The sequence below is a fragment of the Setaria viridis genome, chromosome 5 (assembly GCF_005286985.2).
Source record: "Setaria viridis chromosome 5, Setaria_viridis_v4.0, whole genome shotgun sequence".
NCBI classification, from domain to species: Eukaryota; Viridiplantae; Streptophyta; class Magnoliopsida; order Poales; family Poaceae; genus Setaria; species Setaria viridis.
In genome coordinates, this window is record NC_048267.2 from 21,525,972 (window position 1) to 21,598,060 (window position 72,089).

Below are 72,089 nucleotides of genomic sequence, written 5' to 3' on the forward strand. Positions count from 1 at the left end.
TAGTATGGGATGGGGAAGCCTAGTACCTGATTGAACTGGGGCGTGGCATACCCTCCGGCTGTCCTTGGAACATCGTTCCCATGGTGCATCATGTGGGTGCAAGTGCGGTCATAGTACAGCAGAGGCCGGGATTATGGAGCATTGCATGCCAAAGGCAGGTGGCCCTGACACGTGCCTAAGGGATCGATGGGGACTGCTGACAAATGAAGCGACCCTTCGTGGTGCGCGGATGTCGTGAGATTAGGTTCGCCATGCATGGTTAATAAATTCGAATCGATTCGTCTACCTCTCACAGTTTGGGACTACTTGATCGCTATTCTGCACTGAGTAACGATGAAACATGATTACGAGATTAAGTTGATGCTTGTCATAAATTGCTTGGAAACTATGCTTGCTTAGAATAGTTGCTAATCTAGACTGGATAAAGAACGTAGAACATGAGCTAAAATATTGAAAGTAAGGACCGACTATAGACGCTTTTGGCAAAGCAAACCCAAAGCCAGAAAGCCTTTCATGTCTAAGTTTTGGTGAAAGTAGCTATCACCCGACGTGTCAGTCTAGCTGAGTATTAGTTGCTCAGTCTTGTTGTGGCTTAATCTTTTCAGGTGATGTCAATAGTTTTGATTTCATGATCGGCTCCGTCGTGATGTCATGTATCGACGTTTAGCTTCCGCTTGTTTTATTTGACTTTTCGAACCTTGCAACTTTTTTGAATTTCAGAACTCTGATGTAATAAATTGTGAGACTAAGTTACTATGATGGAATGTTGTAATCTCTATGCTATTCACCTTCGTGTGAGCGATGCTTCTCGATCCTGTTTATGTGGTTAATCGGATGAAATCCGACGGTCGACCAGGTTGACTTGCTTAAAGTGCATAATCATGTGTCAGGCGACTTCAATGCATTTTAGTCAAGTTAATTTGGGCGGTTCCGCGACACACCAGTCCTCGCGCACGGGGGCTGGGAGCCTACTTCAGGTTGACGTGCCACCGCGGCTCCACCAGTCCTCGCGCTGGGGGGCTAGGCACCTGTTTCAGGTTAGCTCGTGCTCGGGGGTTGGGTGCCTACTTCAAGTCGGCGCACCTTCACGGCTCCGCCAATCCTCGCGCTCGGGGGCTGGGCGCCTACTTCAGGTCAGCACTGCGCGCCTACTTCAGGTCAGCATTGCCTCCGCGGCTCCGCTAGTCCTCGCGCTCAGGGGCTGGGCACCTATTTTAGGTCCACGCGCCTCCGTGGCTCCACTAATCCTCGCGTTTGGGGACTAGGCGCTATATTTGGATCCTTTTTATGATGGAAACAAAACATCAAATTCTTTGCCACTGGACCGATTACTTTAATCGCTTCAATGCTTGCGGGCTACTCTATATGAAGTGCGTCTTGCGATGCCCTCCATGTGCTTCCCTTTGATCTACAGGACGCCAGACATCCCGGAGCTTCACAGTCGCATAGTCATGCGCATTTGGTCATACGCTTGTGGAAGATTCAATTTTTCTTTATTTTTTGAGCACCACGCAGCCTCTCCATCGCTATGACAACTCCGCAACTTTAGCCGAGTACATTACAAGCTTCATTGCGCATCCGTCAAGCTCCTGTTCAACTCCACATTGCTCGGAGGCTTGAGGGATAAGGGTACCTGGCAGTTATAGATACCTGAGTACCCTCATGGAGGGCTCAACCAACCACTAATGGGCTGTCCCAACTTGATGAAGAAGGCAGAATCTAGGGCTCCCCACAAGCAGTTGTAATCCGACTAGATCTGATCAATAGTAACTAACTAGGGGTTCTGCCATGTAACCCTACCCCTCGGAGTATATAAGGGAAGGTAGGGGTACCCCTAGGAGGACAGCCAATCCCTCGACACAACAACCAACACCCGAGCGTAGGGTGCAATACAATCCCCCAAACAGAACGTATGGTATTACGCTACACTAGTGGCTCGAACCTATGTAAATTTCTATGTCTTGTGCCTTGCGTTATCATCAAGTTCATGGTCTTGCTATCCTCTTTATCTACAAATCAACCATCTGGGTACCTTCTAGGTGGACTGCCGATCACTAAACCGACAGTACCCATGGGTCCTCACCAACCAGGATACTGGCCGCCCTGACAAGTGGGCCTCACCCGACCATGACATGCGGGGCAAGGCATGAAGACGCGTGGAGCACAATCTGGAAGGCTGGGCAAATCAATTGAGCCTAGAAATCATGGGATACTTGTTGTAAACCGACTCAGATTGATTCCCTTGTAACAACCGACTATGATTAGATCCTATCCGACTTGTAACCCTAGGTTGTTAGCCTATATAAGGCGGTCAAGATCCTATCCGACTTGTAACCCTAGGTTGTTAGCCTATATAAGGCGGTCAGGGACGCCCCCAAGGGCACGTTAACTCTCCGCATACCATACTAGCAATACAATCCACCAGAACACAGGACGTAAGGTATTACTCTCTAAAGGCCCGAACCTATCTAAACCTTGCGCCCCTGTGTTACCATTCGAGTTCTTGGTCTTACGATCTCCCCCACCTACAAATCTACCACCTGGGTAACTCCTGTTGGACTGCCGGTCACTAAATCCGACAACAATAAATTTCAATAAAAATTTTGTCTAAAGCTTTGAGGAGGTATTACATGTATTTTCTCTTATAAACTTATAGTTTCACAGTTGTTTCAACCAAATGGTTTTCAGTTTTCTCGCACCTCACAGACCATAATAGTTTTTCTACATCTTACAACTCACGATAAGTTTTTCATAGCTTAATCAAACATATTGTAACAAGGACTGCAACTGTCCAAAGTGGGAACACCTCTCCCTTGGCATGTAAGTTCTGGACGCGCGACGATGGCTGTGGTTCACGGGTCGGCGCCGACACTCGTCGAGGTCGAGCCTCCGAGAAAGGTTCAGGTGCTCTCGCGGATTGGGGTGCTATCGTGCTCCCAACCCACGGATGCATCTGTAAATGTGCATAAAAAATTCATATAAAAATATGAATGGAGACTGTCTCACATCTTCTACCATAAGAAAAATTGATGATGAAAAAAAATATGTGCAAGAAGAAAAAAAAGAGAAATCAGTGCACGAATAGTTACAAATCCGTTACTGTTCGTGCACTTATTTCTTTTATTTATTTCTTTTTACATAAATTTTTGTTCATCATCAATTTTTACGTGACGGTAGAAAATGTTAAGAAATTCCCATTCATATTTTTTGATGAAGTTTTGATCGGTGCATCCGTGAGTTGGGAGTAACCCGTAGGAGCAACCGAACCTTTCTCGCGAACCGGGGCACGCGAGCGGCCGCGGCGCCTCGCGCCGGGCGAGGACGAGGCGACAAAAACGCAGGAGCAGCGGAGCCGTGTGCAGGCCGCCAGAGCCACGGCCGCGAGTCGACCTCCACGCCTGGGTCCGGGGGTACCGGACAAACGACCCAGCCGTCCACAACCATCAAACCTGAAAACTGCCAACCATCTCGAGGGCGACGCCGATAAAAAAAGTAAAGGGTAACAAGAAAACACAGCGGCAACACGGGCGGACTGGAGGGAGGCAACTTGACTCTGCGAGACCACCGCTGCGACTGGCCTGCGAGGCGATCGACCAGTAACACGCCGCGATAATAAAACCAAAACCGCGTCTCGCCTCCACCTCCCTTTCCTCGCGCTCGTGCCCCGTCTGTCCTCCGTCCCCCCGCCTCGATCCGATCGGGGACGGGTCGAGGGGCAGGGGAATGTCGTCCTCGTCGACGTCTTCGGCGGCGGCGCACCAGCAGCACCACCGGCGCCAGGGCGGAGGGAGCGGGCTCGTGCCGCTCGCCGCCCTCATCAAGGAGGAGGCCCGCACCGAGCGCCGCGCCGGCGCCGGCGGCGGGAGCAGGATCTGCGCGCGCGACGAGGACGCCGGAGGCTCCGGCGTGGCAGGGGAGGCGGCGGCGGAGGAGGAGGCGCGGAGGCAGCGCCCGCTGCTGCGGTACGGGTGCGCCGCGCAGTCCAAAAAGGGCGAGGACTTCTTCCTGCTGAGGACGGACTGCCCGCGCCCCTCCACCTCTGCTTCCTCCTCCGCGGCCTCGCCGCACCCCACCTTCGCCGTCTTCGCCGTGAGTACCAACCCCCACCCATCTCGCCTCTCCGCTCTCTGGGCATCCATCTCTCTAGTCTTCGTCACTTAGTGAGTTGAGCTGCAGCAGTAGCACCGCACTATTCTTCATCTGTTGATTCGGAGCTCGGGATTAGCTGAATACCGAGCTAGTGAACTTCAATTCGTTGGCCCTAGCAACTGTGCTGCATTGGGAGCGTGGAGTTTGCTTTGCATCTATGAGGGCGGTTGCTAAAAATTTGCCCTCTGCTGCAGATCTTAGCAGGCCTGTTCGTGGTTTAGGACCTAGGGCATGGGATTATGAGCTGAGAACTCGCAATTATGCACTTAACTGTTCCATGGGTGGGCTATAAAGCGGAATGCTTGACTCTGCAAGTGCCATGTGTACACTGGAGTGTTGCCAAGCGCTAATAGTACGTTTCTCTGTCTTTAGGTGCTTGATGGCCATAATGGTAATGCGGCTGCAATATACACAAGGGACAATTTGCTCAACCATGTCCTCAGCGCGATGCCACGTGGGCTGTCCAGGGAGGAGTGGTTGCACGCGTTGCCACGAGCACTGGTCGCTGGGTTTGTTAAGACGGACAAGGAGTTCCAGAGCAAAGGCATGATTCTGCAATCAATGTTTTGCAATTGCTGCTGCCTTATAAGTTATCACGAATGCTGATGAATTTCTCCTCTTTTGATGTTTACCAGGCCAAACATCTGGCACAACTGCTACGTTTGTGATAATTGACGGATGGACTATCACTGTTGCCTCTGTTGGCGATTCTCGCTGTATTTTAGATGCTCAGGGTGGGACTGTTTCTTTGCTTACTGTGGATCACAGACTAGAAGAAAATGTTGAGGAGTGAGTATTAGTTGCTTTCAAAATTATGTGGATATGGTATTTTGCTGGCAAAATTGCATGTCGACAAGCTTTTCCATGGCTTGCTTACCCATGAATTGGGATTGCATGCATGCATGCTTTGTTGGTTAACTAGCTGTATTTACTCAATTGCTAGTTGCTTTGAAAGTCTACACCTCTTCATGCAGCAATTAGTCCTCCCCTATTCTTAATACGAAGTCCAGTTTCCATTTCTGCAAAAATTAATTGGACCATGCCACCACTATTAATAGAAGTGACTAATTACTATATTAACTTGTACCAGTAATTAATATTCAAAAATAGAAAGCTTTTGTTTGCTACAGCCTTGGTTTAATGTTAGCCTTATTAACTCTAATCGGTAGCACTTCTTAATATTCTTTCATCGAGTACTAGTGTGGATATTATTGTTGACCAATTGTTGGCTTGAAAAATATATTAGTAAATGGTTATTTTTGCTTTACCAAAACTATAATGTAAAATAATGGCAGGAGGGAGCGTGTTACAGCAAGTGGAGGTGAAGTTGGAAGGCTTAGTGTTGTTGGTGGAGCAGAGGTATGCTCTCACATATTGCATTTCTTCTGTCAAGAGAATATGATTTTACATGCTAGCTTTCAATGCTATATGTATCAGACCATGCATTGAATACTAGTAGCTTAACATTTGAAGGATTAGAAAACAACATAACAAATGTCCTACCCTGTTACAAGATTGGTCCGCTACGATGCTGGCCAGGAGGACTATGCCTATCAAGATCCATTGGAGATATTGATGTTGGCGAATTTATTGTTCCTGTTCCTTATGTGAAGCAAGTGAAGGTACTCTGTTATTTCCATAAAGAAGTGTCTGAAATTCTCTTACCTTCAATGTTTAGGCTTTCCACTCTCCATGTAGATACTATCCATCAGTATGCTGATTGACTCGGTTCATTCTTCTTTCCCTTAGTTGTCAAATGCTGGAGGAAGGCTTATCATTGCTTCAGATGGCATTTGGGATGCATTGCCCTCAGAGGCAGCTGCTAAGTCTTGCAGAGGTTTACCTGCTGAGCTTGCTGCAAAGCAAGTTGTTAAGGTGAATAGTTCACCACTAGGTTATATATTGTTGTTTAACCTTGATGATACTTATGGTTGCCAGAACCATCATTGCATCACGGGACATGTTATTCTTACCGACCACATGTATGCAATAATCGTTTAGGAGGCGCTCAGGACAAGAGGGCTAAAGGATGATACAACTTGCATTGTTGTTGACATAATCCCACCTGGTCAAACAATACGACCTGCTTCTCCGCCTAAAAAGATGAACAAGTTGAAGTCTTTAATCTTCAGAAAGAAAGCAAAGGATCCTTCTCAGAAATTGACTAAGCAACATTCAGGGGCTGGTGTCGTTGAAGAGATATTTGAAGAAGGTTCAGCCATGCTATCAGAAAGGTTAGTTCAATTCTTTCCCCAAATGTTGTATTTACCAGAATTTTCATGTGTTTTTCCACTAGCTCCATTTTGAGAGGTGCGAGTAGCAGGGTTTGTTTTGTTTCAAAGGGGTTGCAGTAGTATTTGTTGTGAACCATACAAATATACTTATATGCCGACTAGGTTAGATCCTAGTAAACTATATTAGTTAGTCCGTGTATCATGACAGCCAGTGCCATTCATTCCCACCTCGTTGTTCTGTCATTGCTCAACATATGGCTTGAACATGATCAACTCCAACATGGATCCATCATGTTGATGGCAGTTGGGGCATGTGTCTGTCTGGTGTTCTAGAAGCTGCTAGCTGCTAGGTGGTAGCATATTTTGGCTAGGCTGAATCTGGTAGTGAATGGAACGTGGATGCTGGGAATTTAACATTCTTTTGTACTGTTATTTAGATGCACAATTCTCTCAAAAACCTACTTGCAATCATGCAGTGTATCTCTTGTTAGAATCCTTATTCCTTACGAATCTACTATCCTTCGCTCTTTGCTACACATCTGGAAACAAAGCTCTCATGTGTCTCGAGTAATGTGCATTGATCACATCGCTTTATAAATCATGAACATTCTTTTCAACTTATTCTTTGAGATCCATTTAAATTCCCTGCAAGGGGCTATCGGCTCCTTGCTGCATTCCATAGACATGGTAGCAAATACACCATTTTGATTGTCACTATCGTAATCTGGTTGTACATCCATCATTGATTGAAACTGAAAAGCAAATGCTGCCCATAGTCCTTATCACCTCATTGCTACACCCCATGGTGCAATTTTTTCTTCACATGCGCAATCCTATGCCATTAATGCACAGGCGAGCAGATGGTATAAGCTCATAAGCATGATGGCTGAATATGCAAAATCTGGATGCAGTGTGTCCATGATGTGGGCGCTTCATTGTGGGCCTTGGCATCCATTTTTTCTTTCATGTGAGAAATAAATTTTTAAGAGTTAAATATATTTTTTCCTCATGCACTCAGTAAGACTGTATATTGTTGTTTTGGGACTATTGCGTTCTTGCCCTTACTCTGAACTTCAATTACGATTTTGCCCTCATTTTTGTTCATGTGATTTTACCCCTACTTTTTGAAAACGAAAACGAAGCTTCCATTTGCCCCTCTTCTTGATTCCGTTAGTTATTGCTGGACTAGGCAAATTAAAAAAAACAGAAAACTCTTTAGTATTATGGGAATAGACAAAGCTCCTTTCCACCCATACCAATCCCCACTCCTGTAACCCACACGACACCTCTCCGCTTTCTCCCTTGAACCCTGTCGGCGGCGCGTGCATCAGGTGAATCGGCGATGTTGGCAGCAATTCAGGTGGGCGTGAGGCGTACGGGCGAGCCTGGGCGCTGGGTGCGCGATTTGGCCAGACGAGTGTTTGCTGGCCTGGGGCGAGGGCGTGCGACCTGGCCACGGTGCGGCCATGGGAGCTCGGGCTGCCAGGGGCACATGCACGGGCGTGCGACCTGGTAGGCCACGGACGTGAGCATGTGATCTGGCCAAGACGAGGCCGCGGGAGCACGCGCCGGCCACGACGCGGCTGGGTGAGCGGAATCCAGCGGAGGCGGCGTTCAGGCCAGGTGATTTGTGAAGAGGTTGGCTAGGACGCTATGTGCCTGTTGCTGGATCCCCATTGCTAGGTGTGTGGCGAGTGGCGATTGGTGACAACGCAGATGGCTTGATTACTTTATCTGGACGAAGGAACTGAAGAGCTGAGCCTATTGAGAAAGAACAGGCATCAGTCAGTTCAGCTGCTAAGCTGCCACGGGGTTCAGAAACTTGGACACCAAGCATGGCAAATAGTGTCTGTTTCAAAAAAAAACCCCAGAAACTTGCCCAAATATATGATGTTAAAACAGGGGTAAAATCACAAAATACTTAGAAAAGGAGGGGAAATTTTGCATGGACAAATTTGTCTTTTTCTAGCTCATTTGACACTGTTAACAGTTGTTCACGGAATAGGGGCAAACTCTCTTCAATTTCAAAAAGTAGGGGTAAAATCACAAAGGTCGGAAAAGCGAGGGGTAAATTCACAATCAGTTCAGAATAGTGGCAAGAACGCAATAGCCCCTATTGTTTTTGCTTTCAAGTGGTCAATTTTCTGCATAGTACAAACAGCTTGTGCTGATCTCTTATGTACGCATCATTCTTGCCCTGGAATAAGAAGCTGGTTGAAACTTGATTCCCAGTTCCAGCAGTTTGAGTTTTGGAGCTCAAACCGTGCCAGTAAAACTTCTGAGAGGGTTGGCTGTGCTCGATAAGAGTGATGTGAAATATTAATATCTAGGAAACAGTTAATGTCAAATGGAAATCCTGCAGTACAAATATATTACTGTTAAACATCTTAATATAAAAATACTCAGCTCTCATGCGTGTTCGAGAAAAAACTACTAGTGTTGTAATAACCGTCTACATCATCACCATATAGCATGATAATAAGTTTAAGTTTAAGGTAATTTATACATTTTTTTCACCATAGCAATAGCCTTTTCATCAATTTTCATGTTCATCTTGTTGTATACTACCATTTTTAATTTTTTTTAAAGTGAAATACTATAAATGTATTGTAACCTGTTGATTTGGGATATCCACAACAGAACACTCATTTCATCTACCTGTACCTGCAGGTTAGGTCCTGATTCAAATGGTGGGCGTACATCGTCAAGCTTGTTTACATGCGCCATTTGCCAGGTAGATTTGGAACCAAGTGAAGGCATATCAGTCCATGCCGGATCCATCTTCTCTTCGAGCTCTAAGCCATGGGAAGGCCCATTCCTCTGCTCAGATTGCCGTGATAAGAAGGACGCCATGGAAGGCAAACGGCCAAGCGGCGTCAAGGTTCTGTAGTGGACAGCAAGTCAGCAACCGATCACCATTGTAGCTTCCCGCAAAATCTCACCTTTCTTTTCTTGGTGAGCATGGACCCTTGCAGCGTTACAGAAATTTTCCTTAATTGTTAGGCGATTCGGATAATTTTAGGCTGCATTTATTTTGTTTTACTATGCGAGGAACTAGCCGACTATGTAAGTAGCTCTTGCCAAAAGGAAATGTGAAGCGAGTGAATAGGGTATCCCTTCATTTTTCTCTTTCTCTTCTATATTTTAGGAATGGACTAACTGCAGCTCGCTGCTTGCGAGGTGGATATGATAGCTAAGCTATTCTTTATTTGTAACCTATTGGTGCCTTTGCTAATAGAATATTTAGTTATTGCAGCCCTCCCCTCCTACCTTTCCTACTAATAAAATGCACCTCCATTTATTTGTTCATTTTCCTCCAGCCCTGTATAAGCCATTCTTCAGGTGAGAGTTTGGTACAGGCAAGGTAAGGGTTTGGGTACAGGCACATAATCATGGTTGAGATGCAATAGAGAATAGACCCTTTGTTGAAAAGGAGTTTTCATACGACAGAAGCCTTGGTAAAGATGACGGTGGGTGGGGAAGACAAGTCGTTTGTAATTGTTGTGCTGTGCTGGGGAGTTTAATCTCTCTTTTTAAGTCAATTTATAAAGAAACGAGTACGTCCGAAAGGCCATAGCTACACAAACGGTAGTCTGCTCGACTGGTCCGGTGGTTCCATAGATGAGAATTCTTGGTGGCAACCATGAACAGTGAGCACAGCAGTCAGCAGCATACATTCTCCGCCGCTGCTCACTTCTTGCTCCATCTCCATCAAGCGCCACTGGTGATTTTCCCTTGTTTTGCAAGCTGCTGAAGAAAACTTGCTCAGGGACCCACCAACGGGGGCTAGCCTTGCGCCTTATGTGTCGAGCAGAGCTCTAACGCTCCCCTACCTGGAGAACTGGTTTGCACGGTTCACGCACCGGCTGGCTGAAGGCAGCCTTATCCTGGGTGCATGCTCGCACCTCGCAACTTTTGAGTTTGTTGCTGAGCATTTCGCAATGCTCTCTTATGGCAAGAGTTCCCGTGAATGATAGGTGGACACTCGGGCGACTTCCGCTACGTACGTGCCCCTCTTTGCTGAGCCGCGGCATTTCTATCCATGGCTCATGAAGGTGCTGACGAAATATGCCAAGGAGCCTCAGAGAAGTTAACTAGCTTCTGAACCCGGGGTTTCCGTCTGAAATAAATGATTGTTTAGCATCCTGTTATGTCCACCACATTAGCTAGTGTGGGACTCTTGTTTTCTGTTCCCTAAGGCCATGTTTGGAAGCCTGGTTTTATAACCAAAACCTGTGTAAATTCGAGATCCGAAAAATTTTACATTTGAAACTAATATTACAAAGTGGCCAAATAGGGCCTAAGAAGAAGAACGGAAGTACTCCTATCTATGTTTGAACCCCACTCAATAGAGCACGTGTAAAATAAGGAAAAAAACACACCACAATATCTTAATAAAGAAGTTATGTTACATTGCTCACAATTCTCAGACATTTGCAGAATCAGGAGCCTCCGCATAGTTAGGTTCTGTTTGGCAGAGCTCTCAGATCTGATTCTCTGCTGAATCCAGCAGGAGCTCTGCCAAACAGTTGTTCCAGAGAGAAGTGATTCTCTACTGATTCTGTGAAGCGATTCTCTGAAATGAACTAAGAACCTGGGAGCTGAAAAAGTAGCTTCTTCTAATTCTGTGAAGTGATTCTTCATCCTAATTTTAAGAGTTTATGCTAGAGAATAAAAAAGAATCACTTTCAGCCACAGAATCACTTCTGTCAAAGAATCAACCCCATAGAGAATTAGAATCAGATGGAGCTCTACTAAAAGAGCCCTTAATCTAAGATGCCCTTACCTCCATCGCCTTTATTGCCTTGCTGAGTTCATAGAGCTTAACTCCTTGGCTGAGTTTTTATCTTTTATCTGCTCATGAACTGTCATCGCAACAACCATTTCTATTGCTTCGGGAGTTCTCTTTCCCTTAGTGCAACAATAGAAAGAAACAATATTATCACTGCTCTCAACAAATAACTCTATAATTTTTATTGCTACATGAAGGCCTTTTTATTTTACCTCCAGATCCGATATTTTTCCTTGTTCAGAAGGTCAGAACTATGAAAACATGAATGGGCCGAGTCTGCATCTTTTGGGAAACTAGAGGGCTGTAAAATTATTGGTGTCTCATTAGTTTGTTTAAATTTCTTCCCAAGTGTAGGGATCTCCAGAGAAAGATAATTCCTTGTGTGGACCCTTGACCTCTCTGACTTTGGTATCACTAACAAGTTTGTTACTGGTCCTGTTTTGACAAAATCAGAAGAATAAATTATGTGGAAGTAAAATCATACACAACGTGAGCTGTAACCTGTTGCGAAGTACAAGTACTCACCCATTTTGTTTCCCAGTTTCCTAACAGCATTCCATATGTGTCCCAACAGTGCAATCCTTTGATCCAGAAACCAACCATGCTTCATCAGAACTAAATGCTAATGTACTAATTGGGGCCCTGTTGAGTAACAAAATACACTTGTCATTCGATCTGAAGTTCAACTGGCAATAATGGTTTGGACATATTGTTTAATTTAGTTTAGTTTTATAAATTTAGACCTATTGAATAGTAAAATGGTGAAACAAATACTGAATGTGTAATTTTAGGAATCTACCATGCCAATATGTATTAACTGATCAATGCAAAGCATTTAACGCTACTATATGTTAACTTCAGAATTTTTTATAAGCGTACTCATCATCTTACTCACAACATTGCTTTTGTATGGGTCGTCAAAGTTATGATCTGCACTATATTCATGTTTCTTGACATAGTATAAGTGACGAGTAAAAATTGTCATTCAAGATACCACATTTGCTTATATACTGTAACAATACTCACTTGTGTCCATATAGCACATGGCAGTCATCCTGGGACAACATTTTCGCTGTGTACTGCATCCCAATACTACTCAATCCAGTGACATATATTACTAGCTCCACAAATCATTAATTGCTCCAATGGATCAATAACAGTTGTAATAATTGGACTGAAGAGTGTCCGCATGCGAAGTAGTCTTCCAGACAGTAGTTCTGAGACCTAGAATCATCACTGTAAGTGTCTTCAATTCTGATGGAAGATGTTTAGAAAGGTGTTTTCTACATTTAACATAGTATACTGATCAAATCATACCGTAGTTGATTATACAAGTAAAAAGTAAATCATATTCAAGGAATACATTAGGTCCAAGATGGCATGAAACCCATAGCAAAAAAGGGTGTTAAGTCCCACTCATTTTCAAAGTAGTTGCAACTAAATTTGTCAACAGAAGAATAGACATCTTCTCCTCTAACTATGTCAGAACATATAGCTGAATTTCTGGACCATTATTTTGCTTTGACCACTCAGGGAAACCGTGTGTATTGAAGTAGAAGAAAAGGATCAACTTACAATCCCAAGAAAAAAAGAGAAAAACACACAACAACTCATGTCTATGGTTATGGTCGCACCACAGGAAAAAAGGCTAGTGAAGCGACTCGGGATGAAGACGCGCGTGTCACAACCACAAAGCTCTGAACTTCTTAGCACTCGCCATGCACAAGAGCTTGCATTGACTCCCTCAGAAAGCAACACCCTGTTGTTATGACCTCTAGAACAATTTCAATAACATACTGTTGACGCCGGATTTTGACATGTGTATAAAATCGGCGTCAAAGAAGGAAAAAGGCGGCCAGTGTGGCGGCTAGAAGCTACAGTTGGGAATCGGCCGATTAAGCTACAGTGTTTCGGCTGATTGGCAGAGGGAGTCAATGGAGGTCGGCTGATTGGGAGCCAGAACGGCTTGGTCATTTTGGGCCTAAGGTGGGCTAGGATGAAGATTTGTTGAAGAAGCAGATTGGCCCGTGCAAAAAATAATAACCAACTCGGATACGAGTTATGTTTGTAAATATTTATTTTCGTTTAAAATTAGAGATAGATCCTAGTCGGTTAGGAAGTCAGTTGTAGCAGGGTATAAATAGCTGCCTCGAAAGACTTGTAAAACAACAACACCAATCAATACAACGAATCTATTTTTTCCTCGTACCTACTTTCAAGTCGGCGAATTCGCCAAAACCGTTTTCCTTCACGAGTTCGTACGGGTTGGCAGGGCTGCATCGACATGATCTTCGGTTGATTCTGTAAGTTCCGCTTATCAAGTAACATCTAAGCTTTAACTTCGGGCACATTGCTGTTATTTCATTTAGATTTATTCACTAGTTATCGATATCAACTAGAATCATATGTTTTACCTGTTATTTTAGTTTTTATCACCAGTTATCCAGCTTGAGGTACGAAATGTCAGCTTTTATTACTTTTATGCTTTATTATCACATAGCCGATTAGATCTACACCAAGTGCCACTTTTGTAGTGTTGTTTAGGTTGCTCTAGTAGTTTTCCTTACAATTGCTACATGAGTGTCGGCTATTTTATAGCCGGTCATCTCTATAGTAAATCGGCCGATTCGCTGATACGCTTTTCAAGACAGATCGGAATTTTAGCCGATTGAGGCCACTGGAATTTAATAGTTTTCTTTCCTTGTCAATCAACAGGTCAGATTGATTGGCACGCCGCGCGAACCGCACCAGGGCAATAACCCAAACAGAAGTTAAGTAGATTCTCCCGGATGGTGTGTCCGACGCTGAGGATCATCGGCCGATTTTCAGCGCCAACACACTTTTGGCATGCCCAGTGGGACCAGACAAGATCCAACATGTCGAAGGCTGCTGAGATCTCTGAAGATAACGTCATCGAAGTCACTGAAGCATATCTCAAGGACGATCAGAAAGAGGAAGTGGCGAGGGCTATAGAAGAATCCAGGAAGACATGCCTCCAGTCTTTCAGTCGTACCAGAAGCGGGGAGACCGTCAAGAAAGCTCCTCTTCCCACTTCCCGCCATATCACCATCGTCGAGAACTCAGGGAAGATGTCTGAAATGATTCAACAGTATGTTTATCAGGCTATGATCGACCAGTCCACAGTAATGACCAACACTGTATACAATGCCGTCATCAGTTCTTTGGTTAGCGGTGCAGCCCAGGGGTATCAAGGGCCAGCTTATGCCCCTCCCATCGTGGCACCAATCAGAGGCTTCTCAGCGGTGCCAAACGTGTCTCACTCGGCTGCTCAGCCGATGCAGATGCAACATGGAAGGTACAACACTTCAATGCCCCTGGGGTACAACGGCGCATCATTCTACCAATCGCAAGCGCCATCTCATCCTGCTCCAATTTCCTCTATACAACCGCCGATCTCAAACTCGGCACCATGGGGAGTAGCAGCAACACCCGCCGGTCTGGGTCCGTCAACCAGTTACGGGAAGTCTCCAGTCCAGGCGCTATTCCAATCGGCCACTCGGCCGATAGCCCCGCAATACCAGCCAGCCACTTCAGAAATCGGCGGGGTGGCAGACGCTCTAGAAACACTCAGAGTTACAGCACCGATGATATTGTACGATGAAACGGCAGATCCACTACGTCAGCAACCATCGGCTACTCAGTCGACAGCCCAGCCACAAGATTCGCAGCACACTCCAGTTTATCACCCAATCGTGGCGCCGCAAATCCAACATCACGTGCCGATTCCTCAGCCAGTTGTGCATCAGCAGCAGGTGGATTTGACCCCGAGGATAGCGGAGGTAATTCAAGATCAGTTTGGGTTAAAATCAAAAGTACAGACTTACATGTACAAGATGCCATACCCGCCTGCTTACGATCTTTTGCCATTCCCTCATCGGTACAAAGTCCCCGACTTCACCAAGTTCTCGGGCCTGGACGACACGTCGACTGTGGAGCACGTTAACAGGTTCATCATCCAGTGCAGGGAAGCTGCTACGCAAGATGCTCAGAGGGTGCGCTTGTTCTCGTCGTCCCTGTCCGGATCAGCCTTCCAATGGTTTACTACACTACCGCCCAACTCCATTGTTACCTGGGCCAATTTGGAAAAGCAATTCCATAAGTACTTCTATGCGGGGGTCCACGAGATGAAACTCTCAGATCTGACCAGCCTCAAGCAAAGAAGCGATAAATCAGTGACCAGCTACATACAGAGGTTCAGGGAAGTCAGAAACAAGTGCTACACCCTGGTCTTGACCGACGTCCAGTTGGCCGATATCGCTTTCCAAGGACTCCTACCACACATCAAGAAGAAGTACACCTCCCAGGAGTTCGAAAACTTGAGCCAAATCATCCACCGGCTGTCCGGCCAGGAAATACGCCCCTTCGACTAATGAAGGACAGAAAAAGGTGGCATATGTGGAAGGGTCCGAATCAGAAGAGGAGGCAGAAATCGGCCTAGCAGAATGGGTAAAAGGGAAAAAGCCAATATCGTGCTCGTTCAGCAAAAAGGAACCAGAGACATTTGGCTTCAACACGTCCAAGGCCGACAAAATCTTTGACTTGCTGCTTCAGGAGGGACAGTATCAAACTCTCACCTTACCATACGATTCCGTCGGCCGAGCAGCTCAAAAAATGAAATATTGCAAGTGGCACAATGCCACATCTCATGACACCAACGAGTGCAAGATCTTTCGTCAACAAATACAGGTCAGCCATTGAGCAAGGAAGCCTAAAGTTCGAAGTCCCGGCGAAGCCAGCAAAGCCGATGAAGATCGATCAGCACCCCTTCCCCGCTAACATGGTTGACGTGGGAAAAAAAGCACTCCAAACCAAGGTGCTGACGTCAGAATCGGCCAGAAGGAGCGGCACCGTGGACCCTAGAAATCAGACCTGGGCTGAGGATGTCAAAGGAAAAGGACGGATGGAAACCGAACGCGAAGGATGAGAAAGACCACGACGACCGGTCACCTCCCAAGACTTACTCAGCAAGTACTAGCGGCAGCAGGTGGACTCAAGACGAGGCGCGGAGATGATGCGCTGGCACGAGGATCACTGGAGATGCCCGTTCTTTATTCACTGCTGGGAGAATAGCCTCAGATTACCGTCGGCTGATAATTGCCCTGAGTGCAACGGTCAGTATCGTACCAGCAGCCCGTTCAAGAGATCATGCTCCAGGGATCGAGGACCAGAGCCGATCAGCAGAAACAGGCACAAGCAAGAAGATTGGCGCATTTCAGTGCATAATCAGCTAGGGGGCAGAGTTGACCAGCGTAACCGGTTGGGGGGCAGGACCAGCGCACATGATCGGCTGGGAGAAATGGCCAATGCAAGAGTCTTAGATGAGAACCCCTTGGGGCGAGAGCCAGACTGGGAGCGTGCAAAACCGCCTAGCAAACCGGTAAACCCCAGATGGTGCCCAGACAGCTTGACTAAGTTCCAAAAATAGAGAGTCCAGCGTTTACGCCAATGGGAGCAGCAAGAAGAAGAACAAAGGCAAGTGATGGATAAGAAAGGGGACATGTCTCGAGTTTGGCGCCCCAGGAGAAAAACCGATGAAGGAGACAACGATCACGATTCGGCAGCTGATGTCAGCATGGTGTTCATCTTGCTGATGGAGTTCATGGCTCCCTCAGACCGAGTCGACGCGACAGAGATAGATGGACAGATGGCACAGTTGGCTTTGGAGCCAATGACCACCACTTTTGAGAAACCCGAAGATGAAAAACGCCAGCATCTCAAGGCCGTATTCCTTAAAGGACACGTCAACAGACGACCAGTTGCTAAAATGCTAGTGGATGGAGGCACTGCTGTGAACATCATGCCGTATGCTATGTTTCGCAAACTGGGAAAAAGAGAAGAAGATCTAACTAAGACGGACATGATGCTCAAGGATTTTGAAGGCAACGTATCTCCGGCCTAGGGGGCACTTTGCGTCGACCTCACCATCAGAAGTAAGACCCTACCCACCACTTTCTTTGTTATTAATGGCAAAGGGTCCTACAATATGTTGCTCGGGCAGGATTGGATCCATGCGAACTGCTGCATCCTGTCTACAATGCACCAATGCCTCGTCCAGTGGGTCGGCGACACCATCGAAGTAGTCACCGCCGATTCTGCCTACAGTGTTGCCGTGGCCAACGTGCAACAGTGCAGCTGCGAACATATCAGATGCATATCTGGCAGAACTTGGGACATCGATTTCCTGAAGGTGTCTGACTTCGGTTTACAGCCAATCCGAGCAGTTGGCTCTAAAGAATCAAATTGAATGGATCAGTTCATCTGAGAAGATGGGAAGCTTGGGCATGGGTTTACGTCGGCCAATTCGCTGGAGATGGTGGACCTTGGGGACGGCAGCAAACCAAGGTCGACGTATATTAGTGCTAGGTTAGACCCCGAGTATAAGCGTGAGTTAACGAGCCTGTTAAGGGAATTTAAAGATTGCTTTGCTTGGGAGTATCATGAGATGCCTGGTCTAGACCGGTCCATTGTTGAACACCGGTTGGCTATAAAACTAGGGTATCGGCCATATCAGTAGCCTGCATGGTGTTGTAATCCTGAAATTTTACCTGATATAAAGGCTGAGATTACAAGATTGATTGAAGCAGGATTTATTTGGCAGTGCCGTTATGCCGAGTGGATTTCCAATATTGTGCCCGTATACAAGAAAAATGGGAAACTACGCGTGTGCATTGATTTCAGGAATCTTAATCAGGCTACACCGATGGATGGATACCCGATGCCAACGGCTGATGTTTTAATAGACGCTGCCGCAGGACATAAAGTCATCAGTTTAATGGACGGTAATGCTGGGTATAATCAGATATTGATGGCTGAAAAAGATATTTCGAAGACAGCCTTCAGATGTCCGGGCCATCTCGGTTTGTTTGAGTGGGTGGTGATGACTTTTGGTTTGAAAAATGCTGGAGCTACATATCAGCGGGCTATGAGTTATATATTCCACAAGCTTATTGGTGTCCTGGTGGAGATCTACATCGATGATGTTGTAGTCAAGTCAAAGGAGCATCAAGAGCATCTGGCTGATTTGCGAAAAGTGTTGGAATGCACAAGGAAGCACGGGTTGAAAATGAATCCTAACAAATGTGCCTTCGGCGTTTTGGCTGGCTAATTTTTGGGTTTCATGGTCCACGAGCGCAACATCGAAATCAACCAGAAGATTGCCACCATCAACAAATTTGTGGCCCCACAAGACAAAACCGAGCTACAGTCCTTAATCGGCAAGGTCAACTTCATCCGGCGGTTCATATCTAACTTGTCTGGGCGTATTCAAGCTTTCACTCCTTTGTTGAAATTGAAGCCCGACCAAGAGTTTGTTTGGGGTGAAGAACAACAGACAGCGTTGGACAACATCAAACAATACTTGGTCTCACCCCCGGTGTTGGTTCCTCCGCAGGCTGATAAGCCATTCAGACTATACCTATCGGCCGATGAATGGGCTATTGGATCGGCGCTGGTCTAGGAGTTCGAGGGGAAAGAAAGAGTAATCTATTATGTCAGTAGAAGACTTCTGGATGCCAAAACTAGATATCCTTCGGTGGAGCGACTGTGCCTCTGTTTATATTTTTTTCTTGTACCAAACTCAGGCACTACCTGTTATCGGCAGAGTGTGTAGTTGTGTGCAAGGATGATGTGGTCAAATATATGTTATAATTGCTAATTTTGAAAGGGAGGATTGGAAAGTGGATTCTAGCTCTCTCAGAGTTCGACCTAAGGTACGAATCAGCCAAATCTGTCAAGGGTCAAGTAATGGCCGATTTTGTAGCCCAGCACTATGGAACAGAAATTGTCGTCGTCGAGCCAGCTCCGTGGACACTATACTTTGACGGGTCTTCATGTGGGGCTGGATCGGGAATAGGCATCATCCTCATATTGCCTCGGGGGGCAAGTTATGATTTCTCTCTAGCGATTGAGGCTTCCACCACTAATAATCAGGTGGAGTATCGGACCGTTCTAAAGGGTATCCAATTATTGAGAGAGGTCAAAGCCGACGCGGTGGAATTTTTTGGAGATTCAATGCTCATTGTAGATCAATTAACTGGGAAGTCTGAATGCAAGGATGTTATCTTGAGGATTTACTACGAAGATTGCCTCCAATTATTGAAGGAGTTCAAGTCTGCGATTATTGAGCATATTCCCAGGGGTTACAACGAAGAAGCTAATAGGCTTGCCCAACATGCTTCCGGGTATCGGCCGATTCAAGGTACCATGACCCTGGAGCTCACAGCCGACGATTGGAGAAGGGAGATCGCCGATTACTTAAAAGACCCCTCCAAGAAAGTGGACTGGCGAGTACGTTTTTAGGCCACAAAATATGTATTGCTTGAAGATGACTTGTTTTACCGAACGATTGATGGAGTACTACTCAAATGCCTTGGTGTGGAAGAAGCAAAGGTTCTGATGGGAGAGATTCACGAAGGCGTATGTGTGGCTCATCAATCGGCTTACAAGATGAAGTGGATGATTAGAAACAATGGTTATTACTGACCGACGATACTCGAAGATTGCTTAAAGTATTATAAGGGGTGCCAGGATTGTCAGAAATCCGGCAATGTACTGCATGCACCAGCTTCGGCTATGAACCTAATAATTAACCTGTGGCCCTTTAGAGGTTGGGGAATCGACCTTATCGGACAGATTTATCCTCCATCAAGCAAGGGGCACAAGTTCATATTAGTGGCCACTGACTACTTTACCAAATGGGTGGAGGCAGTTCCCCTGAAAACCGTGACGTCGGCTGTCATGATTGAATTCGTAAGGGAGCACATTATCTATCAGTTTGGTATTCCTTAGATCATTACGACTGTTCAGGGAACAATGTTTACTTCAAGAGAGTTTAAAGAGTTCACTGCTGATATGGGAATTAAGTTGTTAAATTCTTCTCCGTATTACGCCCAAGCTAATGGTTAGGCCGAATCGTCCAATAAGGGGATAATCAAGTTCATCAAGAGGAAGATAGAGGAGCAACCAAAGAGATGGCACGCGATTTTGAGCGAGTCTTTGTGGGCCTACAGGATGGCCTGCCACAGTGCTACTAAGGTATCTCCTTATCAATTAGTGTATGGACATGAGGCAGTGCTACCTCAGGAATTGAGAACAGGGTCTAGACGCATGTCACTTCAAGATCAGTTGACAGCCGATGATTATTCTCTCCTCATGAAAGGGGAGCTCGACGATTTGGCAGCTCAGTGATTGAGGGCCTTGATCAGTATTGAAGAGAATAAGAAAAGAGTCGCCAGATGGTATGACAAGAAGCTCAAGGTCAAGCAGTTCTCCCAAGGGGATTTGGTATGGAAATTGGTACTGCCGATAGGGTCTAAGGATCCCAAATACGGCAAGTGGTCGCCTACTTGGGAAGGGCCGTATAAAATTAGTTGATGTGTGCTAGGAAATGCATACATATTAGAGACCATCGAAAGAGAGGAATTTACAAGAGCCTTGAATGGGAGATATTTGAAAAGATACTATCCTAGCATATGGGTAGACGCTTAGCCAACGATGTAGCGTATCGAGTCGTTATGGCCGATTCCTATTGACTCATGTTTGTATAGCCGATGAAGGGAGGCATCGCCTTGAGGATGAAACCTCTGATCTGATGGGCCGATTGTTATTCGGTACGGTGATTGGATACATGGCCGACATGGCAAAAGTCGCCCTTAGACCAATAGTACCAATACATCTATCGAGTTACAATGTGATTAACTACGTTTCAACTGGGATTTGCTTTTGTTGATCTCTCTTTGGACCCGGCCTAGTTCTATTAAGAGACAGGTGCTCTTTTCCTCCATATCCGCCATGGCATCTTCGAGGGTGACCTGGTGAGGTAGCTGGTGACTCCTCTCAATTGGCGGCTGAGGTGGCTTTCTAGAGCTGTTGGCTTCGATGTGATCCATGATCTTCTTGATGTGTGCTGGGAGATGATCCATAAGTTCCTCACAGTGGGCTCCGATCAGGTCTCTGTCTGCCTGCGTCGGTGGTTCCTCGGAGTGCATAATCTTGATAGCTCGCTCAAGATCAGGGCTGAGCCGGGTCGGCTGGAAAAACAGCGGGCAGTCAGTCATCGAAAAGAACTGGTCAAGGAGCGCAGGGGTGATCCCATACCTGATTGACGGAGGAGGAAGAAGACATCTTGGTGCTCGGTTGGGGGTCTGAAAATGGTCGAGCAGAGTATGGAAGGATGGATGAGATGCAAGTGCCTCTTGGAGAAACGTAGAGACCCCATATTTATAGGAGGAGAAAAGGTAAGGGGCAACAGTTAGCAAAGGCATCTATTCAAAGCAAACGACCGTTGGGCTGAAAAGCTACGAAGGGGAAACGTTCAGACTCGTATTCACACAACAACGGTAGAAGGGGCATTAAATGTTTGTGCAGAGGTGTTCAAAAGATAATTCAATGTTTGATACATTCATTCAAGAAGAATATTAATGGTCGTGATCACCCACTAGCGGATCTGGTCTGCTGAGTCTACGACCCGTTGGTCCTCTTCGGCCGATCCGAGGACCTCTGGCATGTTGTGATGAAGTCAGATAGCCTCGTGGGCACGGGTTTGCCTCTCCTGCTTCAAATCGGCGATGACGGCCGGAAGATTGTGGAGCTTCTTCTCTTCAGCAGCAATGGCCTTCGTCACCTGTTCCATCTCTTTGGCAAGTTCTGCCCTACGCCGTTCAAGGCGGTCTATGGTGCCGACAATATCTGGGCGAGAATTTTCAAGTACACCGATTCGGTGATGTACCTCTTGAGCTTGGTGTTTGTAGGAATCCTCTTCTTCGCGTGCCTTTGCTAGCTTGGCACGGTCGGCTATGCACCGCAGGGCTCTAAACACCGGGATTTGCATTGACTCAATGTATGCTGCGGGTGCAAGATCTTCTTCTGCGTCCTTCGGGACTCGGCCTCTTATTTCGCTGAAGATTTGCCGAATTGGCGAGGCGTCTTCCACCAATCGGCCGATGTCATCCTGAAGGAGGGCTCGGATGCTCTAGAGCTTTGCACGTACTTCTTCGGGAATTGAACCTAGAGCCACCTGTCGAGAGGCTACCTCTTCATCATCAGAAACAGCGACCGCAAATGAAAAGAGGCTGTTATTGGGCGTATCTTGTTCCTGTAAAAGTAAAAGAGGAAGAAACGAGTTAGCCAACAGTAATAGGAAATCCATTGGATTGGATGCCAAAGGCCCTTACCTGTTTAAAACGAATTTCTTCCATTTGTGTTGGTGGGATTGCTACCCTTGTCTCAGGAATCAGCACAATTGGCTCATCGGAAGAAGAGGACTCAATGATGATCGGTGCTGTGCTTGGACCAGCCTCCTGGAAGAGTAACGAGAGGAGAGTCTCTATAAGTATGAAGCAATAGTTAGATCTGATGATGAATACCAGTTACTCTACCTCTGCAAGTTGTCCAACCAATGACTGTTGGAAGGGTACAATTGATGTACCCAGAGTGGCCTACATAAAAAATCGGTCAGTTTCGATTAAGGATTGAGAGACTTGAATAAGATGTATATTCTCTACCTCAACCAAAGGGATTGCTGGTGGTTTGGTCTCTGCCTGGGGTGTGGCCGATTGCTGCGAGGTTTGATCCGGAAGGATTTGCGCAGCCTAACAGGAAGTGGAAATTAATACTGATAGCATACTTGGAGAAATGTGAAGCATGCAGGGTTACCTAAACGGCTTCTACCAGCAAGGACACAGCTGCCAATCTGACTTCTGTAGCAGTTTGGGGGTTGACCTCCTGGACGATTAGCATAGTTGGTGTGGCTGAAGGCTCGGTTGGTGGCACCGCCGATTGATCGGCCGGTTCTATGCGAGCACGTACCCGGTGGCTTGTTTTCTTCGAAGATGATACCTTCAGTTTCTGCCTCAATCGGCTGGTGATGATGTCTTCAATCGACGGGGCATGAAAGCCGATGATTGGGAATGAAGTATACGGGTGGCGATTCGCTATCGGCCTTCTACTACGGCTGCGCGTTGGAGGGAACTGGCTTTCAGACTGCAAGAAAAAGAGGGAAGTTAGTAGTAATCCTGCAATGCAAAGGATACAATTTGAAATCGGCTAGAAGGATTGGTACCCCTGCATTTGGTTCAATATTAGCAGGGTCCAGATCGTTACAATATGTCGCAGGAGATGTGTAGAAGAGGTGTTGTTTCCACTCACCCCACCATAGCTTGAATTGTTGAACAGCGAAGGGGGCCACCACCCAGTCGGCCAAGTCGACGGTATTGGAATCTGGCGTCAAGCTGTACAGCCGATTGTATTCAAGACCTTTAGAGAGCTCCTCCTGAAACTTCACGCGGCCAGCAAAGTAAATCTTGATCGGCATCTGTTCGAGGCCGAATTGCCGCGCTACCACTGATGGGTTGTAGAATTCATAGGTTGGGGAGTCTTTTCCTGAGAAGAAGTTTGCTGGTAGGATCCCAGGCTTGATCAAAATATCCATAAGCTCATTATCGAAGGAATTGGTAGTTGAATTGAAGCAGTCGGGGGTTTCAAAAAGTGGCTCAATTCTCTGGTATGGGTACCAGCTTGTAGTTTCTTCGCTAAAGCCGATATAGAAGCATCTGAAATACTCGGTTGTCTTTGTGGGGGTAAACTTACTGCTAGAAAAAGCTGATGCTGCTTCACCAAAGGAGGTGCAACGCCGTCTTAATGTTGGGTTATCCTCTGACTCAATATTAGGGAATGTCTTGGTCTCAACTCGTTCCCCAGAGATCTTGCTCATATATAAGTTGAGCCAGAGGGTGACGAACCACCAGGGACCACTAGGGTTCCTAATCGGCTCTCCAGATGACAGCTTGACGGTGATTTGGTGCATCATATGATAAGCCAATCCTAACAGGTGTTTTCCCAAAGGGACAGTAGAACCTTTTGCTAGGGCCTCGGCCAGAGCTTGTGTATTGGAGGAAGGGCCGATTGCTTTGCCGCAGAAGAAGTGTTTCTCTAGCCACATCATTAGAAAGGTTGTGTACTCTCTGTCGTCGATAGGCCCAGTCTTCATATTTTTATCAATATAGCCTTTCCACCCGCCGATTCCCTTTGTTTCCAGGCGATGGGTCGGTTTGATCAAAAAATCGAAGGGCTTATCAGGCGAAGAGATATCAAGGTCGGTCAACATCAGAACATCGGCCAAGGTAGGGGTCATGGGCCTATGTCCAAAAAGGAACGCATTAAGAGCGTCAGACCAGAAATAAGAAGCTGCCATGACCAAGGGTTCATTCTTCTCCATTTGAGACAGAGATAAGTTTATGCATTGGCTGATTTTTAGTTCGTCCCAGAGAACCCTCTTGGAATTGGACATCCTTTGAAACCATTCCTTCCAGCCAAGGGTTTCATTCATCCAAGATCTAAATGCACCTGTCCAATGGCTTAGATCCATCGGTGATAGCTTGAAGGGGATCCAGTGGGTTTCCAAGTTGATCAATTCAGTGGAATCTGGATTCCCCATGGGGCCAAGACCGATGAGGCCGGGTGCGTCAAAGATAGGGATGGTGATCCTCTGCCTAAGCTCCTAAGAATGATGTAAAGGGAAAACTAAGAACAGATCTAAAAGATGCGCGAAATGGTAAAAAGTAAAAGTAAAAGGGAAAGGGTTTCGGGATATTTACCTTTGGGATGAAAGCCATGGTCGCCGATGGGGTCGCCATTTGAGAGAACGGGATGGGATGATCGGAAGATGAAGAAAAATCACCGGAGGAATGCAGCTGGAAGGTGAAAGGGCGCCGGAATGCGATGGGAGGTGATTCGCCAGGGAGAAAAAGTTTTGGAGTTTGAGAAGAAGAAGCGGCGGAGGATGCAGATATTTAAAGGCGGTTCGAGAGAAGGGTAAAGGCGGGATTTTTACCGCGCCGTCTACACGAATTTTGGGAAGAGCAGTTGCCTATGGGCGCCTGGTTAGAAAAATTGCAATCATCAGAAAGAAGACTGCGGAGTGAAAAGGAGCTTTCGCCATGCTTACTGTTGTGTTTTCTTCAGGGAAGGAGTTAAAGTTGAAAAGTTTCGAAGCAAAAGTTGTGTTTCTTTTCAAAACAGGGGGGGCATGTGTTGACGCTAGATTTTGACACGTGTATGAAATCGGCGTCAAAGAAGGAGAAAGGTGGCTAGTGTGGCGGCTAGAAGCTACAGTTGGGAATCGGCCGATTAAGCTATAGTGTTTCGGCCAACTGGCAGAGGGAATCGATGGAGGCCGGCCGATTAGGAGCCAGAACGGCTTGGTCATTTTGGGTCTAAGGTGGGCCAGGATGAAGATTAGCTGAAGAAGGAGATTGGCCCGTGCAAAAAATAATAACCAACTCGGATACGAGTTGTGTTTGTAAATATTTATTTTCGTTTAAAATTAGAGATAGATCCTAGTCGGTTAGGAAGTCAGTTGTAGCTGGGTATAAATAGCTGCCTCGAAAGACTTGTAAAACAACAACATCAATTAATACAACGAATCTACTTTTTCCCCGTACCTACTTTCAAGTCGGTGACTTCACCAAAACCTTTTTCCTTCACGAGTTCGTACAGGTTGGCAGGACTGCATCGACACGATCTCCGACCGATTCATTAAGTTCCACTTATCGAGTAACATCTAAGCTTTAACTTCGGGCGCCTCACTGTTGTTTCATTTAGATTTATTCACTAGTTATCGATATCAACTAGAATCATACGTTTTACCTGTTATTTTAGTTTTTATCACCATTTATCCAGCTTGAGGTACGAAATGTCAGCTTTTATTACTTTTATGCTTTATTATCACATAGCCAATTAGATCTACACCAAGTGTCGCTTTTGTAGTGTTGTTTAGATTGCTCTAGTAGTTTTCCTTACAATTGCTACGTGAGTGTCGGTTGTTTTATAGCCGGTCATCTCTACAGTAAATCGGCTGATTCGCTGATACGCTTTTCAAGACAGATCGGAATTTTAGCCGATCGAGGCCCCTGGAATTTAATACTTTTCTTTCCTTGTCAATCAATAGGTCAGATTGACTGGCACACCACATGAACCGCACCAGGGCAATAACCCAAATAGGAGTTAAGCAGATTCTCCCGGGTTGTGTTTCCGACGCTGAGGATCATCGGCCGATTTTCAGCACCAACACATATATAATGTTTAGTGTGTTAGTGAGGCTACAAGTAGCATGGTATACGATACAGAGATCATACTGCAAATAAACAAGAAATTATGTTGAAGGGCACAAAATGTTGCATCTTGAGGTGCACAAACCTTGCAACTGCTATCAAGTGAGCTAGTTATCAGCATTGGACAAGTACCTCTTAGAATTGTTAGAATGCCAGCTATTGAGGCCTCATGCTCGATTGTATCACATAAATTGAGGCAGTACTTTACAGCTTCACGAGCTTGGAGTCCTTCAGCTTGAAATAAGCTGTAAACTCACATTGAAGAGACAAACGAATTCTCAAATTATTGAACACTGAAGCATTCATATGGTACTAAAACACCTAATTCATTCAATAGAAGCAGACAGAACCTGATCATGTACCACACATGCACTGTGCCTTCTTCAGAGCTAGAGATGATAAGAGAATCATCCTGTGAGAATGACAAGCATCTTATGACACTCTTCTGTGCCCTCCAACATTTTAGCAGTGCCCCAGTTGCAACCTGAAGCAAATAATTCAAAGTGATCATGACCTTATGTTAGTCATTTTGGTCCTTTGATTGTGACAACTAGTGTTTCATATGTTTGTACGGTCAATAAGAATAATACAAGCCAATATTTCATAAAAGATATTTTTTATGAATATAGTTTAATAATTTCTACAACTATGATAATGGATCTGTGTGACGTTGAAGGTTAAGTTGCAAAAAAGGGAGAAGTTAGCATGCAAGACATTGAGGGCTGATGTTTGGTTCAATGAGTGGTAAGGTAAATGGAAATGGAATCAGATAATACAATAATTAGTGTCGTGTGGTTGATTGCGATCTTTGTTATGTTTGACGATGTAAACAGTATTGCATCTGAGAGCTGCTATACTACTCGTAGGCCAACAATGGCCCCAGTCAAACCCACATCCACCTCGCTTGTCTTGGGATAGTCGGATTGGAGATGGGGAAGATGAAGGTGAGGCATTTTGCTAGGGCAGCGCCAGCTACGAGAGCAGGACTCATCCTTGCTGAAATGGTGAAACTTGCTAGCGACACCACAGCTATGGCGGTTAGTCCCACCGTCGCCTTTGGTAGCCACTTAGACATTTTTAGCCTTCTGCCCGAATCTGAAACAGATTGGAATGATGACTCCATCTCATCTCTCCGTTTGCAAACAGATTCTGACTCTCCCAGCAGGCATAATAGCTATAGGGGCCTTGTTGACTTGACAAGCCAATAGATGCGTAGGGCAAGCACCGAGCAGTAGCGGTGGCCAAGGAGCACTACGGCGAGAGGAGGCCAACGCACCAATCATTGGTGGAAGTACTCACACAAAAGGAGAGGAGGTGACAAAGATTATGTGATTGATTGCAAACAACTACAAGCTTAGCAAGCTGAAAACATAACTTTTGATTAGCACTATTGTCACACAGATTCAAACAACAAGATCCCATGTCATCTAAGGCAAAAGGGATGTAAAACTTAGTGTCCTACCTCTTAAACATTCCTTAGAGAAAACTATAAGTATAATTTAACTGTAACAACATAGGAGTATGCATCAATGTGATTTTGTTAAAGGTAATCTAGAAGTGTTGAGTGTTCTAGAATTGGGGTATGATGTGTTCTCAAAATAGAATGCCTAAACCTGGAAATATACTCATTATCTAAACAAAAAGTGCTGAGTGTTATGATTTTTGTTCCATGTATAAGTTAATTAAATTAAAGAAATAATTACCTCCCAAATGTAAGCATTGCCAGAATGAGTTCCTCCAACTAAGTATATCCTATCTCTGGAGCAAGTTATAGGTCCAAACCCTTCTCCTATGCAACTTTTATTGGTACTCTAGATTTAGAAAAAATCATGGAAACCATGAAATATAATAAAGAGTAAATTGCACCCACCATACAACAACTAATATGGTTGTATCACTTTAGTCCAACAAGTCGTAAAACATGCAAACAGATGCATGAACTTGTCCAATGTATGAATATACAGTTACATGTACGTCACATAGATGTATTTTACCACCAGGGCAGGTGACGTGAATGGTTTTATGCATATAACTCCCTATCTTTATCACCTTATCATCTAAATCCTAATGACGCCCTCAGCTTTCGTTTATTTGACATTGATGGGTGAAACTTGGCCCTTTTAGTCTAACAGTCGCATGGAGAAAGCGCGCACAGGGTTTAATTGGTGACCTGCTGCCCGACAAGCAACAAAATACAACTTTATAATATAGATTAACATACGGCAATTGACTTGAGCTGAGAACAAATGTGCTTAGATAAGCATATGCCAATTCAGTTCATATGTGAACAAATGTGCAAGCCATGAACAAATAAACTAACTGGGAATGAGGTAATCCAGACTCAATAGCATTACTAACTAACTACAAGCCCATGTTTAGCCTAGTAAAATCTAACAATGAAAATGAAATTATTCTTGAGCTTCTTATTGGCTGAGGTTAGCCAATTCATTCTGTGTTATGACCACCTCCTTGACAGTTGATTCTCCTATATTATCATCATCTCTTCTTGCCCTTTTTCGACCACGTCCTCTCATGCTGTTAGTCCTACCAATAGCGTTGTCCCATATTTCCCTTGTTCGACCACATCCTCTTGTGCACCTAGCCCTTGTACTACCTGTGTCACCTATTGTAGGTCTTGTGCCACCTCTAGTCCTTGCCCTCCTTGGTCTTGCTGTTGTCATCGCAATGGTTGCCCTTAAAGGAGGCATTGCATCCCTCTCTTGTTCAACAAAAAAAGACTCTAGTAGTGGGCCAAGTGGTTGCTTAGAGTTGGCTTGTTGTGGAGCTTGGTGTATAAAGAAATGAAATCAAGGTCTGCATTCACTTATGTACTAAAAAAATCATGAGTATGTGCAAAAGGTGCTGACCTCATTCAACAAATTGAAGACCATACTACCACTTTTCTGACTTGGATCATTGGATAGGTTCACTGCAACTGCTATTATGTTGTACAACGCCACAAGGATTCCTCAGTTACGGCAAAGACAAACAACATTGGTAACGCACATTATATGCTCATTATACCTAAAGGATTGTTGAGTCATCATGTTCTTCATCAGTAGCATCATTTGTAGCCTCTACAATTGCTCCTTCAACACCTTGGTTCTGTTGTGCATATTTGTAGTGCCCCTTCTTGTTGTGGTTAGTAGACTTGCATATGCTGCAATGTATGGCGACTCCATGTTTGCTAATCTTGGTCCCTCCCTCAAGCACAATGGGTTCCTTATTGCTTGTCTTTTTTGGCCTCCCAATCTTCTTTTCATACACTGGAGGGTGCACTTCAACACCATTCATCTTCTGCTAGTGCTCGTTGCCTCTTATTGGCATGATAGTGTGCCCATAAGCTCTCAGGTAACTGGCCATAGAATAGAAATCATGCACTCTATCTTCTAGTATAATATTATCTAGTCTGAAACATGCTATGGTATATGAGCATGGGATACCAGTCAGTTGCCATCCCCTGCAGTCACACCTTGACACATTGATATCAACCACATGCATTTCATCCCTATCTTTCACTGAAAAGATTCCTCCACCAGAAGGATTTACATCAACACAACTTGAATAATCAGCATGTCTTTCTACCTTCTTCCATACTTTGGGACAGATTGTACCTTTCGACTTCTCAATAGCCTCTTTTTTCTTTGTGTAGTACCTGTTCATAAGCTGGCATCTTATTTTCTCAAACATTGTGAGAATGGGCATATCCACAATAACACAAGTAACAATTAGTGGACAGTAATGGAAGAACCGAATTGAAAAGAATGGAATTAATCATATATGACCTTTTGCTTGTCAATCACAATTGTATATGGCACAGTGTTGAGATCATTCTTGAATGTGCTCAAGAACCATTTCCATGTGCTGGTCGACTCAACTTCACAAACTGGTCTTCTCTAGTCGACTGCTTCCAACACTATACCCTCTCCCCAAATCCCCTAATCTCTTGCACTCTCACTCCAAAATCCCTCAAATCTATTGCTCCTGTGAAAAGGTCACCATCACATCCCGACAACGCCGTTGTTGTGCTTGTGCCTCATAGTATTCCACCATCATTGCTCAGCTAGTTGCTCCATTCACTACGCCTTCCCGTGCATCAGTCTAAACTTGGTACACCACTCCGACTCCAAAAAAAACATGTCCCCTAATAGCAATTTAAGTAAGCCCCCTAAACAACGCCTCCAAGCGGTTATTGAGGCATGATGCCAATAAACTAGGTACACCATGGCCATATTAGAAACCCAAAATATGAAGGCTCAGCTCCCAATGGAAATTTCCCCATAGCCACAACCCTGGATGCTCTCTGAATACTCTCCATCCACGAGGTTTTAGCATAGGAGTTAAAATTCATGATCCTTCCTTGCGCATGTCGGCCATCCACCACTCTCGCCCTCCCTCCAATTGCCCTCCCCGCACTATCACCTCCATACTCCCGCATACGACCCATCTGCTATCCTCACTCCTCCCCCGCTCCTTTTTCAGACGCACAAAGAACCAATGTCCATGGTGACCACTCTACCTGGTTGGGCTGCCCAAAGTAGTAGCACTGCCAACCCGAGTGCCCTCAGCCAACCTCCACAACCCCGGAGTCTGGCTTGAGCTCCTCCACAAAGGACTGTGCCCAAGGCTGAGGTCCCAAAGGTATTTTTTTAAAAATATTTCATACAAAATTTTGTGTGCTTGTTGAAATTGAATGTGTCGTATGTTTTGAATTTCATTGTTAATTTAAAAGTTTAACATTATTATGGTAGTTAATTGTGAATATGGTTTTCTCCAATAATGATGACCTCTTTGCTCAATGGTGGGAGGAAGAGAACTCAGATGATGATGATTAGTACATTGCAATCGTTGTTTTTTTGGATATGAAGCCTGAGATCTAGGTCCATAAGGAAGTTTCACGAATAAGTTACCGACCACTGGATAGTTCTAAAAGAAATTTTTAGTTGCACATTATGATTCAATACTATAAGTCCTCCCAGGTACAATGCAAAATTCTTTAGGGAGAGGTTCAATACATGCTGAGAGAGCTCTTTTTGCACATAGTGGATGTAGGCTCACAATGACTTTGGGACATAAACCAAATGTAACAAGTTTTATTGGTACCACTGCATGGCAGAAACATGTTGGCATATTTCACGTGCTTACCTATGGTGTTCCATCTGATACTCTTGATGAAGTTGTACATTGAAATTAACTAGCCGTAACTATAGAGTAGTATATGTTGAAATAAAGGAGAAGATCCAATTCGAAATTAAACAGTATAGATCCAATCGGCATCCTCTATCTCCACCACCCCTCACCCTTAACGAGCCACCCGCCACCTCCACACCCAACACCACCTACCACCGCCACTCCTTTGTCTCGTTTGTGCCATCCCCGACGCAGACCAGGCCCACCCTCCCTCTACCTTTCATCGTTCATTTGGTTGTCTAAGCTCACCTTCGCTGTTTGCCCCCACCTTTGCCACCATCTCAACCACTCCCCTCGTTGCCGGTGCTCACCTCGCTGCCTCCACCACCAAACTAGGGATCGAGTCCACCACGGCTTCGCTCTGGCGGTACTTCACCACCTCTGCTTCCCCGCCCCATCACTAGCCGATGAGCTGCCCCGAAGCTCTCTTCACTCGCAGGTTACAGGTACAACCCCCCCCCCAACGCCTCCCCTACCCTAACCCAACCCTGAACCCTAACCTCTCCGGAGCTGAGGAAAAAGGTGTCGTAGCATGGAATGCATGGCCAGTGTAATTCGAGAGTGTAGGAGGAATAGAAATGCTCGTGTGATATAGCAAATCCGTAGATCAATAGATCAACACTGGCACTACATTCACATCGTCGGCTAACAGGCACTATCGGAAACACGAAGTTTGCCGAGTGCCCAAGGCACTCAGCAAAGGCCTAAAAACACTCGGCAAAGAGTTCGCCGAGTGTAACACTCGGCGAACTGCACTTGGCAAATTTCGCCTCGGCAAACAGTGGAGTTGCCGAGTGCCGAACGTCGGGCACTCGACAAATGGTTTGCCGAGTGAAAAAAAGCACTCGGCAAACATTTTCAGAAAAAATAAAAAAAAACAAAAACACCGGCCGCCACGCCACCACGCCGCCTCGCCCGCTGCCGCCCGCCACCACGCCGCCTCGCCTGCTGCCCCCACGCCGCCTCGCCCGCTGCCGCCCGCCACCCAGACGCCGCCTCGCCCGCTGCCGCCCGCCACCTGCATGCCACCTCGCCTGCTGCCGCCCGCCACCTACACGCCGCCTCGCCCGCTGCCGCCCGCCACCACGCCGCCTCGCCTCCTGCTGCCACCCGCCACGCCGCCACATCCGGCCGGGAAGGGGAGGGGGCCTCGCCGGGGGAAGGAGGGGCGGTCGCGCCGCCGCCGGATCCGGCCGGGAGGGGCCGCGCCGCCGCCGGATCCGACCGGGAGGGGCCGCGCTGCCGCCGGATCCGACCGGGAGGGGCCGCGCCGCCGCCAGATCCGGCCGAGAGGGGCAGGACGCGCCGTCGCCGGGGAGGGAGGAGGGGAGAGGAGGGGGAGGGGCGCCGGCAGGAGAGGGAGAGGGAGGGAGGGAAGGGGCGGCGGCGGCGACTAGCCGGCGGCGGTGAGAGGGAGGTGGGGGCGGAGCTAGGAAGAGGAGAGGAGCGTCGGGGGGGTGCTGGAGGCTGGGGTGCTGGGGATGGGGGGCCGGGGGGACGGGTAAAATACTTGGTGTTGACGTTTGCCGAGTGTCCCCCACGGGACACTCGGCAAAGAAAAAGAAAAAAAGATATTTGCCGAGTGTAAAAAGAAAAAACACTCGGCAAACATTATATAATTACCTTTAATACATTATTAAAAATATCCAACAGTTCCAAAAAATTAGCAAAATGACACCTGAAACAATATATGTTCTCTATTGCATATAAAAAAAGTTTTGTGGTCAAATCAAATCTCGACCGTCACTTTGACTCTAAATCTAATCGAATTCTTCTCAACGCTACTATTCTTCTTCGGAGATGCTTCGGTTTGTAAACATCGCACATGACAAAAATGTGCAAAACCTTCTCAATTGTTTACCACAACCTCCACTTATGATATCATCACACCATGACAAATCTCATGATTTTCCGACTTCGTTTGCCTTTTTTAGAATTTAAAAATCATTCGATCACATGTTTGTGGTTATGTTTCCTGAACAAGATGTTTGAAATTTCTTTTCATTTCATGGGTAAGGACTCAAACTGGGTTAAAAAAAATACTCGGCAAACCCCCCTCTTTGCCGAGTGTCTTTTTTGACACTCGGCAAAGATTCGATTTGCCGAGTGTTTTTTCTTTGCCGAGTGTTTTTAGCTTGGCACTCGGCGAAGAGCTTGTTTGCCGAGTGTTCGAAAAAAACACTCGGCAAAGAAAAAATACTCGGTAATTTTTAGCTTTCCGGTAGTGAGGACGAAGTTGAATTTCAGGTGATTGAAGTATAGGTAGTGTGTGGAGGAACAGTGGTGTTCCCACAGAAAAAATAATACTAACTCCGGTAACTAAAACCTGTCGTTTCAGACAAGCACTGCTGCTTTGTTTTGTGCTACTTTTCCATGTCTAAACGTCAAGCTTTCGTGACTGGAGGGTGTATTACATGATTTACATCTGACTTGGTAAGACCGAATATCAATCACTAGCTTTGAACTTTTGAGCAAGCAGCACATATCTATGTCTATACTCTATAGGGGCACTTTGTGCAACAACGACATCGGAGGTTTTGGTATGAGCACGAAAATGGTATTTTCCGAAGTAAAGAAAAGAACAGAAGAAAGGGACACAAACACAAATCTTGGCCTCTTGCGAGCAACATGTTGTTCCGTTTTACAATCGGTGAGGGAGGGAACGATTTTCCCGAGTCACGATGAACTGGCCGGAGCAAGGCTGAGATCCAGGTCCAGCCCCATCGCCGAGGCTTCCTCGGCCTCGGCGTCGCCATCAGCCGAAGCGCACAGCTCGTATGATCGAGCTCTGCTGCTGCCGGTGCCGCCGCGCAGGATCAGCGGCTCCGGGTGGCACAGGCCTGGTGCAGCAGCGTGGAACGGCAGGCTCAGGGTCGGCTGGTGCGCGAGGTACACCCAGCTGGGGACAGCGCCGGGCGCGTACGCATTCGATCCGGCGTGGCCCATGGCCACGACGTGCCCCAGCGGCGGTGGTGCGAAGTCCGCGGCGCAGAACGCCATGCCCGCCGCGGGCCCGGCGTCGGCGACGCGGGCGGCGAGCTGGCGCGCGCGCTTCAGCTGCTGCCGCTCCTTCTTGTGCGCGTTCTGGTGCCCACCCAGCGCCTGCGAGTTGGCGAATTCGCGGCAGCAGTACTGGCACTCGAACCTTCGCCCGCCCGCCACCGGACGGCCGTCCCGCGGCGGCGACGCATGCATGACAATGTCGGCAGCACCCCCGCCGCCCACATCGTAGCCGAAGATCCTCAGCGACGACGCGCTCGGCGTCAGCTTGGTGGGCTGGTCGCACTGTATGTCCGCCATGGATTGGTGAACACTACTCCTAGAGGAGCTCAATGATCAGCGTGTCAGGTCGTCGTTGCGGTTGAAGTGCTGGGGTTGCATGCGGCGAAGTGAAGGTGATGCATATGTAGCGCCCGGGGAGCGGCGGGAAGTCGTACCTGCTTGGAGAAAACGAGGAGGATGGATGAGAAGAAAACGAGGGGTTTGCACATCTAGCAAGATTGGAGAGTAGGTAGGTGAAGATAGAGGAGATGGCCACACGCAAGCTTCCAATCCAACTGGTAATGATCGTTCTAGAAATGGAGCATGCATGCCTGTGGGCTGTGGCAAGAAGCCATGTGTGTGCAAGTACATCTACCAGTACGCGTTCTTCCTGATGCCATTCTCGTATCGCTCGCTCCATGTAAAGGTATTGGTGTCATGCTGTTGTGACATAAAGGACACATGCGTGCATCATTTTCTTAGATAGGAGTAGTAGAGTGAGCGTGTAGCTTTGCGGGAACTTTGTCCTTTCTTGTCAATACCAACCACATAGAAGAAATATTGCACATCAGTTCCAGGCATCCAGCTACAAAACTTGCATGATGTAGTTCAGTCACTGGAGTGGTCGGCTAGAATCGTATTCAGTCAAAGGAACATGCATGTCAATAAATAACTTTCTGGCACAGACCAATTTTGGGTGAGTTACACGGACTTGTTTAAATTGTAATTTTCGAGAAAGATTTTTTTTCTTTATAATGTGAATTATGCATGGCCTCTTGAGGGTGCTTAACATAAGAGTAAAATCTATTTGTGGTGCTCAAAATTATCGCGGGGTACGGTGCTATCTAGGTCTAGAACTTGCAGATAGCACAAAGTGTTGTGCATACATAACAAAAAAAAAAGGATAACTTACACATGAAAAAAATACTTTCTAGATATGTTACCGGATATGTATAGCCCTCACGTTGTGGACCTCTACCATCAAAACCTTATTAAGAAAAGGACATGACCATCACTCATCAGGTCCCTTGGGTTTAGTTTTTTCCTTAATGCAACCTAAGTCTGCTAATGCAATGTTAGCCTGAAACAAAACACGTAAAAGCTAACCGGCCGTACGACAAGGACTAGGGGAAGATCTCCCTGGTATCTCTCCCGGCCCCCCACATGGAACAAGATGCGAACAAATCGTGCATGGGAAGGGACGATTTACGTCGCCGTCGCATAATCTTCCCAACCCTCGAGAAATCAAGCATGCTTTTGCTGTTCGATTGATGGATGTGTGCTCCGCTCCAACCGGCCGTTCTCGCTGGGAAAACAATCAAGCAGAGCTGCTACCACTCTTTATTCTGAAATGATCTAACCTTGTTAGTCTTCTCCTGGACCCCTAATCAGGGCCCTCCCTGTCGGCTGTCCATGGCTCTAATTGTCTTTTGCCCCATTGCCAAACACATATAGAACTAGAAGTAGTGTACACTATTCTGACTGAGGCCAGGTCAACGGCTACAGTACCACTGCTGCTACTAATAACCTCAGTGTAGTGTAGTTTAGGTTGCAATAGCTAGTTTTACAGTGATGTTGAAGGAAGACTGATTGGCTCATCACGGACCCTTAGCTCGAGTTTGTCGACAAGGCATCTCGTGGGTAGCTCTTGTTTTTGTCTCCGAAATTGTGTATTACTCCCCCTATTCTTATTTATCCCCATGAAGTTCTTGTTGTCTTAAGCCCTTTATTCATACATAGCACCAAAATTAATTGCATTTGAGCCTTCACTTCCAGTTCTTACTACACTTAAACTCAAGCAATGCGCATTGGAGACTGAACTCTTATCTATATAAATAAAAAGACAAATGCATGCCTACATCTGCGCTCAGTTTTCCTTCTCTTTCCTTGTGAACTTAAGTTAATAAAAACCTGGACAACGGTTTTGATACAGGCATGCACATACAGTTCTTGTTTGCTTCTTTTCCTCCCTAGCTACCTTTCTTTGTCTCCAAGACAGAATGAACGGAAGAAATGTGCTTGGAAAGTATTGGAGAAGCTGCAGGGACCTCAAACCAACCAAAAGGTTCGTTTTCTGGTACGACTCAAAGAGAAAATGGATTGCAATGATACTTCAGCTACTGAGCAGTGCAGCATCAGTAGTCCAATTAACCAGAGCAAGAGTAACATGACAATGGAAAATCAAGATTAGCTTACCGGAAGGAAAATTCACTAGAGAAAATGGATCGTAATGATACTTAAGCTACTGAGCAGTGCAGCATCAGCAGTCCAATTAACCAGAGCAAGAGTAACATGACAATGGAAAATCAAGATTAGCTTACTGGAAGGAAAATTCACTAGACACTTCAATTTCGGTTGTAGTACTAGTTATATCATCAAGATTATTTTTTGTTTATCCTATAGATGCGAATATGCCAAATACCTCTTAACTTCTATTTTCTAAATAAAGTATAAATAATTACAAGAAATGTGGCGCGCTTTTGTGGCCCGTGAATCTTGTTTTGTTCGGGAGAACAAATCTCAAGATGGAATCAGGGGCTTGTCACAGTTAAATAGTTTTCCAGGAATCTAGTCTTCTGTTTGTAGTGTTGGGTCAAAAAGTTTGGTCATCTTTAGATGTTGGGTGCTCGAATAGGTATAGTGATCTGCAGGTGCCCTATATATGATCATAAGTCATGTTACTTATATTTTAGAATTACGACACGTATATTATTTTTTTCATGTAGTTTGACTAACATATGTGGATTGACATCGTATAGATACATGCGTAAACATTGGAAGTATTTGAAACATCATTGATATCAGTGGTTCAATTACGATCGGTGGCTGATCTATAGGCGAGCAGCATCTGCTGCTTGCAAGTTGTAACGCGGCCTGCCATCTTTGGATGTGCTGGTGCCACCGCATTTGTCGTGCATTGTGAAAATGAGTAACTTCAGCATGTACAGAAGTTTGAAACAAAGTTCTAGTGCTTTATGGCAGCCGCAAATTTTAGCTACTTTCAAGAAAAGTTGTCTTCAAATGTTAGAAAACTGCAACATAATATTGTTCATTCTATCTGCAAGCTACAGAGAAACTGGCACCTTTCCTTTTCAAGGAAACACAAAAATACCATTACTAATCATACACTACATATGGTTACTTTAGGTGGATGACTTCAATGCTTGCATAATAAATGAATATTTTGACATGGCATAAATGGTAACTGGAGGCTTAGATTTTTCACTCGACGAGACAAAAGAAGGGGGCAACAGCATCCTTCATCAACTCCTTAAAATAGAGCGACGTTCAACCTGGAGCAAATCATTAAACTAACTATCAACTATTAGGCACTATATGAGGTATTGGGCATAGGTTTTTTTTTTCTTTTGGGGGCAACTTGCATCTGCAGCGAACTGAGGGATCTAGCCATCTAGGATAGGCTGAAGAACAAAGTGAATTTTTAGCAAAGTTGTAATTGCATGGCAACCAGCCGACCAGACACATCTTACAATTCGGTACATAATTGGTCAGATAAAAAAAGTGCTGGTAGCTAGAGAATCACCATTCACTTCTAAACCATGCATACCTAAATCTGGCAAAAAATTTCGAGCACAATCAAAAGAATAAAGGTATCAGATCTGAAAAGAATGTTTAAACTCATTTTCCAGGTTAATTGAACAGCACAATCCAACATAAACATTTCTTTTCAATCCTAGCAGCAATTATAAAAAGAAAGAAGTACCACCAAGTAGCATTGAGGAATTAAATTATGATGTCATACACTGTTCACATTTAAAGTTTGGGCTGGGTTAGTGAATCATCATTGGTACTTCGTAGCAACCTAGCTTTGAGTTGCACAGAGGAACCCTGGGACCAAGCACCTGGCGTGGGAGCCTGTAGGCATGTGCTGCAGGAGTGGTTCTGCCTCTATGGTGTGCCTATGTTTTGGTCATGTGGTACTGCTACTCCTTTTGCCCTCATGAGACGAAATGCTAACTGAATTTCCACCCTGCATTTGTAAAGGAACAAAGTCAGTATATACAATTATAATCACCACCTAATTTGACTTTAATGATTGCAGTAAAAATAGAGAAACCACATCAAAATTTAATTCAAATCCCATAAAGAGGATTAGCCTAGTTATTAGAGTGGACGCTACTAATTACTTATTGTTACTTGTGTTTGACCTAATAACCTGCACACATTGGAGTTGTACTATTGGATCTTATCTTAATTTACTTTGCAAATTAAAAAACTTAATGAATTATTTAGTTATGGCATATAGTTGACAATGTCATACCATAGACAACTCTCTTGGGCAATTAACCAAACAGGTTGGGAGCGTTCATAGTGTACATGAGAAATGCATAACCTGAGCAACTTTTCCATGTTCACATGGTAGTGCAGGGGGCATTGATGTTGCACTAGCTGCTATGGCCTCTCTACACACCATAACTTTATGCGCTGCTTGTGCAGCACATTAGTTGTAGCTTTTTTTTTTTTCACGAAGGTAAGCCTGTAATTTATCCAAGATGATTTGTGGAGCAGGAAAGGGGCACATTAGAGGTATCTCGTTTGAGTGATATAGAAGGAAATGGTGAAATGAACTCCTATTAAGACTTGAGTATGAAAGGAGGCACTAATTCGGTGATACTTCATACTTGTACTTGGCAGTTGCAATGCTAGCTCACCAGGTTCCAATAATGCAATACTCACAGAAGCATTCCAACAAATAGCTAGTGTGCAGCACCGCAAAAAAAAAACTTCAGAACAGCCAATAATAAATTTTACTGGAAGCACAATGTTTTGCATCATTCAGAGCAAAGCAGAGCTAGGATTTTAGAAGCCTTCAACAACGATTGAACCAGTTAAATAGAGAAATAAGCAGGGCAGGACGTTACCTGCACTCCAGCTTAGCATGCTCGGCGAGCCCGTCAAGTTTCCCTTTGATGGTGTTCGCCGTTGCCTAATCAAACCCAATCCCAAATCTCTCTTCCTGCAGCAGCAATAACAAATCTGTTTTTTTTACCCTTTTTTCACATTCTATAAGCAAACAGCATGGTAGGGGGAGCTGCACGAAGAGAGAGAGGCAGCCAGGGATGTCGATTCACTTACTCATCAGGAGTCCGACGGCGACGAACGTATGGACTCTGGAGATCCTAACGCCACCGCAGGTACGGCTAATGTCCGCGGACGCGCGCGCGTTGCGAGAAGACCATGGGCGCAGCGTGCCCAGGCACCATAGCGCCGCGCGCGGCGATGGGGCCGCACCTCATCTCGCAGCGGGCCTTGCCCCGCATCAAAGGAGGCCGCGCGCCGCCTAGCGGGAGCACTGGAGCGGACCCAGAGCGCGTCTGTGCTCGCAAGCGCGTCACAAGCCGCCGCCTGCCTGCCCCGACCAGCGACACGGAGGGGCTCACAGGGTGGACAGGCGACGGCATGGAGGAGAGGAGGCGGCGGGGAAGATGAGAAGGCGGGCAGGCGGCGATTACGCCGGGTCGTCAGGCCGCGAGAGGTCGCTCGTCAGCGGCCCGAGGGGTTCGAGAGGATTCGCGAGGAATTGGGTTTGCGGGTAGCTGGGTGAGGGATCCGAGCCGATCCGCATCGTACGGCCTACACGGGATCGGCGGATTGGACGGTTAACGGGTTATCGGGCAACGTGGATATCCGCATTGAGCTGGGAATGCACCAGCTCTAAAATGGAGAGATTCTAAAATAAAACTGGGCAAAACAGGTTATTCGGTCCAAAGGGTAGCCCTGCCCTGGCACAGCCCAGCCTAATCTGGAGCAAATCCAGATTCAGAACCAAACCAAGCCCACCTTAACCCTACTGGACGTGCTACCTTAGGGCACGTACAACGGGCCGTTGGAAGTCGTCTGGGAGTCGGTAGTTTTACAAAAACGTCCTCATCCGAGCCAAGCGATGGGCGCGCCGTCGTCTCGCGAGACGACGGCACGGGCTCGTGCTCCAACACCCCGCGACGACCTCCACACCCTGTTGTACAATCCATCTGCCCACCTCCGGATTGAGTGTAAAAATCAGCCCGCGCTGCTCCAACGGATTCCCCGCCGCCGCGCCACACCTCCTCCGGCTCCCCTCCCTCCGCGCGGGAGGCTGGATAGCTGGGCCGCCGTAGTGCTGGAGGACGACCAGTAGGCAGTGGTGGTCGCTGCTGGCGGCAGTGCGGCGGCGGCCATGAGTTGGAGGAAGGGAGACGGCGCGGATGGTGTGGCTAGGAGGTGGGTGCTGTTGCTCTGCGTCGGGAGCTTCTGCCTCGGCCTGCTCTTCTGGTGAGCTCGCTTCTGTATTTTGGGGGGAGCCGCCCCTCCTCCGCCTCCCCTAAAGCCGGCGGTGCCCGTCACGTGGCATGCCTCCGACGACGGCCTCAGGTTCCACGGTGAGAGGAGCGGGTCGCCGTCCTCGCTTCTGAAGTGCATTCAAGCAGCAGATCAGTTCTCATTCGGATTTCTCTGAATGTTCCATGCTCTATTTGTTATGTTCTTTCGGCCGTCCAAGGAATCCAATCGAGGTCTTCCAACATCAAACAATGTAAGAGTTAGTCAGTTACTTACCACAAAAGTCTGTTGTATTGACATCTTCTGACAGAAATTGTTTTATTGTCCAATTGGCAATCTGTTTTGCTGTTGTAGAGCATGTTGTCATATTGAGCGTGGTGATTACGCTCCTGCTGTTCCTCATCCAGCGATTTGGTGCTGTCTGACAATTTTTCCCTGTTCATATTTGATGAAATCTGAACATACGAGTATATGACTGAATGCTTGTGATCATAACCAGGTGCTGAAGCTATGTTTGCTGACTTGGGTTACTTCAACAAGTCATCAATCCAGGTAACACCTGACTGACTGTATAGAATTGTTTCTGAATAAGAGAGGAAGCGTGCATGGAGGAGGAATATGGAACACCTATAAATGATGCTGAAATGGAACATGAATATGCAGTACCAAGTGTAATGGAGGAGGCAAATAGCTCTGTTGATGATGCAGAAGTAGAGGAGTTTATTGTTGAAATGGCTGCAGAAGTTTCAGGTAGCAGTGGAGAAGAGATGGCCTGCGAAGCTTCAGGTAGTGGTAGTGAAGAGATGGCAGGCTTCGTTCAGAACCCAACATGGAAAAAAAATAGAGGATGGAGGATTGCATTGCTCTGTTAGGCTACAGTGGAGAAGAGATGGCCGGAGAAGCTTCAGGTAGTGGTAGTGAAGAGATGACAAGCTTCATTCAGAACCCAACATGAAAAAATACAGGATGGAGGATTATATTTATGCTTGTACGTCAAATTCATGTATCCATAATATAAGGCAGCATGCATTGCATTGAGTGAACAAGCAACAAAATAGCATACATAGATCATATTTATACCTAATCACCTTAATTTGAATGAATTAAATAACTTGCAGATAATTTAAAAGACAAATTATTGTACAAGCTGTCGGTTTCACTGTCTATATGTGACACACAAACGACAACTATCTAAACTGTTGAACGTGCCCTTAACCAGCTCAGCCTAGTGCCCTTGGTCTCACCGGACCAGAGCCAACTCCATTCCCATTCCCCGGCCCCACCACACCTTCTGTCATGCACGCGCAACCGTGTGACTCCACCGCACCGCTGCCTCTCCAACCAACTCCATCGCCGCCTCAAAATGGCGGCCTTGCTTTCTCACATTGGCTCAATTATGCCGATTTGCATCGTAAATGATTAAGGACTCAATAGGGAACATGATTGTATTATTAGGATTTGTAGTTCCACCGAAACTTTAGTGTTGAATCCTACTAGAAGTAGAACTCCAACTTACATGTATAAAAGTCTTGGAGAGAACTGTATAAACAAGGGAGGGATAGAGCCTCTAGGATTAGAAACAAGCCATAGGCAAATGCAAGGTTTCATTCAAGGCTTGTGAGATGCAATTAGGAGTGCCCAAAAGGGATAAGCTAGACAGTTCAAGTTCTACAATACTAGATTCTTGTATAGGTTAAGAATCAGAGGTCAAGTACGATTGTGAGGGTGCGACAATCGCTTGTACTCTTTCGGAGTTGTGCTTAAAAAATTTATGGTTGGCTTCGCCAAAATTCTTTTATCTTGTCGTGGTTACTTCAACGTCATTATTTATGTTTCTCTACGAGATTCATCAACATTGTCCTTGATGCGGTGCGAGCTCGTGTTGTACTCACAATATCATTTCAAATCCGGGGGCTGCTGTGCATAATGAGCAGTACCATATTCTAACAATCTCTGCATGACTAGGCGCACGGAACTGAGGGGTGCTAGGGATGACCCAAACACACCTTACCGCCGGGCGTGGAAATTTCTCTTATCGCTCCATCACACACTACTAGAAAAACACTAATTCATATCAATTCATCCGTGCCGGGTATAAATTTGCTGGGATGAATAAGTCATTCGTACATGGTTGTAAACGAGCCAGACAAATAATGAACCATGCTGGTGCAATTTTGAGCTGGCACGAATAATGATTATCCTTGCCGATTCGAAATTGCACCATCACAAATACTCCGAATAATGATTATCCTTGCCGATTCGAAATTGCACCATCACAAATACTCCATTATATGTGACGGCTAAAAATAGACCCGGCACAAATGCTCTTAGGATTATTTGTGCCGGCTTGAAATTGAGTAGGCAAGGATAATGGAGTATTTGTACCGGTGCAATTTTGAGCCAGCAATGATAACCTATTATTCGTGCTGGCTCAAAATTGCGTCGACACGAATAAGATTCCCACCTATGCAATTCGAACTTTAACTCGTATTCGGAAAGTCATAATTTTTATAGACAGACTAAGATGGAGATAAACTTTATAAAAAATGGTACGGCTCGACAAGACCAATAACTTTGTAGTTGAATGTATTTTTTGATTTGAGGTCATTTACATGCCCAAATAATGGATCAAAAATGTTAAGACAATAAGGGTCAAAAGGAATAGAACTTCCCTTTGCGTGCAGGGTACGTCGTGTAGGTGGGATGTTAAGGAGGTATCGCGTGAGGACGGAGGTCATGAGTTTGAAGGTTGGACTCCGCACGCATGCAAAATACACGTGACTTGTGAATTGCGACGCGCGAGTGTGAGGGGTGGCTCGAGGGTGGCCTCTAGGCCTAGAATATTTTTTGCATGTTTCGTTTATAAATTTCTATTTTTACTATATGTGCCCGTGCAAGTTTGCGGCATAATCAGTTATTCGTGCCGGTGCAATTTTTCATCGGTAGACACAATCCGCTATTCATGCCGACTTCGACCCCATCACGAATAGCCATCCGCAGTCGTATCGGCTTCATGGTGTTGGTTCTTCCACCACGACCATCTCCCCTTGATCGGTGCACTCGAATACCCCATGGGGGACAAGGGTTTACGTGAACCACCCCCTGCTGTGAACAAGATCCAGTTCTTCCACAACTTCTCTGCTCCCTTTGCTCACTCTCTGGATCAACTCAGCCTCAAGCGCTAGCACTGTAACACCTCAGGTATCACGCGACACTAGGATGCTACACAACTATACTATAAAATACCGAACTAGAAAATTTCGGTAGCATAAACCTTGAAACAAGCATAACATGGAAGCAACAATAGATAGACTATATATGAAGCGTGATTCTCCAACATAACAATCACATATCTTTACCAATATGGACAAGAATAAGGATAACCTAACATATCATAAACTTAGAGGAACACATATTGGCATTATGTCGGATTGTGTGAAAATGTATATTGTGCAGCCAACAAAAAATGGAATATCATTTGCAATGCCATTGAAGTCTACAGCAATGCAAAGCAACAACACATATCTCCACAACCAGTAGGACATACCATAAGCACCACTTATCATATTAGTTTCATTGCAACTATATTAAGCCAGCTTTCAAATGTCCATACAGTAAAGTATGTGAATAAAAAGGAGCTCACATGTAGTATAATTAAAATCTCATAAGAGTCATATCAAAGTGCATGTCAGCACAAGGGCATAATTTACCATAGTATATCATGACGTCACTTCGTCACATCCAACATTCATACCATTCAGAAATGCATATCAATGAACATGAACTCCTGCCTTCATACCCAACAAGGTATGAAGTTGCATCATGATACCAATTAGACGATGTTATATGCATATGCATATGAACTTCTACCTTCATATCCAAAAAGTATGAAGTTGCATTGTTATACCCAATAAACGATGTTGTACCAGTATCGTAGGTTCACAACATAACTCCAAATGCTATGCAATGGATTGCAATATGATGCAACCCCACAAGATAAATATCATCTCCAAAATTCAAATACCACATACTCCATGATGAAAAGAGAACAAGCCATGATAATATATATACAGAGGTGCACAAAGAGCTTATTTGACATAAATAGTATCAACCATGATTGAATGATAGAATCTCATGTATGCCAAGTATCAACAAAACAATTCTTCATATCACGTTATCTTCATTTCAATAGGTATATGATAGATTGTAAGTATTATCATTTTAAATATGGAGAAAAGCACCAAATCTGTAATCTAAGCCCAAACCATGTATATCATATTAAAAAGGAACTTTTAAAATAGAGCTAGTCAACCCGAAACTTAATTCTTATGTTTGAACATTTATATCCAAAGACTTCTAGAAACTACCTCTGACCTTACTCTTAACCCAAACTTCATTTACATGTTAGCACTAGGAGACAAGCGTAAATACCACACCAAGATTAACATTCCTCTAAAACAGACCCGTCAACTATGAAACCACTAAGGATTCCATAAACTTCTGTACAGTCAGGAAAAAACATATCATAGGATAAGTTACTAAGTATGCATGCCATATGTAAAATGTACTTTCATCCTCAACCATATTTTTAAAATTCCTCATCCATTCATCCATTCACTCATGTTAAAGTAAAGAGCTATATACCCACCATATACCTAAATCAGCAATGAAATATTCATACTCTTATCATAATTATAAACCGCTTGTATAATATTTTATATTATCATATATAATTATGTGTACTACATTTTATAAGTGGAGGTAGTAAAAATAACATGTTAACGTTGTAGCGATGCAACAGCTACATTCACTTGCCTTTTACCGACCATGTAGATGTACAAGTCTGGTAGCAACACCACCTGCTAAACAACTCATATTTTTTAGCACAACAACTCCAAATGGCGTTATCATATAAAAACATAAAGTGTTTATATGTCCAAAATCCTAATATGAATGAGAATAGACAAACTACATCCCTTGTCACCGTTATCGATGAAGAGCAGTAATACTTCTATTTTTCATATCTATTCTTATACAGAAGATTAGGTACCAAATAAATATATATTTGGAAACTTAAGAGAATGAACTACAACTTTTGTAGCAAAATTATAATTTTATCAAGCCACTAAGTTCACCTAAAACGCAACTCAAAGCAGCACTTCTGAATCTACCTAACAGCCCAGGCACTAATATATAAAAATTCATATCTCCTAAACTATGCAACCACAAATTATGAAATTTTGCTGGCAGTAAGAACTTTTTTCCCTCTACAAAAGTCTCCATACTTGGAACAGCCAATTCGGCCATTTACTAGATGAAAAGCACCGACGAACAGACCTACTCAATCTGCCAAACATGAACAGTCATAATAATCCGGCCATATCTCAAGTTCTACTCCATAAAAAATTGCAATTAAATATAATTTGGAAATATTATTAAGTTACTCTAAAACTTTCTAATCTATCTCAGGACTCAATTTGGCACCTAACATATCCAAAACCCATGCCCTAGATAGACTGCCAAATCTGCCAGGAAACCGCAACTAGAAACGAAGTTAAACTCCAATCCAACCTCTAATCCTCTAATCCTTTACAGCCAAAACCTCCAAAAACACTTGATTACAGGGGAAGAAGATGGATTCCACTCTTACCTAAGGCTTCCCCGTGAAAATTCACAAGGGGAGATTGGGGAAAACACCGATCTAGCATATCTCCTCGATCCTCTCTTCCTCTTCAATCCATCTTACTTCTTCTCTTCTCGTTCCTTGCTGCAATAGAGGAGATCTAGAGGGGGAAGGGAGAAGTGAAGAGAGGATGAGGCGTGTTGGGGAAGGGGTCATGAGGAGGGGGAAGGGGGCGGCGCTAGGGTCAGATAGAAGCGGATGGAGGTAAGGGTTACGTGCCTTCTCTATTTTTCTTGATTCATCTCATCCTTCATTCTTGGGTTGCACAAAACTTTATGATATTAAATCTGAATACTACATGTGAGTAGTCAAACGAATTACTTTCGAGGATATCTACGCATCCGCAGTCACCGATTTTCTATATGAACTGTGGATTAAAAAGTCAACTTTTGCCCCTTTTACACTTTCTAACATAGAAGGTGTATTTTGTTCAAAAGTACATTCTATTAGTTCATAGACAACCAATTATAAAAATAATGAATTCAAATATCTTATGAACTATACTCCATTAATGGCACTTCAATTTCTAGGTCGTTACAGGCACCCTCACCATTACCATCCCCTGCAGCTGCGCATGACATTGGCATGGCCATGTGTCACCAAGGAGCCCTTAGTCCACCTCATGTTGCTTTCTTTTCCCCTAATTGTGCCATGTTCCACGACTACAACTTTTTCTTGATGCACATATTAATATTAATCCTTCTAGTGTTTTCCTTCATGTAAGTGACATTTTGGCGATGATCTTATCAATGCTTGTCTTTTGTTTTCTTATTTTGTTTACCAACTGTGTGCATCAAATTTTTTCAGTTGTTGAAGCATTGCTCAACCAAAATAAAGATTAGCTTCATTCGCTATGAGCCGTCGAGCCAGTGCAAGAACATGAGGGATAGCAGTGTGAGCTATGCATCATTAGCCGCGAAGGTTGATGTATCAGAGAAAGATGAGATTGAAGCTTGACTGTGTTGTGTCTTGTTTTGATGTAAGTCTTCAAACCCTGGTGCAACATGTGTGATATGTTTGTGTTTTTGGAGCTGTCTATCAAAGTTGTGGCAAAATTGGCTCTATGTTAGTTGTAATAACATGCCCTGATTGAATGCCGATCAATGCGCCAAGGAAACACTGGGAAACTTGACAATGAATCTCTTATTTTGGTTTACGTGTTTCTGTGTGTCTACTGTGGTAGAACCACCCAAATTAACCCGACTAAAGTGTACTCAACCTCGCCTCAAATGCGAATGGTCACTTAATCGAATTAAAATGACAGTCTGTCGGGTTTCACCTGATAAACCACTTATCTCGGATTGAACAAAGCATACTCGCACGAAGATGAGTCCAGAGATTACAACAATCCAAATAATTATTATAGGTCCCAACTTCAGTTATTACACCACAAGAGTTCAAAAGTTCATAAAGTAACTTGTTCAGAGTTTAACATCGGAAAAATAAAACAATACAACTAACGTCAATATAGAATACCATGGCGAAGCCGGCCATGATATCAATCACCATGTTCCTCGCCGTCCGAGGACGGGTTCCACTCGACCGTCCAACCCGGAGGGAGTTGGGTCGGCCAAGTCAAATTGGCAACCATTTCCTCAAAATCAACACTACCTGAAAACATAGCCACAGCAAGGCTGCGTATACTAATGCTCAACAAGACTTACCCATCAGGTGGTAACTACTCCACCGACTCCTAGACATGCAAGGCTTTTTGGCTGAAGGGTTTGTTTTGCCAAAAGCATCTAAAATAGATCCTTACTTTCAAATTTTAGCATCAGGTTCTAGTAGATTAACCATTCTATGTAAGCCTCTGTTCTAAGCAAGCAAGTTGAGCAAACATTTTATTCCAAGCGTCATTATTAAAATAATCATTCTCTGTTCCACTTGTTACTCAGTGTAGAAGTGGGTCAAGCAGTCTCAAACTATGAGAGGCAGACGATTCGAATCGAGTTTTCAAAACCTTGCAAGGTGAACCTAACCCCATGACATCCGCGTACCACGTCGGGTTCGCTTCACTTGTCAGCCGTCCCCATCAATCCCCAGGCACGTGTCAAGCCCACTTCCCTTGGATACAATGCCCCACGGTCCCGGACATCACCGTACCGTGACTGCACTTGTACCCACATGATGCACCAGGGGGAACTCCATTCCAGAGACAGTGAGGCGGTCTGCTCATGTCCCAGTTCAATCAAGTACTAGGTTTCCCTATCCCATACTAGGTATGAGATTAGTACTTTCAAACATTTGACCACAACTCTAAACACATTTCGACCTTAGCATCTTTTCCTAGACAGATGGGGCAATTCCACCGAGTCAAAACCAAAGCCTAGCCCCGTCCATCATCCTTATGGTTGCAGTATAAGTAAACAAGCAACTCCTATAACTCGCGAGTGATAGGAAATCACTCGACTTTTACCAAATCCCTAATTAGCATTGCAACTACTAGTGTTCAACCATAGGTACCTAAGATCATGTAACTAAGTTTTCAATCAACTCTTATGAACTTAAATGCACAAACATAAGTAGCATAGATATTGCATGAACTTAAAAACAGGGTGATGCTCCAGGGCTTGCCTTCCTGCTCTAAGTTAGTAGGGAGCTCGTTGGATGCTTGGCTGGGCTCTTGCTCGGCCTAGATGTGAGGCAGCTCGACAGGTACTTCCTCGATCATTGGGAGCAGTTCGTACGTTCTGTCTACGAGATTTGCTTCTACACGAGCTGCATATGCAATATTCAAGTTTCACGATTTCACACGCAAGATGCATTTCATGAATTACTGCAAAAGTGTAAATTGCATTTTGACCACATTCACCTAGACAAGATTCCAAACTTTCATTATCTTCATGATGTAAGGTGTGTTGTGATTTAAAACCCGGGGTTGACTTTGATGGTGATTGTGTACACATATAGGGTTTTAACAACTTAGACTTCACAAAATAAGGATGAGTTCAGCTTAGGGTTGCTCAACATTCATTTAGAAAGTAATCCTATTTCTTAATTTCTTAACAACCTAGATTTACATTTCCCATTTTACCCTTCTTATTCATTAATTGTTTTTATTCCATTTAACTAGCTATAGCTTCAAAAATTATTTTTGGTTGCATCAAGTGTGATCTAGTGCTGAAAATTTGATAGAGGCTTCTTAACATCATTAGTGGGCTACTGCAAAATTTTAGGACTCATTTGATTTCCACAAAAATCATCAAAAATAAAACAACATCCTATGGAAGATTTCATATAACTATTTTTAACTTAAGTTTCATTGGTAGTTTGGCACTGAAATTTTTACAGTGGGTTCTCTATGTTCAACAGAGGTTACTTTAGTTTTTCCATGATTTAATAAGAAGGATATCTATTTTCCATATTTTTACTTTTATTAAACCATGTGCACAAGTTTAAGCAAGATCAAATGTGTTTCAAACAGACACTAATATTTTTCTTAGGGAAGTCCTTGTATCTGGAATTCAATAAAAGTGGCTTCACATTTTTATCTATTTTCTCCCATTTATAGAGCAAAGAGCAAGATCAAACCTAGGATTTCAATGTGTGACTCAAATCAGTGTGTTTATCATCTAGACTAGTGCCACAAAATTCATATCTAGAACAAGCATGACACAAGTAAACTAACAGAGGTGGAATGACATTTTTACGATTTTTGTGTGATTTATGGGGCATTTGTTGGCTCAACCACAAAATAAAACCTAAAGAAAAAATATACAACAGTGATATGCCCAAAACCATTTTTCTGTAAAACTACTCATCACAGTTCAACTAAGTTGGTTTTGCATTTTTAGTATTTTTCTACCATTTACTATGCATTTTCAAAGTTTCAGCTGATTTAAACCAAAATAAACTAGAAAAGATAAAACACGTTTCACAAGGGGCCTCCTGGAAGTGTTAAACTATCGTAGGTAGGTCCTGGATTTTTACACGGGGGACCCTAAAAAGAATTGGGGATACACAATGTAGTCCCCGGGGTTCGGCCGGTGGCTTGCCAGCGGATTTCCCGGTGAGCGGCAGCGCTAAGGGGTAAAGGGAGGGCACGGGCGCGGAGAGCTGCTCACCGTGAGGGGACGCGCTGAAGGTTTCACCGGCAGAGGGTGACCGGAGGCGGCGGTTCACGGTGAGGGGGGAAACGGCGGCGGTGCAGCTTTGTTCCGACGCCGGTAGGGCGCTGGCGGTGGAGAGGCGGCTCGGGAGGCTGGGTTGGCGTACAAGTGGTGCACCGGTGGGGCTCGGAGGCGGCGGGGAGCACCGGAGGGTGGAGCTCCACGGTGAGGTGCGTGGCGGCGCTCTACTTTCGTTGGTGGAGGAAGAAGGGGCACAGGCGAGCACCGACGAGGGGCTAGGATCCTTTTATAGCGCTGGGGGTGTAAAGGAGGTGCGAGGGGGTGCGAGGGATGCGAGGATAAGCTCAGGCGCACATTGGAGAGCAGCGGCACCGGCAAGCATTGGCGCAGAGCCAGGGCGGCGCGGATAGGGTGGCGGTGGCTGTGGCAGAGAGGAGTGTGGGCGCGCGGCCGGCGATAGGCGGCGAAAGATCGTGGCGTGATGCCTCCGTTTTGCCCCGCACGCTGAGTGGCGGAGCGAGGGGTCCTTTCACCGGTGGTGACTAGCTGTGCGGCGGAGCCGCTTCGGTGGCGCAATGTGGCGTTCTAGCCGCGTGGGCCATGTGGGTGCGCGACGGAGGAGTGGCCGGGGAGGATACGGCGGCAGAGGATAAGATGGCGCCGACGCTGGGTTGGGCAAGGCCAGGAACGTTGGGTCGCGGCACGGCGAGGATTGATGGTGGCGCTGCGCCGGCCGGGTGGCGCCACGATGCGTGGCGCGACGTGCAGGCGTGGTGACCGTGCACGTGGCTGGTGCGCTAGAACGCTGTGGCATGCGGGGCAGCTAGGTTTGAGGAGATTTTGCGTGAGATTTTCAAACCAAACTCAAATTTTTAAAATACGAAAGTTGTTTTCCTCAGTTAAAAATACAAGTTCTATAAAGGCTTCAGGTTCAAAACTGGTCTAGATTGGGAGATAAACGTTTGAAAACTTTGGAAGAATGCTGGTTCAAAAGAGAGCTAGAAATTGAGTTACGTTTGAAATTTTACTGAACTTTGACTCGAATTTTGGACCACTTCCGCTCCAAACCAAGAAAAACTCAAATAAGAAAAGTTGTTTGTTTTGAAAAGTCCTACAATTTTTATATTGGCAAAAAGTTAAGTTGTTATATGAAATCTTGAAATTACCAACTGCCCCCAATTAGTTCTTTTCAAGGCATTTTTAACCATCTAAAGGTTTGCAAGGTCAATTCAAATTGGTCTCTAGGATTTTTGAGGTGTGTTCTACCTTTCCAACTTAGTTTGGTTGTTTTCCACACTTAACTTCTTGTTTGACTTGGTTTGACTTTAAATTGCCCCTTTTCATGAGTTTAAACTTTTTGTGCACTTTGTATTTTAAACATGACAAGTTTTAGACTCTAAGTGTGATTTATATTCTTAAGCACTCTAATTACCCTTTTAACATGCATACTTAAACTAGGGATGTTACTTCTACATACCCTACTTTAGCTGCATAAGGCACCCTGTTATCACTTGTATTAGATGGCTTTACAAGAAATAAAAATCCCTTCGCCATCCTTTTGTCCCTCTCCCTCTATTTTATCTGAGCAACTTAATCAAACCAATATGCACCAAGTGTATTCGGCCTTTTTGTCGTACAAGATATTTTATGAGAAGATTTTCTATTTTATTACTCATTAATTTAACTAAGGTGCCTTTTTTGTTACAGAAACAAGCAATGTCTTAATTAGTTATAATCAGTTCCTCCGTTCTTAAATATACACGACAGCTCTTAAATATATGAATGATGTTTAGGAAAAGCCGAATAGCTAATTAGTACCTATTGTAATAGAGAATTTTAGTATAACTTTATGCACTCAATTTTTTAATCCTCTGATTTAAGAAAATGTATTATGCAATTTTGATAGGACACAAAGAAACAACTAAAGTGTTCGTTGTTAAATGCTTATATAATGGTCATAAAAGGTAACTAAAAGGCGGTGAAATTGAACAAGTTGTATCTCCTGAGAGAAGTAAATTGGTAGACAAAAACAATCTCATATGTTATCTCATGTAATTTCACGTAGGAGTTTTTTTTATTATATGGAGGGGATTGCATAATATTAGATTTTTCAGTTGGTAAATAGTTGTAACTTGTAAGAAAACAAACTATGTTAGCAAAAGTTTGCAGGGTTAGTGGTTTCATAATATTAGTTTTTTTCACAACCTACCACCACATCTTTTACAGCTTATTTTTTCCCTGAAACCATCATCCATGGTTTTTTATTTGGGATTTACAACATTAGCTTTGCGACAACTTTCTTAGTTGTATTACATAAGATTCCATTGAAATAGATTTCCAATTCAGATGCAGCTGAGGCCCTGCTGCCTTACATTCTCTAACGTGTGCTGGTAGCTTGATAAACTGGAAACGAGGATCGAGACCTTGTCAGATCATGAGGCTCCCGTAATAATGAGTTTGTATAATTATATATAGTATTTATGAACTTCTAGTGTGGAACTACTTTTTCAAAAAAAATTCCGGACTAAATTCACAGCATTCATTTGTCTGGCAGGTATCTATGCTAAAATTGGTATTCCTTTAAAGATCCAAAATGTACCTCATTTTATTGTTTTTCCTAAGTTAGACTTCTCCCTCCCCGCAGAGAACGTCATTCGTATCAGCTCACACGTGCCGGGCCAAAACGCACAGGTTCATTTAGTCTATTTGCACCAGTGAAAACAAGGACCGACATGAATAAAGACATAAACGTGGGTGTGAAACAACACTGGGACGTTTACTTAAAAGCACCGGTGTGTATATGCACCGGCACATATATTTCAATATTTTAGCCAGTTTGAAAACCATCCAATTAGATTAGTTATTAAATGTAGCGGTTTGAATTTTGGCTGACTGGGATGAATTTGAACGGTGACGCGCACATGTTGTGGTCTCTTCGATCATGGGGGTGTGAAGTTAAACCGATGTGGTCTCTTCAACGAAGAGGTGTGATATCGAGAAGTTGCAGCGCTTTGCCATCGATTACGATTAATTACCAATAAGAATTACCAATAAGGTATCGACAAATATGAATATCCCAGCCTTTCACCGATAATTCTGATCATCATCAATATCTCACTTGCCGTTCGTCATGCGCCTCTCTGCTTTCGTGAAGTTTGATCCATCCAAGCCTGACCCCCTTCTCGAAACGGGTGTAAGTTGTGTTATACGCATAATTGATCTCAATTTTTTTTGTTTATTTCTAAATCAACATTTGTATCGATCCTTAGATGTAGCACAAGATATGGCTCAATCTGGCATCAATGATGGTGAATGGCTGCCGGCACCAATTGATGAGTTGTTCGTGTCTCACCGCATGCTGGCTCAACTTGGTGCCACCCATGGCGATTAAACGGAAGTCGTGGTGGCACATGTGGAGAAGGATCATTACGCCGTATGCGTAACCAAGAAGCTAGGCTACTACCATTTCAATATCGCCAAAGACAATGAACCTCAGGCAGCGGTGCAAGACACGGGGACCCTGTACGCCAAACTTGATTCCTTATAAGACATGGACAAGATGCATGGCCACTACTGGTGCTACTAGGAGAAATTCGTGGAGAAGCTCACTATTTGTGAGCCCTAGGAGGGTATCAAGAGGATGGGGGATGCAAAGGAATTATGATGACTTTGTCTCTGAATTTGTAGTAACAATATGTGGATTCGTGATGTGTGTCGAACAATTGGTTATCGTGTTTGCGATATAATGTGTGGGTTCGTGTCTTTTGTGATATATCGCTATTGTTTGGATCTATTAATGTTGTAATTATATATCATATTTTTTATCATGTTTTTCTTAATAAAAAGAACTTATTCTAGCAAACTCAGAAATGAACCTGTTAGAATGTACGGTTAGAATGTGAACTTATTATAACTGGTCCATATCTCTTATATATAAGTCCACTCCGTCCTCCATCCATACCGCCACCCTAACCCTACCCACTCCTCCACTCAGTGCACACACCCGCCACTGCCAGCATCCACATCCTCTTCCACACCCGCGTCATAGGCCTCCTCTTCCTCCTCGATCATGCAACCACCAGCCTAAGAAGCAGCCGCCACGGCCATGTCTACAGAGGCCGCGTTGGCGACGATTGTGGCGGCTGCCACCCGCACCTTAGACACCTCTGCAGCAAGGGAGGCCGCCCTCCGCTTCATGGTGGGGGTTGTGACACGCGCCGCCACCACATCTGCCGGGGCTATGGCCGAGGCGCGGAAGGCGCTTGCAGCCTCCACCCTTGTTGCTGCTGATGCGGCCACAGTGGCCGTGGCAAGGCAAGCAGCCATTGAGTTGCAGGCCAGATCCGCCGCCGTCGAGGCCTCCATGGCTGTGGCCAAAGCCTGTGCTCGCGTGGCTATGGAGTGTGGGAGCTCACCAGCTGCCGCCGTGCCTCCCCTTCGACCATGACCTTCATCACCATGGAGGGGACGACAGAGTTTCTACCGGAGCGGTGGCGGCGATGTAAGCGCCGCCACCAGTTGCATACTTCAGTGATGTAAGCGCCGGAGCATATGTTATGAATGAATTGCCCTTTTTCCGGTTAGACTTTTTGGTTCTGTTAGTTATAATCATATTGAACTATGCTAGGTTGTGTTCGTTTATTTCAGTAGTTTCAGTTCATGCATAAACTACGACTAAGCTATGTTTGTATGTTCTGTTGATATGTGTTGAATTATGTTTAGTTCTATTTGGTTGATGTGGATGCGTTGAATTTTGTTGCATTCTGTTCAGTTCTATTCATGATGAACTACACTAGATTTAATTTGTTATGTTCTGTTCGGTTAATGTTTAAATATTTGTTTTGTTCAATTGATGATGAGAGTAATATATTGTTGTTATGAACATCTAGCACGTACATTGCATATTCCTTTGAATGTGCATATATTGTTTGTGCAATTGTTCATAACAATGCTGTACTACTCATGGATCGATGGATGATACAAATGGAAAACAATTTTTTTAACTGTCCTGACAGTATTCTAACCGGCGGTAATCAACATTGGTAGTTGAAGGTTAACAAACATGATGTCCTAGTTAGACACCGCTAGGACTAGTAACCCTATACACGTCGATGCTAACAATCAAAGGTAGATTAGCTACTCAATGATACAGGCGGAGCCGATTAGAATAATAAAATATTCTAACCGATGGAATATGACACTGGCACATTTAGCGGCTTATTCGTATCTGTTTTGACACCAGCACGAATAGCCTACCCTCATTCGTATCGGCCTCGTGGTAGCAGTCCCAACACCGGCCTTGTCCCAACACCGGCATGAATAAGGGTTTCACGTCGGCATGTACGAGGGTCGTTGCAGTAGTGTGTCTAACTTCTGACTAAGTTTATAAAAAAATGCACTAACATCTACATCTTTAAATTAGTCTTGATGAATCTATACTGAATTATATCTTTATGTCATATTTATTTGGTATTATAGATATCAATATATTTTTTCTATAATTTTTTTCAAAGTTAAAGAACAACAAATCTAAAACAATCTGCATTTGTAAATTGAGGGGATATACACTTGAGCGCATATGATCTGTCATTAACCCTACATGTCTCTCTCTTCTTTTTTTGGAACAGAGCTGGAGTTATCTTAAACTAAAAAGAACCGTCCCCATTTCACACAGAAAGAAACTATGCAGACGACACAAATAATTCCAAATGATCTGGAGTGTATGGCATATTTCTTGAACCAAATCTCTCATGTAGTTGGAGGATATGCTATTTTTCTTGGACCAGAGAACTCGGGACGGTTCAACAAAGAGTGCCTTGCTTGTGGTGTAATAGCATGGGAGCTAAGGTATCTTTCGAAGAATCCAATGGTTCATGCTAGAACCAAACGTGTTCACCACAGAAAGTTGCTAGCGAGGTCATCACGATTTACTTCCTCCGAGTATCAGTCGGCTGGTATAACCATTTCTTTATGGATATGCAATCTCAGCAAGGGATTTGCAGAAGAAAGATTCAGAATGGGGCATATGCAAGCCAAGTACAAATAACATAATGGATGAGTATATCTGAAGCAAACCTTTTATCTCTTGAATAAACCAAATACAAATAACAAGATAGGTTCAGCATCATTCCCCGACAATACAAGCCACTGAATTTTATATATGCGCACCTAATTTCTCAACAAGCCTCTTTATCTCTTAAATAGACCTCTTTGATAATTCATTGCGAACAAAAGCCCTGAACCTAACTAGGCTCCACTGCTGCTTGTGCGGGTACCACAGAGCTCGTAGGTACGGTATGGCCACCATAAGCGTCCACAACATTAACACCATGTGTGACATTACTTTTTATATTAAAAAAGGAATAATAGAACTGAAGCAACATTAAACATCACGTGAGGCATCCACCATATGTTTTTTTCCAAACAATAAAATATTTGGTCTAAGATCCAAATAAATATTGCCCTCCCAAATTCTGGATTCAGTAGCAATAAGCCAACTCCTGATACGCTATGGACTGAAAAGAATACTACTCCCTCTATTTTTTATTTGTAAGAGCACACACAAGATTAAAATTTTACAATCTTTTATAATAATTTAACAATCATTTTTTTATTTTTATAATGTAACTTGGTATGGTTGGATTTGTAATCAAATGTACTCTACAGTGATCATAACTTTATAACATAAACAATATAATATAAGATAAATGAATGATCAAAATATAACTTGAAAGACCATGCCAAATCATTATGCCTTATAAACGAAAACGTAGGGAGTATACTAAACTTCTGTAGAACCTAAATAGTGTGTTTAAACTAAGGAGCGCTCCTAGTTATTTATCATGGTAAATCAGAACAATGAATTTTTAGAACAGTATTGCTCCTAATTTTCATTTGCACAAATATGTAGTCGGCGCATTGGCCAATCACGCTGAAAACAAGCTGGAGAAAAAATAGTTTAATCAAGCTGGAGAAAAAATAATTATTAAACTCAGTGCACCAAACATCTTATGCAAATTTAGGTCACCTATTAAAGTACTGGAACATTGCCGCACTTTGCGCACCTTATCACCATTGAATAGATGTTTGAGCGTATACAGAACGCAAATGAACAAATAAAGGAATAGGGATTCTATATTCCGAAGTGGTGCATGATCATCTGAGAAAGGATCCGCTCAACGTTCACACATACCCAGGCATGACATAAAGGTTAATAAACCGAATCGAGGTATTCCTGTTGGCAGCGACCACAGTTCACACAAACACAAGAATGTTCTGGTTGGGCATGCTAGGCAACACCATTTCCTCGATCATCAGTTTTGCTAGTTATCTTCAGAATATAACAAGTTAGCGTTCAATACATTTAGATCTAGTCATGGAACCAGCAATGGATTAGAGCCTTAAGTCATTCATTTTAAGATATCAAACAATACTTTGCTTCATTTAATCTCTGTTTAAGTAAAATGACCCGCCACTTGTATTTAGGTGATGGTTCAGGTCTGTAATAGTCATCAATGAGTATGGACTGGTAAAGCCTAACTGTAGTAGTTGTAGCGACGTCTGTATCAATGTATCTTTGTCCGATTCATTGAGATACAGTTCCTAGCCTACCAATTATGCTCGTGTTAAAAGCTTATTGCAGTCCAGTTCTGAATTCCGCTCCAATTCTCCGAATTCCTCGTCTTCCATCTCCCTAATCCTGACAGGGAGATAGGAAAACTGAGGAATTTAAGAATTTTTTGGAGGTTTGTGGTAAACGTGGGAAAACTGTTCACGGAACGGAAGACTGCTTCAAACCAATGGTTTGCACCAGGTGCAAGAAAGAGAGGCATGTCCGAAGAGTTTGCCCTGTCATCATGCCTTGGAGTACATAGCCCCCATCTGTGGGCTTGCAGCCTCAGGGCAGGGGTTTTATATAATTCAGGATGATGATTACGGTGATAACATCAAAGATATGGCTAACTGTGCACTGATAACTATCAAAGCGGGTCTGCAACGGCAAGGCAAGTCGAGGGAGAATTCAAAGCACAAGTCGGTCCTAACTCAACCTGAAGGTGGTATGCAAAGAAACTTGCAGACAATAAATTCCAAATGAAGTTTCCTACAGCAAAAAAGGTGGAAGAGTTGTCTTTCTTCAAAGGGATGCAGATGAGGACTGTCCCGGATGCATCTTTCAAAGTTGATAAGTGGAATCCACACGTTGGCGCCAAAGGGGAACTTGCATCAACATGGTTCAGAATATTTGGCCTTCCAACAGAAAAGAGAGCGTGTTACATTAGTTCACTGGTGGGGATTCCTCTAGAGGTGGACAAGGCCAATGTCAAAAGATAGGAGTATGTTAGGGTAAATTGGATGCAAGGACATTACTAAAGTACCTACCATAGTGGAGGGTTTACTAGACCTTCACCTCTATGACTTTACCTTTCAAAGGGAGGTGCCCACTGAAGGAGTCACAAATTCAGCTGGAAACACCTGGACCAGAGCAGCTGATAGATCTAATGGTGAAAACCCCTCTGCCAAAAAACCAAAACAGGAAGGAGGGTGATAGAGTCGGAGTGCCCAATCTTTCGGTGAGTGGAGATAAATTCGACTTGGTGGAAGTAGACCCTCACGATCCGACTACGACGAGCGAACCCGAAGCGCCAATGCAATCGTTGAACCAACTTCCTGTAGTTACCAACCTTGCCAGCACAAGATCAGCCTGATCACGAAGATCGATTCCTGTCCACAATCGAAGAACGAAGAAGAAAAAGAGGCGAGCAATCTAAATATCACTCGAATGTGGAGTTCTGAATCACACAAGGACAGCGCGTATTTGTGCGTGTTTGAGAGTAGCTAAAGCTAGATGTAAAACAAAACTCAAGTCGTAAACGAAAGGGACTCCAACTAAATAAAGGGGGCGCAGCCCCTGGAGTCCGGAGGAGGCGCCACTGCAGGAGGGGGCGCGCGCGACCATGGGGAGGGCCGCGGCTCCCAACCCTAGGCGCCCCACTTGGGCTGCCCTGTTGGGCCATCTTCTTATTCCGCTGGGCCTTCATTCCTTAATAGCATGGTGAAGTTTAATTCTCTCGCACGGGCCCGAGTGATTGGCCCAACTGGATGATCAACTGTAGGCGCCTGAGGTGGAGGAGCAACTGGAGGCGCCTGAGGTGCTGCTGGTGTAGATGTACTGGTGGTGTCCTCATCATCCTCCCCTTCTTGAACTGAAGTCGTCCTCGACGGCAACTCCTCATCTTCGTATGCGGTTTCAAATCTGCAACATTAAAACTCGTGGAAACACCAAACTCCGCAGGCAGGTCAAGGATATAAGCATTATCATTAATCTTGGTTAGCACTTTAAAAGGACCAGCAGCACGTGGCATCAATTTAGAACGACGTAAAGTAGGAAAACGATCCTTTCTCAAATGCAACCAAACCAGATCACCCGGTTCAAAAGTAACATGTTTTCTCCCTTTACTACCCGCAACCTGATATTTAGCATTAGCAGCAGCAATGTTTTGTTGAGTTTGCTCATGCAAGCTAATCATTTGATCAACATGTGCAGCGGCATCTATGTGTGGGCGTCCTCGGCATCAAGCGCAAACAAATCAATAGGCGCCCGAGGAATATAACCATAAACAACCTGAAAGGAACACATCTTTGTAGAAGAATGCGTTGCATGATTATAAGCAAACTCAACATGAGGCAAGCAATCTTCCCAACGTTTCAAGTGTTTATCTAAAATAGCCCTAAGCATGGTGGACAAGGTTCGATTAACCACCTCAGTTTGTCCATCAGTCTGAGGGTGACAAGTGGTGCTAAACAGCAATTTAGTTCCCATTTTATTCCACAGTGATCTCCAAAAATGACTGAGAAACTTAGCATCACGATCAGAGACTATTGTATTTGGAATACCATGCAAACGAATAATCTCGCGAAAGAACAATGCAGCAACATTGCTAGCATCATCAGTCTTATGACAAGGTATAAAATGAGCCATTTTGGAGAAACGATCAACAACCACAAAAATACTGTCCCTCCCCTTCTTAGTTCTAGGCAATCCCAAAACAAAGTCCATAGAAATATCAAGCCAAGGGGAAGTAGGAACAGGCAAAGGCATGTACAAACCATGGTTGTTCAATCGTGACTTAGCTTTCTGGCAAGTAGTGCAGCGTGCAACAAGGCGCTCAACATCAACGCGCATCTGGGGCCAAAAGAAGTGGGCAGCCAGCACTTCATGCGTCTTGTAGACGCCAAAGTGCCCCATGAGACCGCCTCCATGCGCTTCCTGTAACAACAAACGACGAACCGAGCTAGCTGGAACACACAGCTTGTTAGCGCAAAACAGGAACCCGTCCTGTATGTGAAATTTGCCCCATGGTTTGCCATGAATACAATAGGCGAAAGCATCTTTAAAATCAGCATCGTCCACATATTGATCCTTCACAGTTTGCAAGCCAAAGATTTTAAAATCTAACTGTGACAGCAAGGTATAGCGACGAGACAAAGCATCAGCAATGACATTTTCCTTCCCACTCTTGTGTTTAATAATGTAAGGGAAAGACTCAATGAATTCTACCCATTTAGCATGACGACGGTTCAGGTTTGTTTGGGTACGAATATGTTTTAAAGCCTCATGATCAGAATGAATTATAAACTCGCGATGCCAAAGGTAGTGCTGCCAAGTATGCAAAGTGCGCACTAAAGCATAAAGCTCCTTATCATAAGTAGAATAATTCAAGCTAGCACCACTTAATTTCTCGCTAAAGTAAGCAACTGGTTTTCCTTCTTGTAAAAAAATAGCACCTAGCCCAATACCGCTAGCATCGCATTCAAGCTCAAACACTTTAGTAAAATCAGGCAACTGCAAGAGAGGAGCATTGGTTAACTTATCTTTCAAGGTGCTAAACGCAACCTCTTGTGAATCACTCTAAGCAAAGGGAACATCCTTCTTTGTAAGCTCATGTAGAGGCGCTGCAATGGAGCTAAAATCATGAACAAACCGGCGGTAGAAACCTGCAAGGCCAAGAAAGCTTCGAATTTGTGTGACCGTCGTCGGTGTAGGCCACACCCAAATGGCATCGATCTTGCTGCTATCCACCTCAATGCCCTGTGGAGTAACAACATAGCCAAGAAACAAGACACGTTGTGTGCAAAACATGCATTTTTCGAGGTTAGCAAATAAATGGGCCGCACACAACGCATCAAAAATAGCACGCAAATGATCTAAATGCTCTTCCATAGACTTTCTGTAAATGAGGATATCATCAAAATAGACAACTACAAACAATACTATGAAGGACCTCAGAACTTCATTCATCAAACGCATAAATGTGCTGGGAGCATTTGTCAAACCAAACAGCATGACCAACCATTCATATAACCCAAATTTCATTTTAAAAGCCGTTTTCCATTCATCACCTAATTTCATGCGAATCTGATGGTAGCCACTACGCAAATCAATCTTAGTGAAAATAATAGCTCCACTAAGCTCATCTAGCATATCATCAAGGCGTGGTATAGGGTATCGGTAGCGAATGGTAATGTTATTAATAGCACAACAGTCTACACACATACGCCATGAGCCATCTTTCTTTGGAACAAGTAACACGGGAACGGAGCAAGGGCTAAGAGACTCACGAATATAACCCTTGTCAAGCAACGCCTGTACCTGGCGCTGGATTTCCTTCGTCTCATCCGGATTTGTACGGTACGGTGCGCGGTTCGGAAGCTGTGCGCCGGGAATGAGGTCGATTTGGTGCTCAATGCCACGAAGTGGTGGGAGTCCCGGTGGCAAATCTTTTGGAAAGACATCAGTGTACTCCTGCAAAATGTTAGCAACCGCAGGGGGAATATCCAAAGATGGTGCATCATCAAGTGAAACGAGCACACTAGAGCATAAAAGGGCATAGCATGGAAAAGGAGCATCGCGTAACTCATCAAAATCAGCACGTGTAGCAAGCAAAACAGGAGCATTCTACTTGATTTCAGAATTAACAGAGGTCGATGGTTCAAGTTGTTTAGCAGTTTTAGCAGCTGTAACAAGATCATCTTTAAGAATTTGTTCAGGTGTCATTGGATGTATAATTATTTTCTGACTCTTAAACATGAAAGAATAGTGATTTGAACGACCATGATGCAAGCTATCAGTATCATATTGCCAAGGTCGCCCAAGTAACAGAGAGCATGCTTCCATGGGAATAACATCACAATCGACAAAATCAGAATAAGCACCCATGGAGAAAGGAACACGGACCGATCGAGTAATTCTAATTTTCCCACCATCATTAAGCTATTGAATGTGATATGGATTTGGATGCTTACGAGTGGGTAAAGACAACTTTTCAACCAGCGCGGTACTTGCCAAATTGTTGCAGCTGCAGCTATCGATGATGATGCGAATCGACCGCTCCTGCACAACGCCCTTGGTATGGAAAAGAGTGTGTCGCTGATTCTTCTCGGGCGGAGCAACCTGTGTACTAAGAACACGCTGCACAACAAGACTTTCATACCTATCGGCGTCGCCCGGGTTGACATGTACTTCCGCTTTTGCTGCATGGTCAGTGGCAAGCATAGCATGTTGAATATCTTCAAAATCACTAGCAGAAGAATACTCACCATCGTCACGAATGAGCAAGGTATGCTTGTTCAGACAGTCCCGAAACACATGGCCAAATCCTCTGCAACGATGGCACTGAATATCCCGTGTGCGGCCTGTGGGATGGGCGGCGCCTGTGGAAGGGGCAGCGCTTGCAGGTTTGGCCGTTCTCTCACGCGGTGTAGTGATGGGCGTGGGTGGCGCAGGTAGAGCGGGTGTGGAGTTGGATGTCGAGCTTCTTCCTGCAAAAGAGTTAGAATATGTCTTCGAGCGGTGTCCCTGCACTTCACGTTCAGCTTTGCAAGCATATTCAAATAATGTTGTCATATCTGTGTATTCCTTATAATCAAGTATATCCTGAATTTCGCGGTTCAAACCACCACGAAAACGTGCCATAGCAGCGTCGTTTTCCTCCAATAACCCACAACGAATCATGCCTATTTGTAATTCCTGGAAATATTCCTCAACAGATTTGGAACCTTGCTGAAAACGCTGCATTTTATTAAGCAAATCTTGGGCATAATAACAAGGCACAAATCTATGGCGCATAGCAGCTTTTAATTGATCCCAAGTGGTTGGAATGGTATTGGGATGTTTGTATTTATATTCATGCAAAATCAGTAAATTCACTAATAGCAGCTTTAACTTGAGAATTAGCAAGAATATCATGGCATGAAAATTTCTGTTCAACTTCTAATTCCCAATCAAGATATGCAGCAGGATCATATTTGCCATTAAAAGGTGGAATTTTAAATTTAATCTTAGAAAAGGAATCATTACCGGGACGGCGTGGCACGCGGCGGGCACGGCCTCGGCAGTCGCCATCGTCCTGTTCCGAGTCACCACCATAACCCTGCTGCAACTCTGTGACTGTTGTGTGCAATGCATCAAGGCGTGCCACAACTGTGTCGAGTGTGGCCTTAGCGGCCGTCTGTGCTAGGTCTAGCTGATCGCACCGCTCGGTCGTTGAGGAGATCGTCGAGTCCAGCCGTTCATGAATCGTCTGAATGTCCGTGACAAGCCCTTCAACTTGTGCCCGTATGCCCTGCAGCTGGTTAGCCCCCGCGTCGACATCATCTGCCATGGTTAGCGCAAAGACAAGAACAAAACCGATGACAAAATAGGGGTGCAACGGCTCACAAGGCGCTCACACTAGTGCTGTTATCAAATTCTTATCCGTTCTTACCACGCACACAGGGGTGAACTGCAAGCAACCGGTGGAACTCGTGAAAGATTGGAGGAGCGATTGCCTGGAGAAACAAAATCTGCGCGCCGTAGAACTATGTGGAGTTTTGGGAAGGATGCACTCAAATGAAGGATTAGCACAATCAAACAATAATGCAAAGTTGAAATATAGTGCCAAACACATAACAAGAGTTGCTGGTAACAAGGGAAACTAAAAGAATAGAGGCAAAGAAATGGCCAAGGTGGAGAGGGCGCACCTCTTTTGTTTTTCTGTTTTTTTTAGGGTGCCCCAAAACTGATAATATGAACACAGAGGATCTCAAACAGCAAATTGTGGCACACACTTTTTCCGAAAGTACAGGGGTATTCCGGTAAAAAGAAAGAGTAAGGCGAACCTCAGAAAAATGTACCAAGAAAGAGAGATACGGATATGAAAAGCTGGCACGGGGTGCGTGGGGAAGGGCGCGGTATGCGTGGGGGGGGGGTGCGGAGTTGCCCCGGAGGGTCGTGACCCAGGGGGGTTCACGGCGCGCGCAAGGGGAGTTTCCACCGAAACAAAACCGGATCACCTTCCATCTCCCTGTTGGATTTTTTTTTTGCTTCTTTCCCTTTTTTTTTGCACTTTCCTTTTTTTTATTGCTTTCTACCTTTTTTTTTTGAAAGGGGAGGGGCGATCGGAGGGGTGGGATGGCACGGCGCGGTTGTCGCGAGGGGGGGGGGGGGCGCGGCGTGGTAGGATTGGCGAGCAGCGGAACGGCGGCGACGAAAACTAGGGTTAGAAGAAAAACGAGAAACAAGAGATTAAACACAAGTAACCAGCAACAATTGAACGAGTAGGCACACAAATTCAACAAAGAAACTTATTGAAAGAATGTGCGAGGCTAAACAGTTTCTGGGACAAGGATCTAACTTGAAAAAAATTTGTTTTGGTTTTTGTGGACTGTAGGAAGGGAAAAACACTCGGTAAAACTCACCGATCAACCTGGAAAGCTGATACCACTTGATAGAGTCGGAGTGCCCGATCTTTCGGTGAGTGGAGATAAATTCGACTTGGTGGAAGTAGACCCTCAAGATCCGACTACGACGAGCGAACCCGAAGCGCCAATGCAATCGCTGAACCAACTTCCTGTGGTTACCAACCTTGCCAGCGCAAGATCAGCCTGATCACGAAGATCGATTCCTGTCCGCAATCGAAGAACAAACAAGAAAAAGAGGCGAGCAATCTAAATATCACTCGAAGGTGGAATTCTGAATCACACAAGGACAGCGCGTATTTGCGCATGTTCGAGAGTAGCTAAAGCTAGATCTAAAACAAAACTCAAGTCGTAAACAAAAGGGACTCCGACAAAATAAAGGGGGCGCAGCCCCTGGAGTCCGGAGGAGGCACCACAGCAGGAGGGGGGCGCGCGCGACCATGGGGAGGGCCGCGGCTCCCAACCCTAGGCGCCCCACCTGGGCTGCCCTTGTTGGAGGTATGCCCTAGAGGCAATCATAGAGATGATGATATTCCATTTGTATCCATGATTTGTATATTGTGTTCATTGAATATCCATTAAAGGCTACTTGAATTGATTTGCAATTATCTGAATTGTATGTGAAACTCTTTACTTGTATGGTTATTCTAAAATTGTCCCTAGTCGGAGTTCATGTGAGGACACACATGAATATTAGACTAGCACATGTATTAGTTGATGACTATGTTTCACAAGTCATGGACATGGAGATGTTGAACTAATAATGTGGACACATGTGGAGACATGTGCTAGGACTGACCCAACACGAGAAGTAGTTCTCTCTTTAAACAACATATACGCTTTGTCCTTAGACCTGAGATTGTCGCATGTATTTTAGATGTGGATCGACCTACTTAGGGGCTATCAAACGCTACGCCGTAACAAGGTAGTTATAAAGGTAGCTTTCGGGTTTGTCAAGAAGCATGCTATGAGACATGGTCACTCAAGATGGGATTTGCCCCTCTCTGATTGAGAGTGATATCTCTGGGCCCCTCGAGTGATCGGATCCGAAAATGCATGGCCATGCTACGTACGGTTAAGAGTTAACCTACAAAGGGATTCCGAATCACAGGATCGAGAAAGAGCGGTCGGCTTGAAGCTAGACCAAATATCGTGAGGCAAAGGGAATAGCTTGTATATTATGTTGTGATGGTTTGTCTGATATGATCTTCGTGTGCGTATAGGAGTTGGCACGTCTTGCTAGAGGCCGCTACCGACTATTGGGCTGAGTAGGAGTACTCAGGCCATGTCTATACGTATCCGAACCCATAGGGTCACACACTTAAGGGGCTGGAAGCCCAATTCGGATCTGATCCGAGTTGGATTAGGTTTAGAAGTACTAATGGGCCTCGGACCCAGAGGCCCATCAGGAACCTCTATAAATAGAGGGGTGGGGGCGCCCTAGGGTTTACACCTTTTGGCGAAACACACCTGCCGCGCCTCCCACGCCCTCGCCTGTTGCAACTCGCGGATCTAGCAGTCCGGCTTGCGACGCTTCCTCCCTGCATGTGTGGATACCTTGGAGGTGTTGCGCCTGCAGCACTTGGACGAGCCGCCGACGAGCCGCCGACGAGCCACGACAAGCCGACGATGAGCCGCGGCACGGGAGGCGATCTTGTTGCGCGTGGACGAGCTGCTGGACGTTGACGTGATTGACTACGTACGACTACGTTGATCGTCTTCGCTGCATCGACGCAAATCTACATCTTCCGCACCAGTAGTGCGTCGAGTGGTAATCCCGTGATCCTTATACGGCAGTTCTTCCTGGTTTTACGCGGTAGAAATTTTGATTTGCGCTAGTGTAGCCTACCTCGTATCCCAACAGCCCTGTTGGGCCATCTTCTTATTCCGCTGGGCCTTCGTTCCTTAACAGCATGGTGAAGTTTAATTCTCTCGCACGGGCCCGAGTGATTGGCCCAACTGGATGATCAACTGTAGGCGCCTGAGGTGGAGGAGCAACTGGAGGCGCCTGAGGTGCTGCTGGTGTAGATGTACTCGTGGTGTCCTCATCAGAGGGGGAACTTGCAATAGGGAGTCAGTAGTAATCGGTAGTCGGAGGCAGGACCTTCAGACCAATATCAGGGAAACAACACACCGTAGTTGTGGAGGGAGATCATATGGCAATAGATGACAACACCAACAAGATCTAGACACCCTTGAGAAAAATCCTCGGGCAAACCTAGATATTTCTCAAGCCGGCATAGGAAGTGGAGGGGCAAAGGCTGGATAGGAAAACTAATAATTACAGAAACTCCTACAAACCCAGCTACAGGAAAAAATGCCAAAGACAAAGAGAAGGAGAGTAGTGAGGAAGAAAGCGAGGATAAGGGATTATTCTTTGATGACATTGGCTCACCTGGTGGAGAACATTTGAGCTTTGGGAACTTTCAAAGATTGGAGATCAAGAATTTATGGAGGATGCAACTAAATGAGAACAAGACTGTGGCAATAGATGAATATGGCACAAATATGCACAAATATAAGTTCGACCCCTAGCTGTCATAGAAGTCACAATGACCATGTCATCTGAGCTATGGGCCAAGAAGATAGAGAATGTGAGCACAAAAGGGTGATATCAGAAAATAGGAACACTCACAATGACAGTTGAAGAGGATGCAGGGTTAGTGGGTCCAAGTGAGATTAATTCAGCAACTTGTCCTAGTCTAGAAATAGGGACTCAGAAAGCTCCAATAAATGACTGGTCCAGCCCAGAAGATCCGCTCATAGGGGTCAAACAAACAAGAGATAGTGAGGTTGTTGTTGAAAAGGAATCCACTCAATAAAAACTGACCCAACTGGGAGAAGATAGTTGAAGAAGCGACAACTAAGGATGGTGAATGGGGGATATGTGGAAAACCATTTGCTGAAACTTTCTCAGATAAATCAAAGAAGACAGAGGAAGGCCTGAAAGTGACACGAAGAGATGGAAGACTTAGCTGCTCTCCCCTTGGAGGAGATAAAATACATAGAATGGAAATCACACTGATGATGAAAGTTTCCAGCCAGTGATAGGGAAAAAACAAAAAAAGTTAAGCAAAAAGAAAGTTGAACCCAAAAATTCTAAAACTAAGGGAAAAGAGTCCCATCCTTTTGATGGGAACTCATCTCTTAAACGAGATGACCTAGGACTAGCTCTAGGTACAATTTCAGGAAAAGTGATGTAAGTAAGAAAAGGTGATCCATGATACACTTAATATGGAACTGTAGTGGGGTGTCCAAACAAGGGATGGGGACCTGCATTAAAGAACTAATTTTTGAGTGCAAGGCAGATTTTATAGGCGTGCAAGCGATAATGAAAAAAAATATTCAAACAAATTCTTCAGATTGATTGACCCTAACAAATTATATGCCTGACATTGGATCCCCTCTAAAGGCAGATCTAGTAGGATCCTATGTGGGGTGAAATAAGAGAGATTTGATGTGATTAGTTTTGAAGAGAAGGAATTTTCAATTATAGATGAGTTATTTGATAAAAAAAACTATAAAACATGTATTGTTGGTCACTATATATGGACTAGCACATAATGACAAAAAGGAATAGTTCCTCACTGAACTGTCTGGTATCGGTCAACCAGAAAGCTCCCTATGTTGATTGGAGGGGACTTCAATATTCTAAGATTCAGTGAAGAAAAAAAGCAACAACTTTACTGGAAATAAATTCATAGATTTGTTCAATTGGATCATTAATTCCTATGAATTAAGAGATATCACTCTAAATGGGGGATGTATACATGGAGCAACAATCATTTAGATCCCACACTTGTAAAACTTGACAGAATTCTCATGAGTGAAGATTGGGAAACTCTCTTCCCCATGACAAATTTACGAAAAATTCCTAGGTACGTGTCTAATCATAACCCTTTGTTGTTATGTACAGAACAAGAAAAAGTGAAAAAATCAAAACACTTCTACATTGAAACAGCTTGGATCAAACATGCAGACTATATACCAAAAAATTAAGAAATCTGGGGGAGAGAAGTAACAGCTAAGAATGTTGTAGAAAAATGGTATATCAAATTTAAAATAATTAAAATGTTTCTGAAAGGCTAGGGTCTAACCCTGAAGAGCCAAAATAGACGCTATAAACAAATTCTCAAAAGTGAGTTGGCAGAGTTAGAGAAGAAAGAAGAGGAAGGTTTGTTACCCGTAGAGCTTATGAATAGGAAAATGTTCGAACAAACAGTGTTACTCAGACTACTAGAAGAAGAAAAATTATACTGGCATTAGAGATCTAATGCAAATTGGCTGCTAAAAGGAGACAACAATACTGATTTCTTCCATGAAGTAGCCAATGGCAAGAAAAGGAAAAATTGCAGTTTACTGCCTAGAACACAATGGCACAAACACTGAAGGGCATGAAGATATACTGAAACACGCCACAAGTTATTATAAAGATCTTTTTGGAACCTCTGAAAGTCCAACCTTTAAACTAAATTCAGATTGTTGGGGCACCACGAAAAAGCTAATATGGAAGATGAGTTCCTCACTAGGTCTTTCACTAAAGAAGAATTAAAAAAAAGTGGTTTTCTCAATGAAGAAAAACACAGCCCCTGGCCCTGACCACATGCTAGTGGAATTCTATCAGTCTTGCTGGGAGATTATAAAACAAGATCTATTAGAAATGATGCTAAAATTTAGGGAACATAAATTTGACATTGGCAGACTACACTATGGGGTAATCACCCTAATTCCAAAAACAAAAGAAGCCAGCAAGATTCAACAGTTTAGACTGATCTGCTTACACAACAAGAAATCTTCCAGTCTATGACGAACCAAAAAGTGTCATAAACATTTTTTTTGTATCATAAACTGTGATTTATGACACTCGATCATTAGTCGAGCATCATAAATCGCAACTAGTGACGTTCCTTATTTCGCTGCGTCACCAAGATTATGATGCCTACGAATCGTCAAACAGAAATGTCATAAATTGGATCATACTATTTTGCCATGATGGACTGAATCGGATGTGGCATCCAACATGGCATGAAAATTGTGACAAATTGTTTTGTCATAAAATGAATTTGGCCCATTTGTTGTTGGGTCGAGCTCAAAATTGTTCCCACATGCCAATGTTATTCAGATAGCCCAAAATTGATTCCGGTAGGCCCATTTATTATTGGATCAAGCCCAAATTTGTTCCCCCAGGCTAATGCTGTTCAGATAGCGCACAATTGATTCCGGTAGGCCCATTTGTTGTTGGGTCGAGCTTAAAAATTGTGCAAATTGTTTGCGACCCTTTTAGTCCTGATTTATAAATGAAATTGACTTTTGGCCCAATTATATGTGGGCTAAGCCCACTTAAGGCAAACATAAATTTAACCAATCAGGCCTAACAAATAATTGATTTCATTTCAATTCCGATCCGGTTGGCAAAATAATAAATAGAACACACATATTTGTGTATACAAGAAAACAAATTATTGTTCCCCATAGAGACGACCACTACCATATTGTTCATCACATATCACAAACTATTACAAGATAACTATCATACAAAGAACAAAGATTAACAAAGCTACATCCAGGTCATAATCTCAATAGACAAAGTAGAGCATTGATCTTAACCTCTTGCAGAGGTTAGCAGTTGATGAATGAGTGCTTTAGTATCTTGCGTTACCTTCTTCAAGTTCTCAATCTCGGCTGACTGCAATTTGAGAGTTGATTCTGATTCTTCTATCTTCTTCAATGTAGCTAACTCTTGGTCGTGAGCAACAAACCATTGTCAAAGTTGTACCCCATCCTGTTTGTCGGCATCAACTTGCTCCTCATCAACATTGTCGCATAAGGATTTGGTACAACTTCTTGAGTACTCCACTGCGACACCACGTTCTTGTTTTGCAAGAAGCACCATTGATGTGAGAACTTCCAGCTAGCAATAGTGGATCCAAAGTCAGATTGTGATCTTGTAATTGATTTAAACAAAGGAAATAAGGAACGCCAATAATCATCATGTGTTTAGTTTGTTACCCTGGAGCTGGACTAAAAGGGAGCGACTATAGATGTTAACCCTCTGGCTGGCTGAAACAGGATACAGTCAAACTTTAGTTGATGCATTTGTTGAAGTATAAATTAAGAGCGGACAAATAAAGAAGCACAAGAATATGTGGCAAAGGTTGAGATCATTCGCAAATTGAAATAGTTTCATCTATAAAGTTCTACAAACCACATAACACAATTTGACTTGGCACAAAAGTAATTATTGGAAAAGGTGAAAGATAAAGGGGATCTGCTGGAGTAGTAATTTTTCACCAACTCTACCAATAGGGCACAACAGATTCACATTCCCTAATCTAACTACAATAGTGAAAGTCAAAGAGCATGGGGAAGTAATCTAATAATTTCATCTATTAAATTCTACAAAGATAAAGGGGATCTTGTGGAGAAGCAACCAACTCTCGCAATAGGGTACTGAAGATCAACATTCCCTAAATCAACTACAATATTGAAAGCCAAAGAGCATGGGAAGCAATCTAATAATTGAATTTAGCAATATGGGGAGGAGACCACTGACCTGACGAACATCGA

The 72,089-nt window shown here is 44.4% G+C and overlaps 2 protein-coding genes and 1 long non-coding RNA gene across 3 annotated transcripts; 1 reads left to right on the top strand and 2 right to left on the bottom strand.

The window, feature by feature from the left end:
- Positions 1-3,606: 3,606 nt before the first annotated feature.
- Positions 3,607-9,638, top strand: LOC117858150 (probable protein phosphatase 2C 3). The gene is made up of 8 exons (XM_034741163.2): positions 3,607-4,089; positions 4,522-4,693; positions 4,785-4,938; positions 5,445-5,508; positions 5,664-5,771; positions 5,899-6,024; positions 6,151-6,383; positions 9,054-9,638. The coding sequence occupies exons 1-8, from the start codon at positions 3,724-3,726 to the stop codon at positions 9,271-9,273; spliced, it is 1,443 nt and encodes a 480-aa protein (XP_034597054.1). The 5' UTR covers positions 3,607-3,723; the 3' UTR covers positions 9,274-9,638.
- Positions 9,639-33,867: 24,229 nt separating this feature from the next.
- On the bottom strand, positions 33,868-35,184 carry LOC117858482 (uncharacterized). The gene has a single exon (XM_072294174.1). It carries the CDS (start codon positions 34,791-34,793, stop codon positions 34,170-34,172), a length of 624 nt encoding a protein of 207 aa, XP_072150275.1. The 5' UTR covers positions 34,794-35,184; the 3' UTR covers positions 33,868-34,169.
- A 3,176-nt stretch (positions 35,185-38,360) lies between these two features.
- Positions 38,361-40,255, bottom strand: LOC117855660 (uncharacterized). Its single transcript, XR_004640536.2, has 3 exons — positions 39,852-40,255; positions 39,638-39,732; positions 38,361-38,745 (listed from the first exon to the last, which is right to left on the bottom strand). It is a non-coding gene; the product is annotated as an uncharacterized lncRNA (long non-coding RNA).
- Between the last annotated feature and the right edge of the window lie 31,834 nt (positions 40,256-72,089).

Bases quoted from the DNA above. Each gene is read 5' to 3' on its own strand.
- LOC117858482 (XM_072294174.1), bottom strand. From the start codon at position 34,793: ATGGCGGACATACAGTGCGACCAGCCCACCAAGCTGACGCCGAGCGCG.
- LOC117858150 (XM_034741163.2), top strand. From the start codon at position 3,724: ATGTCGTCCTCGTCGACGTCTTCGGCGGCGGCGCACCAGCAGCACCAC. The intron at 4,694-4,784 runs GCATGATTCTGC...GATGTTTACCAG, and splicing joins CAAGGAGTTCCAGAGCAAAG to GCCAAACATCTGGCACAACT. The intron at 6,384-9,053 runs GTTAGTTCAATT...CTGTACCTGCAG, and splicing joins TCAGCCATGCTATCAGAAAG to GTTAGGTCCTGATTCAAATG.